At 35.0% G+C, this 72,089-nt stretch overlaps 4 protein-coding genes across 4 annotated transcripts; 3 read left to right on the top strand and 1 right to left on the bottom strand.

Annotated features, from left to right (window-relative positions):
* The first annotated feature begins 4,425 nt into the window (after nt 1-4,425).
* Nucleotides 4,426-6,162, top strand: LOC149560874 (cytochrome P450 78A4-like). Its single transcript, XM_089823694.1, has 2 exons — nt 4,426-5,445; nt 5,524-6,162. Exons 1-2 carry the CDS (start codon nt 4,426-4,428, stop codon nt 6,160-6,162), a joined length of 1,659 nt encoding a protein of 552 aa, XP_089679820.1.
* Nucleotides 6,163-32,570: 26,408 nt separating this feature from the next.
* On the top strand, nt 32,571-34,307 carry LOC149560873 (cytochrome P450 78A4-like). Its single transcript, XM_089823693.1, has 2 exons — nt 32,571-33,590; nt 33,669-34,307. Exons 1-2 carry the CDS (start codon nt 32,571-32,573, stop codon nt 34,305-34,307), a joined length of 1,659 nt encoding a protein of 552 aa, XP_089679819.1.
* A 919-nt stretch (nt 34,308-35,226) lies between these two features.
* On the bottom strand, nt 35,227-59,217 carry LOC149560872 (target of rapamycin complex subunit wat1-like). The gene is made up of 3 exons (XM_089827705.1): nt 59,053-59,217; nt 40,304-40,567; nt 35,227-35,469 (listed from the first exon to the last, which is right to left on the bottom strand). Exons 1-3 carry the CDS (start codon nt 59,215-59,217, stop codon nt 35,227-35,229), a joined length of 672 nt encoding a protein of 223 aa, XP_089683831.1.
* Nucleotides 59,218-65,413: 6,196 nt separating this feature from the next.
* LOC149560871 (cytochrome P450 78A4-like) lies at nt 65,414-67,150 on the top strand. Its single transcript, XM_089823692.1, has 2 exons — nt 65,414-66,433; nt 66,512-67,150. Exons 1-2 carry the CDS (start codon nt 65,414-65,416, stop codon nt 67,148-67,150), a joined length of 1,659 nt encoding a protein of 552 aa, XP_089679818.1.
* The last annotated feature ends 4,939 nt before the right edge of the window (nt 67,151-72,089 follow it).

Genomic DNA, 72,089 nt, shown 5'->3' with positions numbered 1-72,089 from the left:
GCAAGTCCGACATTTAAAGTTTTTCTTACCTTCAACTTCTCTTCGTACAAGTAGGGAATTTCCTTCTTCAATCTTCTTGTATTCTTCTAATGTTCCTTTGTTGTTGCTATCATAATCTCCATCAAACTCCAAACTTTCTTTTCAAAAATGGCTCACCATAAATCTCCTTAAGTAGTTAATATTTTCCTTCAAGGACCTAATTCTTTGATACCAATTGTTAGAACTTAAAGTCCACCAAGATAACTAAGAGGAGGTGGGGGGTGAATCAGTTATCCAATAAAAACATCTTTTTATCAACCTTATTAAATTTGAAACATATAATCAGAAAGTAGAACAACCATAAGAAGATAATCATATATAATAAAACTAGATTTGTTAATAGAGAAACCCTTGATCAAAGACAAAACCCCATAGGGGAGGTTACCCACAAAATGGTGTACTAATATATAGATTTCTTGTAAGAAGATGGACATTGTTAAGAGTCAATGAATTATAATTAGTACATGTACCAGTCCTTGTTAGGAGAATTTTAATCCCTATGAGAGGATTCCAACCCTGTTAGGGGTTGTTCCAACCCTATCAAGAGTTTTGGAAGTTAAAATGACCTAATGTCAAAATGGTTTCAAGCGAAAGACCACTGAACTCATTGCCCAATTGGCCTTCCTAATATCCTTTTCAGAATAATACCGGTAAGCATCTGTCCACTACAACATCTTTGAAAAATAAAGTCTCTCTATATCGTCACACCATGCTTTATCCATGTTAAAACCTTCTCTCATCAGTAGATATCCAATATTAGGTTTCCCAGATCCAACATCCAAGTTCGCATTCTCCCATTACATAGAATCTCTAAAATCACACACTTACTATAAGTAGAACAACTTTCCTTTATGATGCAACATTGTTAGGAGGATTTGTACTTGGTAAGCCAAGTAGCAGAAGCCTGACCCGGCTATCCAAGTCCTCAAACTGATTATATATTTGGCCTTGAGGCTTTCTCAATTTACAATTATAATATAAGACCATATTAAGATAATATATTACACATTATAATATAAGAGGCTTATTGCATTGCATGTCATTTCATGTTTATTGTTCATTGTCGTTACTTTGTATAACTTGAAATTTTACTCTGATACTCAATATATAAAGTTAACAACTTATTAGATGAATAATTTGATTATTAGATCTGGTTACCGAGCTACATATATAAAGCTTAAACGGTTTGATTTTATGGAAAGGTGTTTAAAGGCCTATGGGATAAATTGATATAACTGATCTGCTTCCCCTCTCAACCAATTGGTATTAGAGATAAGTGCTCGAAAGAGAAATTTTGAAGGAACTCAAGCTAAAGATCTAAAGATGTATAAGAAAGAAGTACCAAAGCTGAAAAAGGAGAACTTTTCTTAATGAAAAAGTAGGATGATGTTGCACTTATTAGGAATTGGTGACTCTGTGCTTGATAACCAGTACACACCTCCAAATCCTTTTGTGACAATTGAGGAGATGAACCAAAAGAAAGAACACGGCAACTCGATGATTGAGATTTCTTCTGCACTAAATGATAGTGAATTTGATGATGTCAAAGACTTTTCTACTACTAAAGAGCTATGGAACAAGATGATACTTGTGCATGGAGGATATTTGGATGTATTCAGAGCCAAAGGTGAAAGTATGATGACACTAGGATGAGAGAAGGAGAGAGAAAAATGTTCAATACAGTAAATAAATCAAGGAGATTGTTAGTTCCATCAAAGTCACCGGAGGTGTCATAAGTGATGAAAATTTTCTAAGTATAGTATTGAGAACCTTATTTCCTATTTATCCTATTAGAGTATATTCTATCCATGAATTTAAAGCTATTCCTGGTAGCTTTCTCACCCTTCAGGCCCTCATCGGTAGATGGACTACATTTGAGTTAAGTGGCTTTGGTGATAGTGTACCTAAAATTAAGAACGCTTTTAAAATATCCATAATTATTGGAAGTTTGGATAAAGATAAGCATGGAAAAGATGAGGTTGGTTCAAATTTAGATGATAAAGAGATGGGTGAGCTTAAAGCACAGCTGGCTATCAAGCATTGCTAAGAAAATATAAGTATTTTTCAATCTCCCTTTTTCACTTGTAATAACCATATCCATTTGAGAATTTAGCCTTAAATAAAGATACTTTCTTGATGGCATCTTAACTCTTCCACCTCCATTTCAGTATGCATTGGAGTCCTAGGTTGACTGCAGGTGTTCAGATTTTACATCTCCTATGACCGAGTCCCTTGTCTTCACTATTTTAGTTGAAATATTTAGTATCTTTTACTCAAACTTTAAATTTGTACAAGACCCAAAAAGGTCTTCTAAATTGATTCTATGCCTTATAAAAGAACACCCAAAGCTTGTAATTGATGAAACCTTGAATTAGGACCCAAATGGCTAGAAGTGGAGGCCTCCCACCATCTAGGTGGATACATTTATGCACTAAGTGAATAAACTAGGCATAGGTTGTAAACCCGTCTTGATTATTGACCTTGTATCTAAACCTTTTGTTATAGTTCTAATAAATTCTAGAAAAGTGCCTAGCTTGGTTGAAATGTTTAAGTTATAATATTGATTGCAAAAGTCGAATTACTGACAATGTGTCATGAGTACTTATTGTTAGTACAAGCTATGGGTTGGATTATCACACCGATACCATCTGATAAAGACAACATTGTCCAAAGGTTTTCAATGTTGGACCTTTTATCCTTCTTCTTTTTTGAAAAAAATTAAGAAAGCCTAGAGGAGAAACAATAAGTTCCCTCACTATATCAGACCATAATTGGATAATAGTGGAGCTTAAAATAACGATTATTTGAACTTAATTAGGGTTGACGCAAAAAACCTTAACCAATACTGGATTATGTTAATTTAGAGTTGTAAACTCACAAAAAATATTTCTGTCGTATGTCAAAGGGACGAAGATGGTGAATTAAGTATGGATGAAATTCACCCATCCAAGTGAACATGCAGCCTGTAATTGTAGACGAACACTCCTAAATTGTACTCAAAATAAATCTCAATTCCTTATGTATCTACAAAATAAATTATTTTATCCTCTCACAAACATTATAGTGAAAGATAAACTATACGTAATAAATCATAATTGTGTGAAAATTGATGCCCAATCTTTAGTGAGAAGCATTCCATATTTCTATGCCACTTGTACTTCCTTTGTGCACGGTTTTCGGAATTGCAATGAAAATTAATTAAAATATAATTTTTTCACTTGCCAACAAAATAAATTTAAATATCTTCTACTCAAATAAATCTTATTAAGAAATAAATCTTATTGAATTATTTTAACGAAAAAATGAATATTAATTGAAAATAGTACAGTATAAAAATATTATTTGTTACCATAAATTAACATATGTGTGCTCGATTTTTAAATTTGAAAAAATACACATAGAGGCTCTAACGCTATTATTTAGGTAAGCTCAATGGCTATAGTTTTAAGTGCGTATATAATTTGAAAACTCATAATCATGAGAAGTGGAGCTCACATTAAAAATTATCAAATTCTTCTCACTACCCACTACAATGCAACATATTTTGTTCCAGCAATAAATTTATAATGAAATATTGAATAGAGAATAAATGAATAATCTCTACAACACATAGAAAGTAAATGAATTATTGATAAAAACTAAATAGTAAATGAAGAACAAAGGTGAAAATATTAAAACAAAATAAAAAATTTAATAATAACAATGAAAATGCAAAATTCTATAATTGATAACACTATTTCGAAGAACATGAAACAATACCAAGTATAACGTACATTTACTAAATATGCTAAGATCCCAAATTTTAAACCTCAAGCCTAGCCTAATGTCAACTCTCCCACTCTTGAACAAGTACAATCAACCGTAAGGTTTTGTACGATGGCTCTTTGGGAATAAAACCATCATCAATCTCGATGCATTTGCCTTGAATAGAAAATTGAATATGGAGCTCCAAATGGTTCCTGTGAACAAATAGGAATGGGCGTCTGTATCGGAAAGGGAAATTCGAAGAGAATAGGAAAAAGCTCCGTTCTGTTAGCTAGTGATTTCTTTCCTGTATTCACCCTAATAGCAGTGTAGCCCAGCTGGCTTCTTCTCCGGACGAACGAAATTTAAAACCGCCATGTTCCTCTCTAATTCCCGTGTGTTGGTAATATGTTTATTGGTTGTTGGAAATGCAGAAATTTCAAAAGCGAAAAATGGACGGTTGTGCTCCGCCATAGGAAACAGAGCTCTCCAGTTTTTTCTCTCCTCCTTCATTAGGCTTGGGGTTGGGAACTCTATAAAATGGCCCCAATCTAAGTCTCATTCACATCCACATAGAGCTTGTCACTGTTAAGGTCTCGCTAGTCCTCTGCATTTGTCATTGTCATTTCATCCTTTCGTGCAATGGAGAGTGGGAGTGGGAGCTCTGGAGGAGGAAGTTGGTGGCTCTATTATGCCATTCCTGTATTGGCCAAGGACGGGCGTGGGTACATGCTGCACAATGCTGATGACACGATCTTCTCTGCATGGCCACTGTACGCCGCAATTCTGCTGGTGGCCTCCTGCGCCGTTGTGGTTGCATGGATGAGCCCCGGAGGATGTGCATGGGCGGTGGCCAGAAAGAAGGGCGGCGCCGCCATTCCTGGGCCCAGGGGATTCCCCATCATAGGAAGCCTTATCGATATGAGCCGTGGCCTTGCCCATCGCAGGCTCGCTCAGCTGGCTCGCATCCATGGTGCCAAGAGACTCATGGCCTTCAGCTTAGGTTCCACTCCCGCCGTCATCACATCTGATCCCGAGGTGGCTCGAGAGTTGCTCAGCTCTGTCAATTTCTCGGACAGGCCGCTCAAGCAATCCGCCCAGCAGCTCATGTTCGGTCGAGCGATCGGCTTTGCTCCAAACGGTGAGTACTGGAGAATGCTCCGCCGGATTTCCGCCACCCATCTCTTCGCTCCCCGGAGGATCGCCGCCCACGAGCCCGGACGCCAAGCCGATTCCCTGGTCATGCTGAGCAACATTCACGACGAGTATGTTTCCGGCGGCGTTGTGCGGCTGCGCCGCCATTTGCAAGCTGCGGCGCTGAACAACATCATGGGCAGCGTTTTCGGGCGGAGGTTTGATATCTGCGGTGAGAGCGAGGAAGTGAAGAATCTGAGAGAGATGGTGGAGGAGGGATTCGAGCTTCTCGGGGCCTTCAACTGGGCCGACCATCTTCCTTGGCTCAGATTTCTCGATCCCCTCCTCATCCACTCCCGTTGCCAAACCCTCGTCCCACGCGTGAGAGGCTTCGTGAAGAACATCATCGAGGAGCACCGACTGAAAGATAAGGATCACGACACCGCCGACGCCGATATTGTGGATGTTCTCTTGTCTCTGAATGGAGAGGACAAGCTGGACGACGAAGACATGATCTCTGTTCTCTGGGTATGATCGCATCTTGTCATTCTTGAATCCCGTTCCATGTTCTTCTTTCCTGACATTAATCGTCGCATGTTGTCGCAGGAGATGATATTTAGAGGCACTGACACCACGGCGCTGCTGACGGAGTGGACAATGGCGGAGATGGTACTGAACCCGGGAGCTCAGAGGAAGGTGCAGGAGGAACTCGACATTGTGGTGGGAAAGAGCAGGAGCGTGAGGGACTCGGACATATGCAAACTGCCATATCTGCAGGCGGTGGTGAAGGAGACGCTGAGAATGCACCCGCCCGGGCCACTCCTTTCATGGGCCAGACTCTCCACTCGGGACACCAATCTGGGAGATCATGGCAAGTTGTGCGTGCCGGCGGGTACCACGGCCATGGTGAACATGTGGTCGATAACACACGACCCCCTCATCTGGGATTCCCCCGACCAGTTCCGACCAGAGAGGTTTGTGGAGACCGAGGGAGGTGAGAATGTGGACGTGAGAGGGAGCGATCTGAGGCTTGCACCGTTTGGGGCGGGCCGTCGGGTCTGCCCTGGAAAGGCTCTGGGTCTTTCCACCGTCCACCTCTGGGTGGCCAAATTGATGCACCATTTCCACTGGGCTCAACACGAGCAGCACCCCGTGGACCTGTCCGAGGTGCTCAAGCTGTCCTGCGAGATGCTGCACCCACTTCACGCCGTTCCTCTCCATAGGGTTGATCTCAAACAACTCTGAGGAGGAATCACTAGGGTACCCCTCGTTTTTCTTTCTTTTCGTGTTCGAGGTGGCGTCTTCCGGTTATTTGTCGTGTTTTTCTTTTCCTTTACAAGTCTGATGGTTTTGTGAACTCTCGAGACTGTGCAACTGTCTCGGCTCTGAGAGATTCAACTTTGTAGACATTACTTAAGTCTGGTTATGTTTTCCCGTTGCGATAGCCAGTAGCACTTTTGCGGAGGATCATAATTATATCTATCTAGTGGAGTTGTTCAATGCTCCCACTGCTCCTATGTAGCCAACTTTATTAATAATAATAATAATAGTGCGAGTTTAGGCATAATTCTTCCTTGTTTTCTTCTGATTCGCTCGTTCTGCAGCGAATTTCGTCTATTCTTTCATGTTAGATCAATCATGCTCGTTCTCTTCAGTGTAGTTCAATCTGTAGATAATTGCAAAGATCAAATGATTTCATCCTCAAGCTTCTGTTCTGAATGGCTGCTCTCTGTAATTACAGTGCTTTGCTAATCTATTTCCGCCATGAACAAATTCCTTTTGCTCTCTATGAGTGCAACTATCACTCATATCTCCCGCTGCTCCTATGTGGCCAACTTTATTATGCTTTATTAATATTAATAGCCTAAGCTTGGGCAAATCTCCTCGCTTGTTTTCTCCTGACTGGCTCCAGTTAACCTCCTTTTCTTCTTAGTAGCTCGGTTTGCAGAGATTTGCAAAGATCAAATGATTTCATGCTATGTTCCGTGCACAAGCCTCTGTTTGTATTCATAGTGTTTTGTTATCTTCTAGTTTTTCCCGTGCCTGAGGAAATTTCAGCTGAGCAATTGAATTTGCTCCGTCATTTGCCTCTTCAGAAGTTCTATGGTTTTATTTGAACATCTGTTTTTAGGGTTTGATTTATTCAATGTTATAGAACATTTAAAACTAATGTACATTAATAAAGTAATTGAAATATTTAACAAATGAAGTTTCCTTTCCCTCCGTTGAAATATTATGGTATGTTAAAAAATATTATTTGTAAATACAACTATTGATAGATTACAAATAATTTATAATACGAAAATAGTAATATTTTCATAGTAATAATATAAAATAATATTTCTTATAAAAAACCAGTCTTGTTTTACAATCAAAATATTTTTAAGAATGATTAATTCTAAGAGATAGAAAATAAAAATTTAAATCATTGGTTAAAGTATGAAATTCAGAAAGTATCACAATATATGGACAAGTACTAATAATAAGTAGAATAATTTGTAAATTTGCTATCTTTTATCCTATAAAATGTTAAAATTTAAGTTTAAAAACTAATATACATCAAATCTAAAGCTCATATTTGTTTTGCAATGTGCAAGAGCGTTTTAGTGATCTAAATAGTTAGCATGTTTCTAAAGATTTTGTCAGCGTGTTTTTAAAGTTTTTCTTAACAGATATTCTTAATGTTTTTATTTTTCCCGTAAATATATTTTCCAAGTGCATACTTTTTAAAGCATGAATGAGTAAATGAGGAGACTTTGGTAACATTTATAAACTAAATGAAGAGACACTGTTTAGTTTAAAAACTAATGTACATTAAATCTATAGGTCATATTTGTTTTACAATATGCAAGTGTGTTTTACTTATCTAAATAGTTAGCATGTTTTTAAAGATTTAGTTAGCGTGGTTTTTTAAAAAAAATTAACATAAATTTTTCATGTTTTTATTTTTCCAGTAAATATATTTTCCAAGTGCATACTTTTTAAAGCATGAATGAGTAAATGAAGAGACTATGGTAACATCCATAAACTAAATGAAGAGACACTATTTAGTTTATAGGTGCATTTTTATTATTATTAATTTTGAATCATTTTATGATATTTTTAATTATGTTTATTGATTATTAAAAAATGTTCACTTTGATATTTCAATATGTTCCAAACTTATTCTTTCACAATGTATAGGGCATTTGAGAAGTTCTTTCACATTTATTATGCATTCCTCAATGGTCAATCAAAGTTTTCTATGAAGAATAACTTTCATTAAGAAATGGTTTATACAAACTAGGAATATAATATATTCTTTATATTTTATCATACATTCTTTAGGTATTATGTACCTATAGATGAGGAAACATTTCAATTATGTTACATATTTTTTGTATTTTTATTGCTCGGTATGCAGAGAATGAAGTTGAGTTATTGATTCCATGTGAGGGAAAATAAGTAGAATCATTCCTATCCTCTGCCACTTAATTTTCTCTCTTAATGTTTCAAATTCACTTTGCAAGAGTTATTTTGGGAACAAACTCTTTTTTACTTTAGCTCATAGAATGTTCTTAAATTTTAAAAGCTAATATACATTAAGTCTGAAAGTCATATTTTTTTTACACCACACATGACTATTTAGTTGAGCTGTAATGATAAACTAGTTTAGCGTGTTTTCCAAGATTTCTTTTAAAGATTTATTTTTCATTTTTAATTCCAGCCAATGTGTTTTTCCTAATACATGTTTTTTTATACTATCAACAAGTAAATTAAGAGAACATTGAAATATATATGAAATCAGATTAAAATGTTGCACATCTAATATTAACAACTACTAAAAATAATTCTTGGTAATCTCAACAATTAAAAGCTTATATTCTGTGTTAGTATAGTTTATGATAATTTTTTACTATTTTTAAGTGATCTTTATTTATACTATTGATTCTTCTTGTTTATTTGAAAACCAAAAATAGTTGAATTCTAATAACAATATCACAATTTGACTTGACGTAGAAAATGTCTACTTGTCAAATTTCTTTTTTTTCACTCTCCTATATACAGAATTTATATTTACCATATTTAATATTTTCTATTACTAATTCAAAGAAGAATGAATTTATAATATGTTTGTTCAACAATTCCTTGAATGTGAATTAATATAGCTTGAGTTTATTAAATGTTTTTCAACAATTCATTGAATGTCGATTAATATAGCTTGCATGTTTAATTTTTATTTTAAACCTTTCAAATTTTGTGGAATCAAGAGCTAGTTATCTTTCAAAATAATGTTAGCTTCCATAAAGTTGTAAGGGTTTCGCTCATTCATATTACATGAGGATGATAGTTGGTACACACATATATTTTTTAATAATTCACATTGTATTCAAAATATTTGTATACAATCAGCCTGCTTATTTTTGAAGTGATGTTTAGTTGTGTGATAAAGAATATCAAGCTTATGACCGAATGCTAGTTTGAATAAATTCAAGCGATCTCTGCATGCAGGACCCAAACATATTTTCTATCATATCATGATATGTTTAACATCTAAGGAGATTAGGATCAACTATAAAGATATTCATAAAATTTAATCTCTTAATACTTTTTTTTCTTAATAGTGTCAGAAGAACTATGAGTCTATGTCACAAGAAGTATCATTGTTAGCAATTTTTGACTCCCTTTAATGTTGGTTCTCGAGTTTTGGATCTTGATCGAGAAATTCATGAAATTTTGAAGCCCCTACTCCTTAAGTAGATCATTTAGAGTTCTCAAGTTCAAATATTTTTTATATTGGGTACGAATCCCCTTATATGCCCACACATCCAAAGATGAAGTCTCATTATGTTTTCATAACCCCTTTAGTGAAAAAAAAAATCAAGTTCTTTCATTCAATTCTTCCTTAGATATTACCCATCTACTTGTCTCACACTTGCATTACGAGAACTAGTTTTCAATTGTACAATTAGAAGGCCAACCACCCTTAATTAAATCACTAAGTATCCTTTTTAATAATATTTCCTTGATGAATTGAATCACCCAATAATATGGAGAATACTCAATCATAAACTTGTGACTGTCCCTTAGTCTAGGGATGTTATTCAACCCCTGAAGATTCTATGACTGAATAATCATCACCGATTAGAGTGGGGGAGATGAGTATCCAAGGGTTTCATAACCCCATACTCTATCAACACATCTCCTACTATTTTGATCTTCTACTGATCCTTTTTATGTCGAACCTTTTTTAAAGAAGTAAAAAGAAACATTCTTAAAAGGATTTCACATCAAATCCAAAGGTAGCGGAAACTCCTTACCCTTCCTAGATGCTAGCACATACTTAACCACGTATTCCAAAATGATTTCATTATATCGAGGTACAACTAGAGTTGCCGAAGCTCTATACTCATAAGACATAGGGATCCCACTCTTCTCATGAACCACCGCCTAGGAAGCCACAAAAAAAAAATCAATGGGTGGAACTCTTGCATTTGAGCCAATCGAATAAAAAGAGAATGTAGGAGGTATACCTTCCTTTAGGACCATACTATAAAACACCTCAAATCAATATTGTACTCTTTAAAGGGTCTTTCCTATCCATTTCCCCTAGCTTGTGGACAAACAAAAATAGATTCATCCTTAGCTTGGCCAACCTCAGTCACTTGGGCTTTACATTTACCTGAAGTATCCAATTGAATATTCCCCTTGGCTGAATTATGCATCTGAGGCTTGCACAAGCCTCTGTTTGTATTCATAGTGTTTTGTTATCTTCTTCTAGTTTTTCCCGTGCCTGAGGAAATTTCAGCTGAGCGATTGAATTTGCTCCGTCATTTGCCTCTTCAGAAGTTCTATGGTTTTATTTGAACATCTGTTTTTAGGGTTTGATTTATTCAATGTTATAGAACATTTAAAACTAATGTACATTAATAAAGTAATTGAAATATTTAACAAATGAAGTTTCCTTTCCCTCGGTTGAAATATTATGGTATGTTAAAAAATATTATTTGTAAATACAACTATTGATAGATTACAAATAATTTATAATACGAAAATTGTAATATTTTCATAGTAATAATATAAAATAGTATTTCTTATAAAAAACCAGTCTTGTTTTACAATCAAAATTTTTTTAAGAATGATTAATTCTAAGAGATAGAAAATAAAAATTTAAATCATTGGTTAAAGTATGAAATTCAGAAAGTATCACAATATATGGACAAGTACTAATAATAAGTAGAATAATTTGTAAATTTGCTATCTTTTATCCTATAAAATGTTAAAATTTAAGTTTAAAAACTAATATACATCAAATCTAAAGCTCATATTTGTTTTGCAATGTGCAAGAGCGTTTTAGTGATCTAAATAGTTAGCATGTTTCTAAAGATTTTGTCAGCGTGTTTTTAAAGTTTTTCTTAACAGATATTCTTAATGTTTTTATTTTTCCCGTAAATATATTTTCCAAGTGCATACTTTTTAAAGCATGAATGAGTAAATGAGGAGACTTTGGTAACATTTATAAACTAAATGAAGAGACACTGTTTAGTTTAAAAACTAATGTACATTAAATCTATAGGTCATATTTGTTTTACAATATGCAAGTGTGTTTTACTTATCTAAATAGTTAGCATGTTTTTAAAGATTTAGTTAGCGTGGTTTTTTAAAAAAAATTAACATAAATTTTTCATGTTTTTATTTTTCCAGTAAATATATTTTCCAAGTGCATACTTTCTAAAGCATGAATGAGTAAATGAAGAGACTATGGTAACATCCATAAACTAAATGAAGAGACACTATTTAGTTTATAGGTGCATTTTTATTATTATTAATTTTGAATCATTTTATGATATTTTTAATTATGTTTATTGATTATTAAAAAATGTTCACTTTGATATTTCAATATGTTCCAAACTTATTCTTTCACAATGTATAGGGCATTTGAGAAGTTCTTTCACATTTATTATGCATTCCTCAATGGTCAATCAAAGTTTTCTATGAAGAATAACTTTCATTAAGAAATGGTTTATACAAACTAGGAATATAATATATTCTTTATATTTTATCATACATTCTTTAGGTATTATGTACCTATAGATGAGGAAACATTTCAATTATGTTACCTATTTTTTGTATTTTTATTGCTCGGTATGCAGAGAATGAAGTTGAGTTATTGATTCCATGTGAGAGAAAATAAGTAGAATCATTCCTATCCTCTGCCACTTCATTTTCTCTCTTAATGTTTCAAATTCACTCTCCAAGAGTTATTTTGGGAACAAACTCCTTTTTACTTTAGCTCATAGAATGTTCTTAAATTTTAAAAGCTAATATACATTAAGTCTGAAAGTCATATTTTTTTTACACCACACATGACTATTTAGTTGAGCTGTAATGATAAACTAGTTTAGCGTGTTTTCCAAGATTTCTTTTAAAGATTTATTTTTCATTTTTAATTCCAGCCAATGTGTTTTTCCTAATACATGTTTTTTTATACTATCAACAAGTAAATTAAGAGAACATTGAAATATATATGAAATCAGATTAAAATGTTGCACATCTAATATTAACAACTACAAAAAATAATTCTTGGTAATCTCAACAATTAAAAGCTTCTATTCTGTGTTAGTATAGTTTATGATAATTTTTTACTATTTTTAAGTGATCTTTATTTATACTATTGATTCTTCTTGTTTATTTGAAAACCAAAAATAGTTGAATTCTAATAACAATATCACAATTTGACTTGACGTAGAAAATGTCTACTTGTCAAATTTCTTTTTGTCACTCTCCTATATAAAGAATTTATATTTACCATATTTAATATTTTCTATTACTAATTCAAAGAAGAATGAATTTATAATATGTTTGTTCAACAATTCCTTGAATATGAATTAATATAGCTTGAGTTTATTAAATGTTTTTCAACAATTCATTGAATGTCGATTAATATAGCTTGCATGTTTAATTTTTATTTTAAACCTTTCAAATTTTGTGGAATCAAGAGCTAGTTATCTTTCAAAATAATGTTAGCTTCCATAAAGTTGTAAGGGTTTCGCTCATTCATATTACATGAGGATGATAGTTGGTACACACATACATTTTTTAATAATTCACATTGTATTCAAAATATTTGAATACAATCAGCTTGCTTATTTTTGAAGTGATGTTTAGTTGTGTGATAAAGAATATCAAGCTTATGACCGAATGCTAGTTTGAATAAATTCAAGCGATCTCTACATGCAGGACCCAAACATATTTTCTATCATATCATGATATGTTTAACATCTAAGGAGATTAGGATCAACTATAAAGATATTCATAAAATTTAATCTCTTAGTACTTTTTTTTCTTAATAGTGTCAGAAGAACTATGAGTCTATGTCACAAGAAGTATCATTGTTAGCAATTTTTGACTCCCTTTAATGTTGGTTCTCGAGTTGTGGATCTTGATCGAGAAATTCATGAAATTTTGAAGCCCCTACTCCTTAAGTAGATCATTTAGAGTTCTCAACTTCAAATATTTTTTATATTGGGTACGAATCCCCTTATATGCCCACACATCCAAAGATGAAGTCTCATTATGTTATCATAACCCGTTTAGTGAAAAAAAAATCAAGTTCTTTCATTCAATTCTTCCTTAGATACTACCCATCTACTTGTCTCACACTTGCATTACGAGAACTAGTTTTCAATTGTACAATTAGAAGGCCAACCACCCTTAATTAAATCACTAAGTATCCTTTTTAATAATATTTCGTTGATGAATTGAATCACCCAATACAGTATTCCTTTTTTCTTTAAAAATTTATTTTTTTAATAAGGTAGTTTCTTTGGTTTTTCACATAAAAGCATTATTAGAAGTTCATTATTTTTGGGATAAACATGAAAGTTGACTTCCTACTTAATCTATCCCTTTTTATACTTCACCCAAGTCTTCTTAATACAATTCAATTCCTATTCAACAAAAAAATTGTGCCAAATTAGGATGAGAGAAGAGGCACTAAGAAAACAAAATTTTAGACGAGAGAAGAAATAAATATCTATTGGTATCACGTAAAATATTTTATAGCATTCCATATTGCACAATTTTCAGTGCAATCTATGAGCTACATATGGTAGGGATGTTGATTAATACATTAAAAATATTCTAAAATGACTCTTTTTTCCCTTATACTTGTTGTAGCCATTAGTCTTCTAGTTCGCATTCATGCTACTGTTCTTACTTGTAGATAAATTTCCTTCTTTTCTTGACACAAATTCCAAAAATGCCTATTTACAAGGTAATACCAAAATATGAGAGGAAATAACTATGTACTTTCAAAATTAGAGACATGGTTTTGTCCTAATTTTCTTGCAAAACTTTTGAAGTATGCGATGTTATCTGAACTTCATTTGAAAACTCCATCATTTGATTAGCAATAGAAAAAGTCATTATCATGGTTTAATGTCTTCGCATTAACAATGTGTTTTTTCATGACATCTATGTTAGGAATTATTAAACTCTGAATTTTTGACAATGTATCCCTAATTCTTACTTCTTCTGTCAATAACTCTGCCGGCCAATCTAAAATATTTGATCTTGACGAAATGTCTTGAGCTAGTACTACGGTCAAATGAAAATTGGTTTTCACTTGCCTTCATATTAGTATCAATCTTTGACAACGTGTTCTTTATTTCCTTAGTAAAGTTTGTAGTATCACTTAATGATACAAACAAGGAAACAACATTATTTACAGTGCTTTCAAAAGAAATATGAATAGTGGACAGTTCCACTTAATCTATGGAAATCTTCTATGCCACCCTTTCCAAAAGGTTGTTATCAAAATTTATCTCTACCCTCTATTGTAGTTTCTCTTGTCCATTCAAATCTTCATTGAACTTGTGAACTATGTCGACAAGTTGATCCAAAATAGATTTCTTATCGTCAATTACAATCCTAAGTGCATTTGAGTTAAGTGGCTTTGGTGATAGTGTACCTAAAATTAAGAATGCTGTTAAAATATCCCTAATTATTGGAAGTTTGGATAAAGATATGGAAAGGATGAGGGCGGTTCAGATTTAGATGATAAAGAGATGGGTGAGCTTAAAGCACAACTGACTCTCAAGCATTGCTAAGAAAATATAAGTATCTTTCAATCTCCCTAAATTAATTATATGCCTTATAAAAGAACACCCAAAGCTTGTAATTGATGAAACCTAGAATTAGGACCCAAATGGCTAGAAGTGGAGGCTTCCCACCATCTAGGTGGATACATTTATGCACTAAGTGAATAAAATAGGCATAGGTTGTAAACCCCTCTTGATTATTGACCTTGTATCTAAACCTTTTTGTATAGTTCTAATCAATTCTGGAAAAGTGACTAGCTTGGTTGAAATGGTTAAGTTATAATATTGATTGCAAGAGTCAAATTACAGACAATGTGTGATGAATACTTATTGTTAGTACAAGCTATGGGATAGATTATGGCACCAATACCATATGATAAAGACAACATTGTCCAAAGGTTTTCAATGTTGGATCTTTTAATATTGTATTTTTAAAAAAAAATTGAGGAAGCCTAAAGGAGAAACAATAAGTTCCCTCACTATATCACACCATAATTGGATAATAGTGGAGCTTAAAATAATGATTATTTGAACTTAATTAGGGTTGATGAAAAAAACCTTAACCAATACCGGATAGTGTTTATTTAGAGTTATAAACTCACAAAAAATATTTTTGTCGTATGTCAGAGGGATGGAGATGGTGAATTAAGTATGGACGAAATTCAGCCATCCAAGTGAACATGTAGCCTTTAATTGTAAATGAACACTCCTAGATTGTACTCAAAATAAATCTACATTCCTCATGTATCTACTAAATAAATTATTTAATCTTCTCATGAACATTATAGCGAAAGATAAACTATATGTAATAAATCATAATTGTGTGAGAATTGATGCCCAATCTTTACTCATGAGTAGTCAGAAGCATTCCATATTTCTATGCCACTTGTACTTCCTTCGTACATAATTTTCTGAATTGCAATGAAAATTAATTAAAATATAATTTGTTCAGTTGCCAACAAAATAAATTTAAATATCTTATACTCAAATAAAAAGCATTCAAACTATCATTATTATTAACCAATAAATCTTATTGAATTATTTTAACAAAAAAATGAATATTAATTGAAAATAGTAAAATTTAAAAGTATTATTTGTTAACATTAATTAATATGTGTGCTCAGTTTTTAAATTTCAAAAAATACACATAGAGGCTAATGTTACTATTTAATAATTTATTAGATTTTTTAAATATTTTTAATAATAAATCACAATATCCTTTGAAAAATATTTTTTTAATTTTTTTATTAAAAGTGCAGTAAAAATTCTATCAAGACAAGAAGAGATACAAATTGCAAAGCTTAACAAAGAGCTCTATCCCAATCAACCAGGTCATCAATTTCATGAGATCAAACACCCCCTATCCATAACATTCCAATCTTGTACATGATTAGAGACCCATTTAGAAAAGCAATCTGCAACTCCATTCCACTCTCTAGGGATGTAAGTAAGACAAATAGTGTCCAAAGTTCTACAAAAGAAAATAATTTGATTAAGAGCTGAAGCTAGAGCCCAACTAACATCCTCAAGCACCTGCAATGTGGGAAAGTTCACCACCACTCGGGAGTCAGACTCACAGATAATCCTTCACCATCCTTCAAACAACATTGTTCCATAGCATGTAAAAATACCAGAGCCTCCATAAGATTTTTAGTACCTAGTGGCCTCCTCGAACAAAGAAGGCAAGGAAGACATCTAAAGACCTTCAAAAGTAAACAAAGTATAAATATAGCTCTGATGCCAACAAGATTGCACTATTTTATGAAAAAAGGTAGTGTTTATATCACCCTCCTGGAGCCAATCAACTCTGGCCTTTTGATTCCAATATATTTCCTCACGGAGCTTTCATTCCTCTAGATCTTTGGAGGCAATGGATTCAATTTTACCCAAAGCCTTAGAGAAACCAAGATACCCTAATCTACCTGGTAATGACAACAAGACGCTCATAAGATTTCCCTTTCATGGTATGAAGTTTCCCAAAACATTCTCTATTCCATTTTTTGAGCTTTATTTTGACATATTGAAGCTTTTAGATAAAGAATACACAGTAGTACCATAGGCAAGGGCATCATCTCTCTAGCAGCCAGCCATAAGATCATAAAGAGAGCAGAGTTGAAGCCATGTTAATTGAGAACTAAATGGAGGATTCTTAGGAATAATAATTCTAGTAGAAGAAAGTTTAATTTTCTAATGATCATAATCCTACCAGTCTAGAATTTTTGAAGAGATTAAGAGAGCCAGTAAACCAAAAGTGGAAAACTATGGGACAATTAGTATTAGCAATGCTAAAATCATAGTTAATAATTTATTAGATTATTTAAATCTTCTTAATAATAAATCATAGTATCATTTGAAACATTATTTTTTTAGTTTTTTACTAAAAATGTGGTAAAAATTTTATTAAGACAAGAAGAGATACAAAAGGGAGAGCTCTATCTCAATTAACAAGGTCATCAATTTCACCAAATCAAACGCCCCCTATCCATAACATTCCAATCTTACACATGATTAGAGACCCAGTAAGCCAAGCAGTGCACAACTCCATTCCACTCCCAAGGGATGTAAGTAAAACAAATAGAGTCCAGAGTTCTACAAAAGAAAGGAATTTGATTAACAACTGAAGCTAGAGGCCAACTAACATCCGTAACGATATACAACGTAAGAAAGTTCACCACCACTTGGGAGTCAGACTCATGGATAATTCTTCACCATCCTTTCTAACAACATTGTTCCACAGCATGTAAAATGACTTGAACCTCCATATTATTTTTAGTACCTGTGGCCTCCTCGAACAAAGAAGGCAACGAAGACAGCTAAGGATCTTCAAAAGTAACCAAAGAATAAATATGGCTCTAATGCCAACAAGCTTGCACTATTTTATGAAAAAGGGCAGCGTTTATATCACCCTTCTAGAGAAAATCAACTCTAACCTTTTGCTTCCAATATAGTTCCTCACGAAGCTCCCATTCCCCCAGATCTTTAGAGGCAATGGATTCAGCTTTACCCAAAGCCTTAGAGGAACCAAGGTCCTTAATATGCCTGGTAATAACAACAAGATGCTCCTAAGTTGTCTCTTTCATGGTATGAAGATTCTCAAAACATTCATTATTCCATTTTTCTAGATTTCTTTCAACATGTTGAATCTTTTTAGAGAAAGAATACATAGCAATACAATAGGCAGGGGCGCCATCTCTCCACCAGCCAACCATTAGATCATAATGAGAGGAGTCTTGAAGACACATCAATTGAGATCTAAATATAGGATTCTTAGGAATAATCATTCCAGTAGAAGAAAGATTAATTTTCTAATGATCATAACCCCACTAGTCTAGAATTTTGCAAGAGATAGTAAGAATGCCACTAACCCAAAAGTGAGAAACGAAGAATCTATCCAAATGTTCAAAGATAGCTTCAGCCCAAAATTGTCTATTATTTTAGGTAGATATCCCATTAACTGGTTGGATATTACGAAGATGTAACATATCATTATTTTGATGAGGGAGATTATAGGAAGGACTTAACCAAGCTAAACCACCCCTTTTCTCCTCAAGACTTGGAACTGAATTGAAATCTCCAACTAAATCCCAAGGATGGTAAGGATGATAATTTCTTACATACCGACTATGTGACCAAATACCCACCTTTCCCACATAGTCTATATGTGCATAGTCATAAGTAATAAAATTAAGGGTAGAGTGGAAAGATATCCAATAAAGAGGAGAGACTCAAATAAGAGTTTAGTCTCCTAGACAAATAATAATAATATGGAGAATACTCAATCATAAACTTGTGACTATCCCTTAGTCTATGGATGTTATTCAACCCTTGAAAATTCTATGACTGAATAATCATCACCGATTAGAGTGGGGGAGTTGAGTATCCAAGGGTTTCATAACCCCATACTCTATCAACACATCTCCTACTATTTTGATCTTCTACTGATCCTTTTTCTATCGAACCTTTTTTAAAGAAGTAAAAAGAAACCTTCTTAAAAGGATTTCACATCAAATTCAAAGGTAGCGAAGACTCCTTACCCTTCCTAGATGCTAGCACATACTTAACCACGTATTCCAAAATGATTTCATCATATCGAGGTACAACTAGAGTTGCCGAAGCTCTATACTCATAAGACATAGGGATCTCACTCTTCTCATGAACCACCACCTAGGAAGCCACAAAAAAAAAAAAAAGGGTGGAACTCTTGCATTTGAGCCAATCGAATCAAAAGAGAATGTAGGAGGTATACCTTCCTTTAGGGCCATACTATAAAACACCTCAAATCAATATTTTACTCTTTAAAGGGTCTTTCCTATCCATGTCCCTTAGCTTGTGGACAAACAAAAATAGATTCATCCTTATCTTGGCCAACCTCAGTCACTTGGGCTTTACATTTACCTGAAGTATCCAATTGAATATTCCCCTTGGCTGAATTATGCATCTGATATTTTCCTTTTCCTGCATTATTCATCTTGTCGCCATTGTTACCATCTGAAAAACCATCACCCACCTTAGAAGATGAATCCGAAGGGCACTGATGTTGTAAATGATCATACTCATGACATATCTAACACTAGAAGGGGAACTATTCTTAATCTAGTTGTTGCACCCAGGAAGAAGAAAAAAGGACAAATATCCAAATGTAGTTTCTTCAGATTATTATATCTTCATTATTTCTGTGATAACATGAAAATTGATCTCCTACTTAATAGTTCCTATTTAACAATAAATTGTTACTACACTTCATTCAAGTCTTCTTGCTACAATTTAGTTCCTATTTAACAAAAAATTGTGCCAAATTAGGATGTTAGAACAGACACTAATTTTAAAAAGAATTAGAGGAGAGAAGAAATAAATATCTATTAGCATCATATAACATATTCTATAGAATTCCACATTGCATGATTTCTAATGCAATCTATGAGCTACACATGATAGGGATGTTTATTAATAAATTAAAATGTATTATAAAACTATTCTATATATATAACCCATGGTCATGTTGAATCCCCAAAATACTAAGAGGATGGGGTTGAATCATTCCCAAAATTATCAAAATTAATTCACTTGCTAAATTTTAATTGTCAGACAATCAAACAATATAGCCATACATAACATGAGAAAAAGAGGACATCAATATTTTATTGCATGAATTGATTCCTTTTAGGATCAACATATAGACTTGACACACTTTGTTTGTCCTTCACATATTTCCATATCCTTTCAGGATCCCATTGCATACTTATCTTGAGCTGAGGTGGCAATTCATGATTGACTCCAGGCAAATTCAAGTCCTGGGTTTGAATTTTCAAATGAAGAAAATTTTGTTTCATGCAACTGCTTCTTCTCCTTTCACACATCTACATTTTTCCATTTTCTTCTTCTGGTGGCTGCTTTTTCTTCTTCACACTTGCGTTTTCTTTCAGGACTCAGTTTGCAAAGGCAGAGGCTTTCACGATGGTTTGTAGAGGTAGGAGACACTGATACATGTCATATCTATATCTCCTCATATTTATTTGTATATATAACCAAGAGGATAGACCAAACACATACATATATATTATTCTCATTCTTATTAGTTGTGTTGGCCAAGAATTTGACATGTTAAGCTTCCTAAGGGGTGGGATTAGGTGCTATTTCTAGTGGTCTTGTGCTTTCTCTTATCTTTGTCATAGGAATTTTTTATTTTTCTGAATTATTTGGTCTAGTTTGCCAATTTTTATCATGTCAAATTTTTCTTATCTAGAATAGTTATAATTTTTTACTCTTTTAAATATTTCATGCAATTTTCTACTTTATGGGTTTGGATTTCCTTTAAAACCTATATTTACCTAAATCTATAAAAATTGTGTCGGCCAACTCCAATTATTAATTATTTGGTTGGGGTAAATCATTACATGTAATGTCCCCTTTCTAGCATTCATAGCATGATGTTTCCCTTAGCCTATTTCCCCACAGTCCCGCAGGCTAACTAGGACATTAAAGGGGCTTAGAGGCCATTTGGCCTAAATAGTTTCAGTTGCAGGTCTTTCTGAGGGGTTCTGAGGCAACTTTGGGCATACTTACTATTTATAGTAAGTCATCTTGGACATGGCCGGACATTCAGTCATAGTGGTATGTCGATGGTAATTGTTTAAAATTGACAGGAAAACTTATTTATCATTGATAAGATTTATTATGCATTGATAAAGCCATTTTATAAAGTTAAATTTAAATATTTAACTTTATTAATGCATAGACTGTAGTTTGTGGGAAATATTTAAATTAAAAGAGTTCCCTTTATTTTTATAACACATTAGAGACATAAGGTACATAAAGCGAGTTATGTTTTATCCCACATTGAGAAAATGAAGGATTGAGCTCTTGTGAGAACACTATAAAAGAAATGGAAGAGCTTTTTTTTGTATGCTTGGATGAAGATTAATGTTATGTTGCTGGATATCTAATTATCGGTCTTGGAGGATGGAATCCCTCTTTGCTAGAATTCTCTTCATTGTTGGAAGACACAGTCAGGAGGATCAAGGGTGTTTTCACTTCAGGAAACACACTGGGTTTCATTTGGGGCGTTTGCATAAAGAAATTTACAAGGGTTTGAGGTGCAGATCTGAAGTTAGTTATTTCTATAGTGCCGCATGAACAGTATTTTTCTATAGTTGGCATGAACAGTATTTTGCTACAGTACGGTGTGAACAATGTTGGTATCAAGTTTACTTGTTTTTTCGGCTGATTAGAAGTTTAGAGGGCTGGCCGACTACATCTGCAAAATATTACGGCAACTAATTCCAGGTTTCTTCTGTCAAATTTTGATATTTTGCATAATAATTGTTGAATACAAGTCTGAATAGTTGTTGTAGCCTTTAAGGCAGTTGTAAGTGCACATCTACATTTAAAAATCACCCTTTATTAGCAGATTGAAAGAGTTTCCAAATTTTTCATTTACTATTGAATGTGTGCCAAGTGTTTGTGAAAGTGTTATGATGTGTATTATGCATTTTAATGTCACTTCATAGTTGTTCGTAAATCTACTCATTGGAAAGCAATTTATTGAGGAAATCAGCTTTATGAGTTTGCATACAAAGTGTTTGACAATATTCCTTAAGTTATATTTCTGCAAGTCAAAGTTCAAATCAGGGGAGGATATTACAGTGGTATCAGAGCTATAAGTCCTGCCATCCTGTGGAGGTCTTATAGGAAATTTGGAACTAGTGGATAGAGGAGAAAGTGTTTGATGAAATGTCAAAACACTAAAATCAGAGCATTTATGTTTGAGCATGCGACAGGGGCCTTATAATTTCCGCAATACCAGAGCAAGACAAAGTAGGAGTTCAGACCTGCAAAGCAAACAGTCTAGTTCATCCATACAGGGGGGTATAGAATCCAGTCATACAGACACAGTGGAGGTATTCTTTGATCAAGACAGCAATATGGGTGACCAAGATGACAGGAATACAAGATTAGTTGGAGGCGGGAATGCCGGTCCAGAGCCTGGAGAGGAAAGATTCTTACAGTTATTAGAGACCTTGGTACAGGGTCAGCGAGTAGCAGAACAAAGGGCACAGGAACAGAATCAGAGATTGGATCTTATGATGCAGATGATGGCTTGTCAAATGGGGTTGAATGCTAACATGGGTGGAGGAAATAATCAGAATGGTAACAATCAGAATGGAAATCATCAGGATGGGACACATAATGGAGATGAACAAGTTGGGAAAAATTTCGGTCATGCACCCAAGCGAGCTAGAACAGTGAGTTCAAGGCCCATGATTCCTACATTTCCTCCTAGAGCTCCAGAGCAGCTTGTACCATAGCCCCAGATTACTGATATACAAGACCATTTGAGGAGAGATTGGGAAGCCAGAGGGCCAGATTTTACTGCTACAATTACCTTTAGGGAGTATATGGATGTGTGGATGAAACATATGCCACGTGGACATGACAGGAACCAGAGCTATGAGCTACGGAAGAAAGTAGGGAGACTTGAGTTACCATATTATGATGGCTCAGGAAAGTCTACAGCAAGATCTTGGGTTCAAAAGCTTGACACATACTTTCAATTGAACCCTATGCTCGAGGAATAAGCTATTAAGTATGCAGCAATTCATTTGGATGGGTTAGCACACGAGTGGTGGCATCATGGTATGGTCACTATGGGACATGCACACATTACCTCATATGTGGAGTTTATAGAGAGGCTGATTGAACGTTTTGATAGGAAGGATCTAGAACTCCATTTCAAGGAGTTAGCTCAGCTTAAACAGTGGGGATCATTGGAAACATACATTTCAGAGGTTCAAAAACTTGCAGTGTTAGTAACAGATGTATCTGAACGGAGGATACTAGTTCTATTTATGGATGGGTTAGCTGATCCGTTGAGAGGGTGGATTAAAGCTCTCAACCCTCCCACTTTGCAGGAAGCCATTAAGAAAGCTCGTGACATGGATTCCTCTTCATCTTCAAAAAATAAATTCCAGGCAAAGAGTTTCCCTTCAAGGAAAGATAAGGACAGGAAACCTTTTCATAAAGAGGTTCAACCAACTAAGGAGGAAAGTAAGAGGTTGGACAATGAGACACTTAATGATCTCAGGAAGAAGAAGCTTTGTTTTCATTGCAGGGAGCCTTGGGATTTGTCACATAAGTGTCCATTGAAAGCAAAAGCTAAGCAGATGGAGTACTTTTCAGCCGAAGAGTCAGTAGATGGAGATTCAGAGTAGTCATCCGAATCAGATGGAGATGATGATAGTTCTTCACAGGAGGAAGCACACGGTGATAGCACGATAGCTCATTTTTCAAGTATACAGGAGGCTGTCACTTTCAGAGTTAGGGGAACCTTGGATGGACAGAGAGTTGTGGCACTCATTGATACAGGGGCGACACATAACTTCATTGATGAGAAGTTTGTGACACCCAGAGGGCTACATACAGAGGAGCATAGGGGATTTAAGGTGATGGTTGTCGATGGCTTCAAAATTGATTGTACCAAGAAAATCTCCAACTTGCAGCTTTGTTTGGGAGATTATGACATGACAGGAGATTTCTTTATGGTCAACATTGGTGATCAGGATATGGTGCTTGGGATGAACTGGATAAAGTCTCTGGTAGAGTTTACATTTAACCTTGAGAAAATGGAAATGAGGTTTGAGGAAAATGGTAAGAAGATAGTGCTCAGAGGTTTGTCAGATGGGAGACTTCGAGTGGTGTCACTCAAGCGGATCCAGAGTTTCTTTAGACATGATCAGGTGCAGTGGGCAGCAGAGTTTAGAGTAATGCCTGAGATGATAGAGTAGCATAAACTAGAGTATCCACCTAATGTACAAAAAATAATAACCAAACATGCTAAGGTGTTTAGTGAGATACCTCCAGGGAGACCCCCGGATTGGGGAATCGAGCATGTTATTGAATTAGAGGAAGGGGCTAAGCCAGTTATCATCACACCTTACTGCCATCCGAAGAGATATAAGGATGAAATAGAAAAGGCAATTAAGGAGTTGATTGACATGGGGCACATACGGCCAAGCAAAAGTCCTTTCGCTTCTTCAGTACTATTGGTGAAGAAGAAGGATGGTACAATGAGGATGTGCATTGATTATAGGGAGCTAAACAAGAAGACAATCAAGAACTGATACCCTATCCCACGCATTGATGAGCTTATTGATGAATTGCATGGTGCATGCTACTTCTCCAAGATTGATTTGAGATCCGGCTACCATCAGATATGGGTTAGAGAGGTGGATGTGGAGAAGACAGCTTTTAGATGCCACTATGGACATTTTGAGTTCTTAGTCATGCCCTTTGGGTTGACAAATGCCCCTGCCACTTTCCAGTCCTGTATGAATAGAGTGTTCAGAGATTAGTTCAGGAAGTTTGTGTTGATATTTTTTGATGATATACTGATATACAGTCATACTTGGGAGGAACATTTGAAGCATATTGATACAGTGCTCAGTATTCTAGAGAGGGAGTCATTATATGCCAAGATGAGTAAATGTGAGTTTGGGATGACAGAGTTGCTCTATCTAGAGCATATTATTAGTGCAGGAAGTGTTCGGGTTGACCTAGAAAAGATCAGGGCCATTCTGGATTGGCCACCGCCGAGGAACACTTCACAACTCAAGGGATTTCTCGGGCTTTGTGGGTTCTACCGTAGATTTGTGAAGGGATTTTCACAGATAACAACACCACTTACATATTTGACATGGAAACATAGTTTCAAGTGGTTAGAGAGGGCTCGGGATTGTTTTGACAGGTTTAAGGAGCTGATGAGTACATGTCCTATTTTAGCCATTCCAGATTTCACCAGGCCTTTTGAGCTACAGTGTGATGCCTCGGGAGAGGGCATAGGAGTTGTTATCATGCAAGACAAACATCCCATCGCATATGAGAGTAGAAAATTATGAGGTGTGGAGAGAACCTACAGCATCTACGAAAAAGAGATGCTAGCAATCATGCACGCGCTAGCTAAGTTCAGGCAGTACTTAGTGGGAAGCCGATTCACAGTAAAAATAGATCATAATAGCTTGAAACATTTCCTTGGATAGAAGGACCTTAATGACAGGCAACAGAAATGGGTGAGTAAATTATAGGCCTATGATTTTGACATAGCCCATGTCAAAGGGAAGAAAAATATTGTTGCAGATGCTTTATCTAGAAGGCCTCATTTGCTTGCTATTGGGATAGTCATGGATGATTGGAGAGAGATGATCTTGGCAGAATATGCTAAGGATAGTTGGGCATATAGCATTAAGGGAGCTATTCAAGATAGTCGATACACTATCATAAATGATCTGATCATCTACAAGGAAAGGATTTATTTAGTACCCGGGTCTGCTATGAAGCAGAAGATTTTGAGGGCATTTCATGATTCACCAATGGTAGGACATCTCGAATTCTTTAAGACATATCGACAGGTGAGAGAGCGCTTCACTTGGAAAGGACTCAAATCAGAGGTGCTTCAATTTGTTAGGGAATGCCCTGTGTGTCAGCAGAACAAATAGGAACATTCTTTTTCGGGTGGTTTACTACAGCCCCTACCCATACCAGAGAAGAAGTGGGATAGCATTTCCATAGATTTTATCACAGGCCTCCCCAAGGCACAGGGTCGGGATTGTATCTTTGTTGTGGTAGACAGATTGACGAAATTTGCACATTTCTTTGCAATTTCGTCTACATATTCAGAAGCACAAACAGCAAAATTATTTTTTCGAGAGGTATTCAGACTACATGGGATACCATGGGGCATAGTCAGTGACAGAGACAGCAGATTTATGAGCCACTTTTGGCAAGAGTTGTTCAGGTTATGTGGAACAGAGCTCACTCTGAGTACCAGCTACCACCCCCAAACTGATGGGCAGACAGAGATAGTGAACAAATGGGTTGAGGGGTACCTTGGAAACTACATTGCAGGAGAGCAGAAGGCTTGTGTGAAGTGGCTACATCTAGGGGAGTACTGCTATAATACCTCTTTCCATATGTCTATTTAAATGTCCCCTTTTATGGCACTGTACGGGTATGATGCTCCTAATTTTTTGGATTTGTTATTTGGGGACAGCAGGGTGCCTAAGGCTAAGGATACTTTGCAGGAGTGTCAGGACATTATGCGATCCTTGAAAGAAAATTTGCAAAAGGCACAAAATCAGCAGAAGCAATATGCTGATCAGCACAGGGTTGAGAGGTCTTTTGAGGTGGGAGATATGGTGTACCTCATATTACAGCCGTATAGACAGTCCTCTCTCAAGAAGAGTGGAGCAAAGAAATTGAAACCACGCTACTATGGACCGTTCAAAGTAATCAGGAGAGTGGGCGAAGTAGCTTATGAGTTGGAGTTGCCTGCAGACAGTAAAGTGCATAATGTGTTCCATGTCTCACGCCTTAAGAAGGCATTGGGTCACAATGTGGTGCCTTTAGTAGTATTGCCACCTCTTGATGATGAGGTAAAGCTTATCTTGGTTCCCGAGGCCATACTTGACTCTAGGGAGAGGGTGCTTCAGAGGAGGACTATCAGGGAGTATCTAGTGAAGTGGAGGAACCTACCTGTCGAGGATGCTACTTGGGAAAAAGAGCAGATATTGCAGCATCCAGAGCTGAAATTGCTTGAGGACAAGCAATTTTGGGAAGGGTGGACTGTAATGTCCCCTTTCTAGCATTCATAGCATGATGTTGCCATTAGCCTATTTCCCCACAGTCCCGTAGGCTAACTAGGACATTAAAGGGGCTTAGAGGCCATTTGGCCTAAACAGTTTCAATTGCAGGTCTTTCTGAGGGGTTCTGAGGCAACTTTGGGCATACTTACTATTTATAGTAAGTCATCTTGGACATGGCCGTACATTCAGTCACAGTGGTATGTCGATGGTAATTGTTTAAAATCGACAGGAAAACTTATTTATCATTGATAAGATTTGTTATGCATTGATAAAGCCATTTTATAAAGTTAAATTTAAATATTTAACTTTATTAATGCATAGACTATAGTTTGTGGGAAATATTTAAATTAAAAGAGTTCCCTTTACTTTTATAACACATTGGAGACATAAGGTACATAAAGGGAGTTATGTTTTATCCCACATTGAGAAAATGAAGGATTGAGCTCTTGTGAGAACGCTATAAAAGAAATGGAAGAGCTTTTTTTTGTATGCTTGGATGAAGATTAATGTTATGTTGTTGGATATCTGATTATCGAGCTTGGAGGACGGAATCCCTCTTTGCTAGCATTCTCTTCGCTGTTGGAAGACACAGTCAGGAGGATCAAGGGTGTTTTCACTTCAGGAAACACATTGGGTTTCATTCGGGGCGTTTGCATAAAGAAATTTACAAGGGTTTGAGGTGCAGATCCGAAGTTAGTTATTGCTATAGTGCCGCATGAATAGTATTTTGCTACAGTCGGCATGAATAGTATTTTGCTATAGTATGGCGTGAACAGTGTTGGTATCAAGTTTACTTGTTTTTCTGGCTGATTAGAAGTTTAGAGGGCTGGCCGACTACATCTGCAAAATAATACGGAAACTAATTCCAAGTTTCTTCTGTCAAATTTTGATATTTTGCATAATAATTGTTGAATACAAGTCTGAATAGTTGTTGTAGCCTTTAAGGCAGCTGTAAGTGCACATCTACATTTAAAAATCACCCTTTATTAGCAGATTGAAAGAGTTTCTATGTTTTTCATATACTATTGAATATGTGCCAAGTGTTTGTGAAAATGTTATGATGTGTACTATGCATTTTAATGTCACTTCATAGTTGTTCGTAAATCTACTCATTGGAAAGCAATTTATTGAGGAAATCAGCTTTATGAGTTTGCATACAAAGTGTTTGACAATATTCCTTAAGTTAAATTTCTGCAAGTCAAAGTTCAAATCAGGGGAGGATATTACATTACACAATTTAGTATTAATATCCACTTGAGCCGGAGCAAATCATTATTATTGCAATGTTAATATCATAGCTAATAAACTATTGGATTACATCAACTTTTTATTTTGGAAACCCCAAAGAGGAAAAATTTGAGGGAGGCTTTCCTTTCAATACAATGGAACTAGTTATATAGAATTACAATTCCCACTACATGAATTACTCTCACCCTTCTCCATCAACGAAAAATTGTATTAAATAGATACTAACAAGATCTAATCAAAAGAATTTTATATACCTTAAGGAAATATTCCTTGTATTTTGTTGAGTTATAGATAATAAGCTTTTTAGTGATTATTTTAATTAGCTACACTAATCTTAGAGAACTGTAGTATAACAATAGGTAGAGCATTGAGGTACACACTTTGGAAAAAACCATTAGAAATCCTTTTAGTGATTTGTGCTGGAATTTAAGGGATACAAGTGTCTAAAATATCATAATTTCTTTATTACAAGTGTCTAAAATATCATATCAAAACCCATATCTAAAGTGAATCCTTGACTCTCTATTAGTTTCTTCTTTAATAGTCAGGTTCAATAGGGTTGCTTGAGGTTTGTTTTTATAATTGAGAGAGATATTTATTGAACTCTTAATGTGAGGGTTAATACCAACGTTGCTAAAGGAGCTCATATGTTTTACAAGGCTTACATCATGGGAGGCTCTTTGAAGTGAGTGGACGTGAAAAGTTGTAGAGAATCACTACAGGATAGAGATATAGAATTCATTCAAGAGGGACGGTTTGGAAAAATTAATTGATTCTATGGGAAGTCATATATCAACACTTTTGGAAAAAATCTCTAACTCTTAGTAGAAAGGTCAGGTGACCGTTGGTATCGTCAAAGTTTTGGTCACTCCTAAGTTGATAGGAGAAGTGACTGGTCTTCTCTGTGAAGTGGTGAAGGTTTAGAGGAAGGGCTCAGGAGATTATAGTAAATTAAAACATAAATTCTTTGAGGGCATGGAGAAGCTAGTCTGGATAAAATCTGGTAATAAATATTAATATTTATCCCTTTCTAGTTCCTTTTTCATTGTTTATTTGTGGGTCATGATATATTTCACCTTGGAAGGGAGTTTTACCACTTACTACTATTTAATATGTTGAGACACATTGAAAAATTAATATGACATTTTTTCTATACTCCTCGTTTGTTAACAGTATTAAAAATGGTGATAACCTGCCCAATCATCAGGGCTTGATTTTCATCTTGTATCACCATGTGTTTTCTCATCTTCTTGAGCTTAGTAGGTATTTAACCGATAAGGAAAGTCCTCCTCCCTTCCCTAAGTCCTCTATTATTATAGAGGAAATTTATTTAGATAAAGACCCCAATAAACATACTTCTAATTTCCTCCTATTCTCTATTGATAGAAAGGTGGTGCCTCACTATCTATTTTGGATTTTTCCTTTTCAAAGAAATATTCTTCTAGATGAATACACGTATCCAAGAAAAAGTTCAAAAAAAAATTAATATCTTCCAAACTTATTCTTTCACAAATGTATAGGGCATTTGAGAAGTTCTTTCACATTTTTTATGCATTCCTCCATAGTCAATCAAAGTTTTCTATGAACAATCACTTTCATTAAGAAATGGTCTATACAAACTAGGAATATAATATATTCTTTATATTTTATCACACATTCTTTAGGTATTATGTACCTATAGATGAGGAAACATTTCAATTATGTGACATATTTTTTGTATTTTTATTGCTCAGTATGCAGAGAATGGAGTTGAATTATTGATTCCGTGTGAGGGAAAATAAGTAGAATCATTCCTATCCTCTGCCACTTAATTTTCTCTCTTAATGTTTCAAATTCACTCTACAAGAGTTACTTTGGGAAAAAACTCTTTTCTACTTTAGCTCATAGAATTTTTTTTAATTTTAAAAACCAATTTGCATTAAGTCTAAAAGTCATATTTGTTTTACACCATGCATGACTATTTAGTCGAGCTGCAATGATAAACTAGTTTAGCATGTTTTCTAAGATTTTTTTAAAAGATACTTTTTTCATTTTTAATTCCAGCCAATATGTTTTTCCTAATACATGTTTCTTTATACCATCAACAAGTAAATCAAGAGAACATTGAAATCTAAAGTCAAAAATATATGAAATTAGATTAAAATGTCGCACATCTAATATTAACAACTACAAAAAGTAATTCTTGGTAATCTCAACAATTGAAAGCTTCTAACAGCTCTCCAAAAAATCCACCATTCTATTATGTGTTAGTATAGTTTATGATATTTTTTTGTTATTTTGAAGTGACCTTTATTTATAGTATTGATTCTTCTTATTTATTTGAAAACCAAAAATAGCTGAATTCTAATAACAATATCACAATTTTTAATCACAATTTGACTTGATTTAGAAAATGTCTACTTGTCAAATTTCTTTTTTTCACTCTCCGATATACAGAATTTATATTTACCATATTTAATATTTTCTATTACTATTTCAAAGAAGAATGAATTTATTATATGTTTGTTCAACAATTCTTTGAATGTGGATTAATATAGCTTGAATTTATTATATGTTTTCCAAAAATTCGTTGAATGTCGATTAATATAGCTTGCATGTTTAATTTTTATTTTAAATCTTTAGAATTTTGTGGAGTCAAGAGCTAGTTATCTTTCAAAATAATGTTAGCTTCCATAAAGTTGTAAGGGTTTCACTCATTCGTATTACATGAGGATGATAGTTGGGTCACACATATATTTTTTAATAATTCATATTGTATTCAAAATATTTGTATACAATCAGCTTGCTTATTTTTGAAGTAATGTTTAGTCGTGTGATAAAGAATATCAAGCTTATGACTGAATGATAGTTTGAATAAATTCAAGTGATCTATGCATGTGGGACCCAAAATTAATTTCTATTGTATCATGGTATGTTTAACATCTAAGGAGATTAGGATCAACTATAAAGATACTCGAAAATTTTAATCTCTTACTACTTTTTTTTCATAATAGTGTCAAAAGAACTATCAGTCTATGACACAAGGAGTATCATTTTTGGCGATATTTTACTCCCTTTAATGTTGATTCTCGAGTTGTGGATCTTGATCAAGAAATTCATGAAATTTTGAAGCCCCTACTCCTTAAGTAGATCATTTAGAGTTCTCAACTTCAAATTTTTTTATATTGTGTAGGAATTGCCTTAGTTTTAATATTTATATATTGTGTAAGTAGATCATATTGTTTAGGTGAGCTCAATGGCTATAGTTTTAAGTGCGTATATAATTTGAAAACTCATAATCATGAGAAGTGGAGCTCACATTAAAAATTATCAAATTCTTCTCACTACCCACTACAATGCAACATATTTTGTTCCAGCAATAAATTTATAATGAAATATTGAATGGAGAATAAATGAATAATCTCTACAACACATAGAAAGTAAATGAATTATTGATAAAAACTAAATAGTAAATGAAGAACAAAGGTGAAAATATTAAAACAAAATAAAAAATTTAATAATAACAATGAAAATGCAAAATTCTATAATTGATAACACTATTTCGAAGAACATGAAACAATACCAAGTATAACGTACATTTACTAAATATGCTAAGATCCCAAATTTTAAACCTCAAGCCTAGCCTAATGTCAACTCTCCCACTCTTGAACAAGTACAATCAACCGTAAGGTTTTGTACGATGGCTCTTTGGGAATAAAACCATCATCAATCTCGATGCATTTGCCTTGAATAGAAAATTGAATATGGAGCTCCAAATGGTTCCTGTGAACAAATAGGAATGGGCGTCAGTACCGGAAAGGGAAATTCGAAGAGAATAGGAAAAAGCTCCGTTCTGTTAGCTAGTGATTTCTTTCCTGTATTCACCCTAATAGCAGTGTAGCCCAGCTGGCTTCTTCTCCGGACGAACGAAATTTAAAACCGCCATGTTCCTCTCTAATTCCCGTGTGTTGGTAATATGTTTATTGGTTGTTGGAAATGCAGAAATTTCAAAAGCGAAAAATGGACGGTTGTGCTCCGCCATAGGAAACAGAGCTCTCCAGTTTTTTCTCTCCTCCTTCATTAGGCTTGGGGTTGGGAACTCTATAAAATGGCCCCAATCTAAGTCTCATTCACATCCACATAGAGCTTGTCACTGTTAAGGTCTCGCTAGTCCTCTGCATTTGTCATTGTCATTTCATCCTTTCGTGCAATGGAGAGTGGGAGTGGGAGCTCTGGAGGAGGAAGTTGGTGGCTCTATTATGCCATTCCTGTATTGGCCAAGGACGGGCGTGGGTACATGCTGCACAATGCTGATGACACGATCTTCTCTGCATGGCCACTGTACGCCGCAATTCTGCTGGTGGCCTCCTGCGCCGTTGTGGTTGCATGGATGAGCCCCGGAGGATGTGCATGGGCGGTGGCCAGAAAGAAGGGCGGCGCCGCCATTCCTGGGCCCAGGGGATTCCCCATCATAGGAAGCCTTATCGATATGAGCCGTGGCCTTGCCCATCGCAGGCTCGCTCAGCTGGCTCGCATCCATGGTGCCAAGAGACTCATGGCCTTCAGCTTAGGTTCCACTCCCGCCGTCATCACATCTGATCCCGAGGTGGCTCGAGAGTTGCTCAGCTCTGTCAATTTCTCGGACAGGCCGCTCAAGCAATCCGCCCAGCAGCTCATGTTCGGTCGAGCGATCGGCTTTGCTCCAAACGGTGAGTACTGGAGAATGCTCCGCCGGATTTCCGCCACCCATCTCTTCGCTCCCCGGAGGATCGCCGCCCACGAGCCCGGACGCCAAGCCGATTCCCTGGTCATGCTGAGCAACATTCACGACGAGTATGTTTCCGGCGGCGTTGTGCGGCTGCGCCGCCATTTGCAAGCTGCGGCGCTGAACAACATCATGGGCAGCGTTTTCGGGCGGAGGTTTGATATCTGCGGTGAGAGCGAGGAAGTGAAGAATCTGAGAGAGATGGTGGAGGAGGGATTCGAGCTTCTCGGGGCCTTCAACTGGGCCGACCATCTTCCCTGGCTCAGATTTCTCGATCCCCTCCGCATCCACTCCCGTTGCCAAACCCTCGTCCCACGCGTGAGAGGCTTCGTGAAGAACATCATCGAGGAGCACCGACTGAAAGATAAGGATCACGACACCGCCGACGCCGATTTTGTGGATGTTCTCTTGTCTCTGAATGGAGAGGACAAGCTGGACGACGAAGACATGATCTCTGTTCTCTGGGTATGATCGCATCTCGTCATTCTTGAATCCCGTTCCATGTTCTTCTTTCCTGACATTAATCGTCGCATGTTGTCGCAGGAGATGATATTTAGAGGCACTGACACCACGGCGCTGCTGACGGAGTGGACAATGGCGGAGATGGTACTGAACCCGGGAGCTCAGAGGAAGGTGCAGGAGGAACTCGACATTGTGGTGGGAAAGAGCAGGAGCGTGAGGGACTCGGACATATGCAAACTGCCATATCTGCAGGCGGTGGTGAAGGAGACGCTGAGAATGCACCCGCCCGGGCCACTCCTTTCATGGGCCAGACTCTCCACTCGGGACACCAATCTGGGAGATCATGGCAAGTTGTGCGTGCCAGCGGGTACCACGGCCATGGTGAACATGTGGTCGATAACACACGACCCCCTCATCTGGGATTCCCCCGACCAGTTCCGACCAGAGAGGTTTGTGGAGACCGAGGGAGGTGAGAATGTGGACGTGAGGGGGAGCGATCTGAGGCTTGCACCGTTTGGGGCGGGCCGTCGGGTCTGCCCTGGAAAGGCTCTGGGTCTTTCCACCGTCCACCTCTGGGTGGCCAAATTGATGCACCATTTCCACTGGGCTCAACACGAGCGGCACCCCGTGGACCTGTCCGAGGTGCTCAAGCTGTCCTGCGAGATGCTGCACCCACTTCACGCCGTTCCTCTCCATAGGGTTGATCTCAAACAACTCTGAGGAGGAATCACTAGGGTACCCCTCGTTTTTCTTTCTTTTCGTGTTCGAGGTGGCATCTTTCGGTTATTTGTCGTGTTTTTCTTTTTGAGATGACCCTAGCTATAAAGGTCACTAAATCCCAATATTGTACTATGGCAATTCGTCAAATAATTTGCAAGTACTGAAATAACCCCGACCAAAATACTAAACTTCATGGGTTTGACATTTCGTTAAACAATTAGCAATCAAGCTCTTACTATTAAAGTCACTAAGAACCAATGCTAAACTGAGACAATTTGTAAAAACACCTGTCTCATACTATGAAGACAACTAGTAAAGATTAAGAGTGTAATGTCTCAAATAATTCACCAAGTGAGCTGACTGCAATGTGACAATTGTAGTGCCAACAGTATTCAAGAGAATCTATTTCAAGAACGGATCTATTACAAATTTGAATATAAATTGAAATGAATAACATCAAGAACTTGGTATTGCTGCTGCCATGAGACTCCCGTAATGGTGATTTGGATTTTTTTGTTCCTTGATCTGCCCACCACACTCTGATGCCGCATATATTATTGAGTTTGCCCACCTACCATTACTTGCTAGACTGGTGTGGTTTGTAATATAATTGTCCCCTTTTCAAATAACGTCCAACCCGGATATAATGTCAACTGGGATAATTTTTGAAGCTACTGAGGTTTCCCTATGAATCCTCAGAGCCACGAGAGCACTCCTTCAAATATGACTGCAACCCGCTGATGAAATCATTGACGGATTTAGATCCATTCCCGACAGAAATCGTGCAGTCTCAAATCCAGATATAGGGGCGAACTGGTCGGCTGAGTCGCAATGGTATCTAAGGATTGTTTCCCACTATCCGTGAATCACCCAAAGTCTGATTTGGATGTAAGACAACTGTATTCACGGCAGCTCGACTTTAATATTCTCTCGGGCAACTTGGAGCTCTCTGATCCCAAATCTTCACAGTACCATCTTCTGAACCCGAATACATCCATTTCCCATCACATTGGAATCCCACAGCTGTAACGCTGTTTGTGTGGGAATCATAACTAATCACAGGTTGAGGATTATTTGAATTAACTTCGAACAAGCGAATGTTTGGATTTCCAGCTGCAGCCAAGAATTGTTTGTCAGGTGTTATCTCAAGACGATTAACTTGCTGAGATTGCCGGCTCCATCAATGATTATGAAGGGCTATTAATATCGAATTTGGCTGATCCCAAACTAATGCCGCTAACGAACTACAAAGCCTTGCACTCAATTCTCAATGTCGCATTCAGCCTTGCGTAGCAAACCCTCCACTCAGGCTGGGAAAATGATCTTCGATAATCTTCAAAACTCTTCTTACAAATTTAAATTGATATCAGTCTCTAGAAGCATTAAATCTGAACCATAGAAATTGGCCTTAAGCCACAGATAATTGCCCTGATGAAATGACTGAATGTCACCTCCAATCTGCAATAATTCGGATGATATTTCACACCCTCAAAATTGCGTACCGATTGAGAGTTATCGTTCTCAATGGCCAACTGTGACAATTGTAGAAACCCTAGGTTCCACAATGCACTTGTGATTAAATCACAATCTGAAAATCAAAGAGAGATAATCAACTGCCTGATTCGAATGGAGCCCCGGGGTGCCTATTTATTCTTTTCCCTCCATCCTCTCCAGAGACTTCTAGAACCTTTTTGATCTTATCCCTCTAGTGACTTTATTAAATATTTTCCAAGTCACTTTATTAAATACAAGGTCATCTTTTAATATTTATTTATTTAATTAAAATAACTAACTAGTCGTCCTTGGACAACCATTAATTAAATTAATTAAATCGAACTGTCACCAAAAAATTGGGGACATGACAGTCCGCCCTTCCTGAAATTGCTTGTCCCCAAGCAATGGTTGAACCATGAACCAATCAGTCTTCCTGGATCCCAAATGTAAATCTGTGTATCATCCCAATCCTCATCATACTCCCGTGGAGAAATCATCAATACCAGTAGCTGAGAAACTGTACTCAACATCCAAACAACTGTCAACTCTGATGAAATTATCTGTAACCCAACTGTAGATGTCAGTAGAAGAAACCATTCTGCGGAACTCAAGCCAACTGAAACATCAACTCTATCAAAACTCAAGCCCCCGTCAGAATGACACTTGCACCCAACTGCACTGTAGATATGACAACAGCTATAGGTACCTGAATCATTGCCATCAACTCCAATCTCTGAAAAACTGCTCCGGGCGTGTCGATGCTGCAAGCCGAATAACTTGCTACTACCACTTCTTTTTTCGAAAGAAGGTGCCAATCTATCCCCTAATGGATGGTAAGAAACTGGAGCCAATCTACATCTGTGTGAAATAAAATCTTCTATCTCTGTGTCAAAAGAGAAATGATGAGCGTACCCTACCGTATAATGCCAGTAAGAACCTCCAAATTCTGCTGCTAGCTCATCATCACTGAACTGGTAATCAACATATGGCTCCAATCTCTGACTCCGAGTGACTGTAGGTCGGATAGGATCTCGTGCATTTCGCTCAACAAACCCCTCCTCGAGATCCCTGTGAGGTAGCATAGTAGAAAGGACCCCTATAATCTTCTCAACCAATCTGCAAATAACACTAGTATCATGGATGAGAACACCTTCTGTCACTTCATGCGAGTCCAAATGAACACATGCACTATCCAACAAATACTCCATGAACGGCTTAGTGCAGTAAAAATTATACGAGGAAGCATCGATATACTTCCCTGCACACCACAACTGATCCTCCTGTGAAGGTGACATACCCCATTGTACCACACTATCAACTAACTGAGAAGAATCAATCTGGAAACTTGACTCTATCGGTATCCCGAACTCATTAAGACCAACTTCTTCCAAACCCTGAACATGTATGTCAGTCTCAACAATAAGCTCCTCAAAAGCAACTGTAGGAGTGTACTTACCGTCATCTACCTCAAAAGACAAATGAACTAGGTCTGGGGCTGGTTTTGACCGCAAATGCTCCAACTCCAGGGTCACCTCCTTCAACTGAAATTGCGACTTCTGTAGATCTCGCTGTGTGTCCTCTAACGCCTCAGTAGTCGCTATGAGCTCTTGGGAAAGCTCACTCACCTCCTCTTCACAATCCAAGAGTGCCTCATAGGCTGTACTCCCCCACTCAACCAAGTGATCACGGTCGGCTACCAATCGTAAATAATCCTGCTTTAAAATCCGAACAGCTTCACGCAAGGCATGAATCTCTGCCAAAGAAAAGTACCCACCGCTGGACTCATCTGTCATAGAAGAACCCCAACCAGTAACAGCCAACAACTGACGAGCAGTATCAAAATGCTCACAAGCGATAGCAATGTCTCGCTCACTAACTTTCAACTGGCTAACCACATGATGGCTCTGGCTAGACTGTCTTCTATAAATTCCCTCTGACACATTGACTGGAGGAATGTCTTCAAAGGTACTGGTGTCTGGATTATTTCCATCCATATTTTGCGAATCAACTTCAAAACTCATATCAACATCCAAAGTGTCAAAATCTGTAGGTCTGCTATCAAGCTCTTCTGTACCTAGAGAAACTGTCAAGGAAGCTGAATCTTCAAAACTGTTCACTTCATTCTCCCGGATGTCATCAAGGTCAAAACGATCCTGGGACTCATCTGTACATGCTTCAAAATATGAAAAACCTTCAACACCTTTCAGCAAGGATGGTCGACTGGAAATATGAACCAAACCCAACAACGGTGCATAAAAACTAATACCAACATCGGATGTTCTGCTGGCACAAGGAAAGATAACACCGTATATTCTGCTAATCAAATCCATGATAGTACTCAAACAATCCTGGCTATCATAAAGTGCTAAAGATCTTTGGTTTATTGAATCCCAAATGCTGCTGAAACATTCTTGAGTCCATATTCGTAAACAAGGAACAGCTGATAACTCAAGCAAACTCCTTACCTGAGTAATGTGACCAATACCAACTAACTTCACATACCTGTCTGCCATTGTCCTTGTATCCTGGATGTGAAAGCAAGATGAACTCGTAGCATTATCAGCATCCTCGCATGATCCTTCTGCTGCAGGGAGCTGAATGTCAGGCATGTAAGATGTAACTAAGCCCAACTCCATGCCATGCTTATTTCCATGTCTCTCCCAATCCTGTAATGCCAAAGTTGCTTGAGTGTCCTGAAGCTCGCAAGAAAGCTTGACAACTTCCTCCTCCTTCCTCCTCAAGGCATCTGAATAATCTTTGGCAAGGCTTAGAAGATGGTCACGATCTGATAGAAGATGTAAATAGCTCAACTTCGTCGTTCCCATTCCTTCACCAATTGCATGTAAGTCACAGCAGGAAGAATTTTCCTGAACTCCCTTATGTCTTCCTTGTAATTGAATCATCTGGATGTGCTCTTCTATCATCTCCCGCATCCTGTCATGATGAGATAAAGAAGCCACAATACTATCTTTGCTTACCCTTAGCTGGCTGGACAAATCTTGTGAAGTACTGCCATTCTCATCCTCATGTGACGAAGCATCTAACTGAGCCTGGTACTCTTTGTCAGCAAAATCATAAATGCTCGATGTCTGCTCATTTTCACCAAGTATCTCATCATCATCTGAACTCACTTTACTGAAATCATTGCTTGCCGGAACCAAACTACCTTGAGTACCTAAGACATCACCTTCGAGAAACTCGTATTCAACTGTCTCAACTTGAGTGTCAAGTTGACAGTTACTATCCATCAGCGTAATGTCCTTCACCGCTTCTTCCTGTGACCGAACTGAAACCTCTGACCGGTTGCACACTTGTTCCTCGAACTCCTCATTAAGGTTCCTAGTAGCATCTCTCATTGTATCTGTCAACGCTTTGTGAGAAGATTTGTCAAAATGAAATCCAGTTGATTTATTCACCTTAGCTGGCACGGACAGCCTGTCAAGCATACGGTGGTGTTTAACCAACAGTTTAGACATGTTATGTTTGATTTTTCTGACCTCATCCTGAATGCCTGAATAGTCCTCCTTTCCACAATTCCGACTCTGAATACTGCGTCTATTACTTGTCCGAGATTGTGTCCTCGGAGACTTTGTGCTGTACCTGTCCATCTTGGTTGAAGTAGAGTGCTGATCACTCATGTAATTTGGTTCTTACCCCACAGGATGGCAAGAAAACCGCTCTGATACCACTGAGATGACCCTAGCTATAAAGGTCACTAAATCCCAATATTTTACTGTGGCAATTCGTCAAATAATTTGCAAGTATTGAAATAACCCCGACCAAAATACTAAACTTCATGGGTTTGACATTTCGTTAAACAATTAGCAATCAAGCTCTTACTATTAAAGTCACTAAGAACCAATGCTAAACTGAGACAATTTGTAAAAACACCTGTCTCATACTATGAAGACAACTAGTAAAGATTAAGAGTGTAATGTCTCAAATAATTCACCAAGTGAGCTGACTGCAATGTGACAATTGTAGTGCCAACAGTATTCAAGAGAATCTATTTCAAGAACGGATCTATTACAAATTTGAATATAAATTGAAATGAATAACATCAAGAACCTGGTATTGCTGCTGCCATGAGACTCCCGTAATGGTGATTTGGATTTTTTTGTTCCTTGATCTACCCACCACACTCTGATGCCGCATATATTATTGAGTTTGCCCACCTACCATTACTTGCTAGACTGGTGTGGTTTGTAATATAATTGTCCCCTTTTCAAATAACGTCCAACCCGGATATAATGTCAACTGGGATAATTTTTGAAGCTACTGAGGTTTCCCTATGAATCCTCAGAGCCATGAGAGCACTCCTTCAAATATGACTGCAACCCGCTGATGAAATCATTGACGGATTTAGATCCATTCCCGACAGAAATCGTGCAGTCTCAAATCCAGATATAGGGGCGAACTGGTCGGCTGAGTTGCAATGGTATCTAAGGATTGTTTCCCACTATCCGTGAATCACCCAAAGTCTAATTTGGATGTAAGACAACTGTATTCACGGCAGCTCGACTTTCATATTCTCTCGGGCAACTTGGAGCTCTCTGATCCCAAATCTTCACAGTACCATCTTCTGAACCCGAATACATCCATTTCCCATCACATTGGAATCCCACAGCTGTAACGCTGTTTGTGTGGGAATCATAACTAATCACAGGTTGAGGATTATTTGAATTAACTTCGAACAAGCGAATGTTTGGATTTCCAGCTGCAGCCAAGAATTGTTTGTCAGGTGTTATCTCAAGACGTTTAACTTGCTGAGATTGTCGGCTCCATCAATGATTATGAAGGGCTATTAATATCGAATTTTCCTAATCCCAAACTAATGCCGCTAACGAACTACGAAGCCTTGCACTCAATTCTCAATGTCGCATTCAGCCTTGCGTAGCAAACCCTCCACTCAGGCTAGGAAAATGATCTTCGATAATCTTCAAAACTCTTCTTACAAATTTAAATTGATATCAGTCTCTAGAAGCATTAAATCTGAACCACAGAAATTGGCCTTAAGCCACAGATAATTGCCCTGATGAAATGACTGAATGTCACCTCCAATCTGCAATAATTCGGATGATATTTCACACCCTCAAAATTGCGTACCGATTGAGAGTTATCGTTCTCAATGGCCAACTATGACAATTGTAGAAACCCTAGGTTCCACAATGCACTTGTGATTAAATCACAATCTGAAAATCAAAGAGAGATAATCAACTACCTGATTCGAATGGAGCCCCGGGGTGCCTATTTATTCTTTTCCCTCCATCCTCTCCAGAGACTTCTAGAACCTTTTTGATCTTATCCCTCTAGTGACTTTATTAAATATTTTCCAAGTCACTTTATTAAATACAAGGTCATCTTTTAATATTTATTTATTTAATTAAAATAACTAACTAGTTGTCCTTGGACAACCATTAATTAAATTAATTAAATCGAACTGTCACCAAAAAATTGGGGACATGACACTTTTCCTTTACAAGTCTGATGGTTTTGTGAACTCTCGAGATTGTGCAATTGTCTCGGCTCTGAGAGATTCAACTTTGTAGACATTACTTAAGTCTGGTTATGTTTTCCCGTTGCGATAGCCAGTAGCACTTTTGCGGAGGATCATAATTATATCTATCTAGTGGAGTTGTTCAATGCTCCTACTGCTCCTATGTAGCCAACTTTATTAATAATAATAATAATAGTGCGAGTTTAGGCATAATTCTTCCTTTTTTTCTTCTGATTCGCTCGTTCTGCAGCGAATTTCGTCTATTCTTTCATGTTAGATCAATCATGCTCGTTCTCTTCAGTGTAGTTCAATCTGTAGATAATTGCAAAGATCAAATGATTTCATCCTCAAGCTTCTGTTCTGAATGGCTGCTCTCTGTAATTACAGTGCTTTGCTAATCTATTTCCGCCATGAACAAATTCCTTTTGCTCTCTATGAGTGCAACTATCATTCATATCTCCCGCTGCTCCTATGTGGCCAACTTTATTATGCTTTATTAATATTAATAGCCTAAGCTTGGGCAAATCTCCTCACTTGTTTTCTCCTGACTGGCTCCAGTTAACCTGCTTTTCTTCTTAGTAGCTCGGTTTGTAGAGATTTGCAAAGATCAAATGATTTCATGCTATGTTCTGTGCACAAGCCTCTGTTTGTATTCATAGTGTTTTGTTATCTTCTTCTAGTTTTTCCTGTGCCTGAGGAAATTTCAGCTAAGCAATTGAATTTGCTCCGTCATTTGCCTCTTCAGAAGTTCTATGGTTTTATTTGAACATCTGTTTTTAGGGTTTGATTTATTCAATGTTATAGAACATTTAAAACTAATGTACATTAATAAAGTAATTGAAATATTTAACAAATGAAGTTTCCTTTCCCTCCGTTGAAATATTATGGTATGTTAAGAAATATTATTTGTAAATACAACTATTGATAGATTACAAATAATTTATAATACGAAAATAGTAATATTTTCATAGTAATAATATAAAATAATATTTCTTATAAAAAACCACTCTTGTTTTACAATCAAAATTTTTCTAAGAATGATTAATTCTAAGAGATAGAAAATAAAAATTTAAATCATTGGTTAAAGTATGAAATTCAGAAAGTATCACAATATATGGACAAGTACTAATAATAAGTAGAATAATTTGTAAATTTGCTATCTTTTATCCTATAAAATGTTAAAATTTAAGTTTAAAAACTAATATACATCAAATCTAAAGCTCATATTTGTTTTGCAATGTGCAAGAGCGTTTTAGTGATCTAAATAGTTAGCATGTTTCTAAAGATTTTGTCAGCGTGTTTTTAAAGTTTTTCTTAACAGATATTCTTAATGTTTTTATTTTTCCCTTAAATATATTTTCCAAGTGCATACTTTTTAAAGCATGAATGAGTAAATGAGGAGACTTTGGTAACATTTATAAACTAAATGAAGAGACACTGTTTAGTTTAAAAACTAATGTACATTAAATCTATAGGTCATATTTTTTTTACAATATGCAAGTGTGTTTTACTTATCTAAATAGTTAGCATGTTTTTAAAGATTTAGTTAGCGTGGTTTTTAAAAAAAAATTAACATAAATTTTTCATGTTTTTATTTTTCCAGTAAATATATTTTCCAAGTGCATACTTTCTAAAGCATGAATGAGTAAATGAAGAGACTATGGTAACATCCATAAACTAAATGAAGAGACACTATTTAGTTTATAGGTGCATTTTTATTATTATTAATTTTGAATCATTTTATGATATTTTTAATTATGTTTATTGATTATTAAAAAATGTTCACTTTGATATTTCAATATGTTCCAAACTTATTCTTTCACAATGTATAGGGCATTTGAGAAGTTCTTTCACATTTATTATGCATTCCTCAATGGTCAATCAAAGTTTTCTATGAAGAATAACTTTCATTAAGAAATGGTTTATACAAACTAGGAATATAATATATTCTTTATATTTTATCATACATTCTTTAGGTATTATGTACCTATAGATGAGGAAACATTTCAATTATGTTACATATTTTTTGTATATTTATTGCTCGGTATGCAGAGAATGAAGTTGAGTTATTGATTCCATGTGAGGGGAAATAAGTAGAATCATTCCTATCCTCTGCCACTTCATTTTCTCTCTTAATGTTTCAAATTCACTCTGCAAGAGTTATTTTGGGAACAAACTCTTTTTTACTTTAGCTCATAGAATGTTCTTAAATTTTAAAAGCTAATATACATTAAGTCTGAAAGTCATTTTTTTTTTACACCACACATGACTATTTAGTTGAGCTGTAATGATAAACTAGTTTAGCGTGTTTTCCAAGATTTCTTTTAAAGATTTTTTTTTCATTTTTAATTCCAGCCAATGTGTTTTTCCTAATACATGCTTTTTTATACTATCAACAAGTAAATTAAGAGAACATTGAAGTATATATGAAATCAGATTAAAATGTTGCACATCTAATATTAACAACTACTAAAAATAATTCTTGGTAATCTCAACAATTAAAAGCTTCTATTCTGTGTTAGTATAGTTTATGATAATTTTTTACTATTTTTAAGTGATCTTTATTTATACTATTGATTCTTCTTGTTTATTTGAAAACCAAAAATAGTTGAATTCTAATAACAATATCACAATTTGACTTGACGTAGAAAATGTCTACTTGTCAAATTTCTTTTTGTCACTCTCCTATATACAGAATTTATATTTACCATATTTAATATTTTCTATTACTAATTCAAAGAAGAATGAATTTATAATATGTTTGTTCAACAATTCCTTGAATGTGAATTAATATAGCTTGAGTTTATTAAATGTTTTTCAACAATTCATTGAATGTCGATTAATATAGCTTGCATGTTTAATTTTTATTTTAAACCTTTCAAATTTTGTGGAATCAAGAGCTAGTTATCTTTCAAAATAATGTTAGCTTCCATAAAGTTGTAAGGGTTTCGCTCATTCATATTACATGAGGATGATAGTTGGTACACACATATATTTTTTAATAATTCACATTGTATTCAAAATATTTGAATACAATCAGCTTGCTTATTTTTGAAGTGATGTTTAGTTGTGTGATAAAGAATATCAAGCTTATGACCGAATGCTAGTTTGAATAAATTCAAGCGATCTCTGCATGCAGGACCCAAACATATTTTCTATCATATCATGATATGTTTAACATCTAAGGAGATTAGGATCAACTATAATGATATTCATAAAATTTAATCTCTTAATACTTTTTTTTCTTAATAGTGTCAGAAGAACTATGAGTCTATGTCACAAGAAGTATCATTGTTAGCAATTTTTGACTCCCTTTAATGTTGGTTCTCGAGTTGTGGATCTTGATCGAGAAATTCATGAAATTTTGAAGCCCCTACTCCTTAAGTAGATCATTTAGAGTTCTCAACTTCAAATATTTTTTATATTGGGTACGAATCCCCTTATATGCCCACACATCCAAAGATGAAGTCTCATTATGTTTTCATAACCCCTTTAGTGAAAAAAAAATCAAGTTCTTTCATTCAATTCTTCCTTAGATACTACCCATCTACTTGTCTCACACTTGCATTACGAGAACTAGTTTTCAATTGTACAATTAGAAGGCCAACCACCCTTAATTAAATCACTAAGTATCCTTTTTAATAATATTTCCTTGATGAATTGAATCACCCAATACAGTATTCCTTTTTTCTTTAAAATTTTATTTTTTTAATAAGGTAGTTTCTTTGGTTTTTCACATAAAAGCATTATTAGAAGTTCATTATTTTTGGGATAAACATGAAAGTTGACTTCCTATTTAATCTATCCCTTTTTATACTTCACCCAAGTCTTCTTAATACAATTCAATTCCTATTCAACAAAAAAATTGTGCCAAATTAGGATGAGAGAAGAGGCACTAAGAAAACAAAATTTTAGACGAGAGAAGAAATAAATATCTATTGGTATCACGTAAAATATTTTATAGCATTCCATATTGCACAATTTTCAGTGCAATCTATGAGCTACATATGGTAGGGATGTTGATTAATACATTAAAAATATTCTAAAATGACTCTTTTTTCCCTTATACTTGTTGTAGCCATTAGTCTTCTAGTTCGCATTCATGCTACTGTTCTTACTTGTAGATAAATTTCCTTCTTTTCTTGACACAAATTCCAAAAATGCCTATTTACAAGGTAATACCAAAATATGAGAGGAAATAACTATGTACTTTCAAAATTAGAGACACGGTTTTGTCCTAATTTTCTTGCAAAACTTTTGAAGTATGCGATGTTATCTGAACTTCATTTGAAAACTCCATCATTTGATTAGCAATAGAAAAAGTCATTATCATGGTTTAATGTCTTCGCATTAACAATGTGTTTTTTCATGACATCTATGTTAGGAATTATTAAACTCTGAATTTCTGACAATGTATCCCTGATTCTTACTTCTTCTCTCAATAACTCTGCCGGCCAATCTAAAATATTTGATCTTGACGAAATGTCTTGAGCTAGTACTACGGTCAAATGAAAATTGGTTTTCACTTGCCTTCATATTAGTATCAATCTTTGACAACGTGTTCTTTATTTCCTTAGTAAAGTTTGTAGTATCACTTAATGATACAAACAAGGAAACAACATTATTTACAGTGCTTTCAAAAGAAATATGAATAGTGGACAGTTCCACTTAATCTATGGAAATCTTCTATGCCACCCTTTCCAAAAGGTTGTTATCAAAATTTATCTCTACCCTCTATTGTAGTTTCTCTTGTCCATTCAAATCTTCATTGAACTTGTGAACTATGTCGACAAGTTGATCCAAAATAGATTTCTTATCGTCAATTACAATCCTAAGTGCATTTGAGTTAAGTGGCTTTGGTGATAGTGTACCTAAAATTAAGAATGCTGTTAAAATATCCCTAATTATTGGAAGTTTGGATAAATATATGGAAAGGATGAGGGCGGTTCAGATTTAGATGATAAAGAGATGGGTGAGCTTAAAGCACAGCTGACTCTCAAGCATTGCTAAGAAAATATAAGTATCTTTCAATCTCCCTAAATTAATTCTATGCCTTATAAAAGAACACCCAAAGCTTGTAATTGATGAAACCTAGAATTAGGACCCAAATGGCTAGAAGTGGAGGCTTCCCACCATCTAGGTGGATACATTTATGCACTAAGTGAATAAACAAGGCATAGGTTGTAAACCCCTCTTGATTATTGACCTTGTATCTAAACCTTTTTGTATAGTTCTAATCAATTCTGGAAAAGTGCCTAGCTTGGTTGAAATGGTTAAGTTATAATATTGATTGCAAGAGTCAAATTACAGACAATGTGTGATGAATACTTATTGTTAGTACAAGCTATGGGATAGATTATGGCACCAATACCATATGATAAAGACAACATTGTCCAAAGGTTTTCAATGTTGGATCTTTTAATATTGTATTTTTAAAAAAAATTGAGGAAGCCTAAAGGAGAAACAATAAGTTCCCTCACTATATCACACCATAATTGGATAATAGTGGAGCTTAAAATAATGATTATTTGAACTTAATTAGGGTTGATGAAAAAAACCTTAACCAATACCAGATAGTGTTAATTTAGAGTTATAAACTCACAAAAAATATTTTTGTTGTATGTCAGAGGGATGGAGATGGTGAATATTTTTGTCGTATGTCAGAGGGATGGAGATGGGGATGGAGATTGCACTGTTTTATGAAAAAAGGTAGTGTTTATATCACCCTCCTGGAGCCAATCAACTCTAGCCTTTTGATTCCAATATATTTCCTCACGGAGCTTTCATTCCTCTAGATCTTTGGAGGCAATGGATTCAATTTTACCCGAAGCCTTAGAGAAACCAAGATACCCTAATCTACCTGGTAATGACAACAAGACGCTCATAAGATTTCCTTTTCATGGTATGAGGTTTCCCAAAACATTCTCTATTCCATTTTTTGAGCTTTATTTTGACATATTGAAGCTTTTAGATAAAGAATACACAATAGTACCATAGGCAAGGGCATCATCTCTCTAGCAGCCAGCCATAAGATCATAAAGAGAGCAGAGTTGAAGCCATGTTAATTGAGAACTAAATGGAGGATTCTTAGGAATAATAATTCTAGTAGAAGAAATTTTAATTTTCTAATGATCATAATCCTACCAGTCTAGAATTTTTGAAGAGATTAAGAGAGCCAGTAACCCAAAAGTGGAAAACTATGGGACAATTAGTATTAGCAATGCTAAAATCATAGTTAATAATTTATTAGATTATTTAAATCTTCTTAATAATAAATCATAGTATCATTTGAAACATTATTTTTTTATTTTTTTACTAAAAATGTGGTAAAAATTTTATTAAGACAAGAAGAGATACAAAAGGGAGAGCTCTATCTCAATTAACAAGGTCATCAATTTCACCAAATCAAACGCCCCCTATCCATAACATTCCAATCTTACACATGATTAGAGGCCCAGTAAGCCAAGCAGTGCACAACTCCATTCCACTCCCAAGGGATGTAAGTAAAACAAATAGAGTCCAGAGTTCTACAAAAGAAAGGAATTTGATTAACAACTGAAGCTAGAGGCCAACTAACATCCATAACGATATACAACATAAGAAAGTTCACCACCACTTGGGAGTCAGACTCATGGATAATTCTTCACCATCCTTTCTAACAACATTGTTCCACAGCATGTAAAATGACTTGAACCTCCATATTATTTTTAGTACCTGTGGCCTCCTCGAACAAAGAAGGCAATGAAGACAGCTAAGGATCTTCAAAAGTAACCAAAGAATAAATATGGCTCTAATGCCAACAAGCTTGCACTGTTTTATGAAAAAGGGCAGCGTTTATATCACCCTTCTAGAGAAAATAAACTCTAACCTTTTGCTTCCAATATAGTTCCTCACGAAGCTCCCATTCCCCCAGATCTTTAGAGGCAATGGATTCAGCTTTACCCAAAGCCTTAGAGGAACCAAGGTCCTTAATATGCCTGGTAATAACAACAAGATGCTCCTAAGTTGTCTCTTTCATGGTATGAAGATTCTCAAAACATTCATTATTCCATTTTTTGAGATTTCTTTCGACATGTTGAATCTTTTTAGAGAAAGAATACATAGCAATACAATAGGCAGGGGCGCCATCTCTCCACCAGCCAACCATTAGATCATAATGAGAGGAGTCTTGAAGACACATCAATTGAGATCTAAATATAGGATTCTTAGGAATAATCATTCCAGTAGAAGAAAGATTAATTTTCTAATGATCACAACCCCACTAGTCTAGAATTTTGCAAGAGATAGTAAGAGTTCCACTAACCCAAAAGTGAGAAATGAAGAATCTATCCAAATGTTCAAAGATAGCTTCAGCCCAAAATTGTCTATTATTTTAGGTAGATATCCCATTAACTGGTTGGATATTACGAAGATGTAACATATCATTATTTTGATGAGGGAGATTATAGGAAGGACTTAACCAAGCTAAACCACCCCTTTTCTCCTCAAGACTTGGAACTGAATTGAAATATCCAACTAAATCCCAAGGATGGTAAGGATGATAATTTCTTACATACCGACTATGTGACCAAATACCCACCTTTCCCACATAGTCTATATGTGCATAGTCATAAGTAATAAAATTAAGGGTAGAGTGGGAAGATATCCAATAAAGAGGAGAGACTCAAATAAGAGGTTAGTCTCCTAGACAAATAATAATAATATAGAGAATACTCAATCATAAACTTGTGACTGTCCCTTAGTCTAGGGATTTTATTCAACCCCTGAAGATTCTATGACTGAATAATCATCACCGATTAGAGTGGGGGAGATGAGTATCCAAGGGTTTCATAACCCCATACTCTATCAACACATCTCCTACTATTTTGATCTTCTACTGATCCTTTTTATGTCGAACCTTTTTTAAAGAAGTAAAAAGAAACATTCTTAAAAGGATTTCACATCAAATCCAAAGGTAGCGGAGACTCCTTACCCTTCCTAGATGCTAGCACATACTTAACCATGTATTCCAAAATGATTTCATTATATCGAGGTACAACTAGAGTTGCCGAAGCTCTATACTCATAAGACATAGGGATCCCACTCTTCTCATGAACCACCGCCTAGGAAGCCACAAAAAAAAAAATCAATGGGTGGAACTCTTGCATTTGAGCCAATCGAATCAAAAGAGAATGTAGGAGGTATACCTTCCTTTAGGACCATACTATAAAACACCTCAAATCAATATTGTACTCTTTAAAGGGTCTTTCCTATCCATTTCCCCTAGCTTGTGGACAAACAAAAATAGATTCATCCTTAGCTTGGCCAACCTCAGTCACTTGGGCTTTACATTTACCTGAAGTATCCAATTGAATATTCCCCTTGGCTGAATTATGCATCTGATATTTTCCTTTTCCTGCATTATTCATCTTGTCACCATTGTTACCATCTGAAAAACCATCACCCACCTTAGAAGATCAATCCCAAGGGCAATGATGTTGTAAATGATCATACTCATGACATATCTAACACTGGAAGGGGAAGTATTCCTAATCTAGTTGTTGCACCCAAGAAGAAGAAAAAGGACAAATATCCAAAGGTAGTTTCTTCACATTATTATATCTTCATTATTTCTGTGATAACATGAAAATTGATCTCCTACTTAATAGTTCCTATTTAACAATAAATTGTTACTACTATTCATTCAAGTCTTCTTGCTTCAATTTAGTTCCTATTTAACAACAAATTGTGCCAAATTAGGATGTTAGAACAGACACTAATTTTAAAAAGAATTAGAGGAGAGAAGAAATAAATATCTATTAGCATCATATAACATATTCTATAGAATTTCGCATTGCATGATTTCTAGTGCAATCTATGAGCTACACATGATAGGGATGTTTATTAATAAATTAAAATGTATTATAAAACTATTCTATGAATAACTAGCCCTACTAAGTTGCAGATGACATTAATTTAAGACTTGAAAATTGACACACTCTCTTTCATTTTGAAACTAGCAAGATAAACATGTTCTATTTAATAGCCTCTCTCACAAAATGATCCATCCTATCTTTCTCGCAAATAACCCCTATGAATTGTGTCTCCTTCTCTATGTCTTTTGCAATGTTTTAAATTTATTGTGAGTAAAAGTGAATTTCATGAGAAAATTATTAGGTTTATGATTCGATCAACTAGGTAAACTCTTTCCAATATAAAACTTAAATTTTTGTTTTATTGTTGTGCCAAAAAACCATGCATATAGGGATGTGCGATGGATTTTGTTATTAAAGGAGGATTAGTTAATATATTTTAGGAAATGCTTCAGCCAAGTTTTAAAAATACAAATTGTCTTTGTGAAAGTGGGAAAAATATGATATATGTTTTATACTTATAAATAGGGTTTATTGAAAACATTGTTGCTAGGGAAAAGTCATATATATAACCCATGGTCATGTTGAATGCCCAAAATACTAAGAGGATGGGGTTGAATCATTCCCAAAATTATCAAAATTAATTCACTTGCTAAATTTTAATTGTCAGACAATCAAACAATATAGCGATACTTAACATGAGAAAAAGAGGACATCAATATTTTATTGCATGAATTGATTCCTTTTAGGATCAACATATAGACTTGACACACTTTTTTTGTCCTTCACATATTTCCATATCCTTTCAGGATCCCATTGCATACTTATCTTGAGCTGAGGTGGCAATTCATGATTGACTCCAAGCAAATTCAAGTCCTGGGTTTGAATTTTCAAATGAAGAAAATTTTGTTTCATGCAACTACTTCTTCTCCTTTCACACGTCTACATTTTTTTATTTTCTTCTTCCAGTGGCTGCTTTTTCTTCTTCACACTTGCGTTTTCTTTCAGGACTCAGTTTGCAAAGGCAGAGGCTTTCACAACTATGGAGGCTTTCACGATGGTTTGTAGAGGTAGGAGACACCGATGCATGCCATATCTATATCTCCTCATATTTATTTGTATATATAACCAAGAGGATAGACCAAACACATACATATATATTATTCTCGCTCTTGTTAGCTGTGTTGGCAAAGAATTTGACATGTTAAGCTTCCTAAGGGGTGGGATTAGGTGCTATTTCTAGTGGTCTTGTGCTTTGTCTAATCTTTGTCATAGGCATTTTTTATTTTGGTGAATTATTTGGTCTAGTTTGCCAATTTTTATCACGTCAAATTTTTCTTATCTAGAATAGTTATAATTTTTTACTCTTTTAAATAATTCATGCAATTTTCTACTTTATGGGTTTGGATTTCCTTTAAAACCTATATTTACCTAAATATATAAAAATTGTGTCGGCCAACTCCAATTATTAATTATTTGGTTGGGGTAAATCATTACACAATTTAGTATTAATATCCACTTGAGCTGGAGCAAATCATTATTATTGCAATGTTAATATCATAGCTAATAAACTCTTGGATTACATCAACATTTTATTTTGGAAACCCCAAAGAGGAAAAATTTGATGGAGGCTTTCCTTTCAATACAATGGAACTAGTTATATAGAATTACAATTCCCACTACATGAATTACTCTCACCCTTCTCCATCAACGAAAAATTGTATTAAATAGATACTAACAGGATCTAATAAAAAGAATTTTATATACCTTAAGGAAAACATTCCTTGTATTTTGTTGTGAGTTATAGATAATAAGCTTTTTAGTGATTATATTAATTAGCTACACTGATCTTAGAGAACTGTAGTATAACAATAGGTAGAGCATTGAGGTACACACTTTGGAAAAAACCATTAGAAATCCTTTTAGTGATTTGTGCTGGAATTTAAGGGATACAAGTGTCTAAAATATCATAATGTCTTTATTACAAGTGTCTAAAATATCATATCAAAACCCATATCTAAAGTGAATCCTTGACTCTCTATTAGTTTCTTCTTTAATAGTCAGGTTCAATAGGGTTGTTTGAGTTTTGTGTTTATAATTGAGAGAGATATTTATTAAACTCTTAGTGTGAGGGTTAATACCAACGTTGCTAAAGGAGCTCATATGTTTTACAAGGCTTACATCATGGGAGGCTATTTGAAGTGAGTGGACGTGAAAAGTTGTAGAGAATCACTACAGGATAGAGATATAGAATTCATTCAAGAGGGACGGTTTGGAAAAATTAATTGATTCTATGGGAAGTCAAATATCAACACTTTTGGAAAAAATCTCTAAGTCTTAGTACAAAGGTCAGGTGACCGTTGATACTGTCAAAGTTTTGGTCACTCCTAAGTTGATAGGAGAAGTGACTGGTCTTCTCTGTGAAGTGGTGAAGGTTTAGAGGAAGGGCTCAGGAGATTATAGTAAATTAAAACATAAATTCTTTGAGGGCATGGAGAAGCTAGTCTGGATAAAATCTGGTAATAAATATTAATATTTATCCCTTTCTAGTTCCTTTTTCATTGTTTATTTGTGGGTCATGATATATTTCACCTTGGAAGGGAGTTTTACCACTTACTACTATTTAATATGTTGAGACACATTGAAAAATTAATATGACATTTTTTCTATACTCCTTGTTTGTTAATAGTATTAAAAATGGTGATAACCTGCCCAGTCATCAGGGCTTGATTTTCATCTTGTATCACCATGTGTTTTCTCATCTTCTTGAGCTTAGTAGGTATTTAACCGATAAGGAAAGTCCTCCTCCCTTCCCTAAGTCCTCTATTATTATAGAGGAAATTTATTTAGATAAAGACCCCGATAAACATACTTCTACTTTCCTCCTATTCTCTATTGATAGAAAGGTGGTGCCTCACTATCTATTTTGGATTTTTCCTTTTCAAGGATATATTCTTCTAGATGAATACACGTATCCAAGAAATAGTTCAAAAAAAAAATTCAATATCTTCCAAACTTAGTCTTTCACAAATGTATATGGCATTTGAGAAGTTCTTTCACATTTTTTATGCATTCCTCCATAGTCAATCAAAGTTTCCTATGAAGAATCACTTTCATTAAGAAATGGTCTATACAAACTAGGAATATAATATATTCTTTATATTTTATCACACATTCTTTAGGTATTATGTACCTATAGACGAGGAAACATTTCAATTATGTGACATATTTTTTGTATTTTTATTGCTCAGTATGCAGAGAATGGAGTTGAGTTATTGATTCCGTGTGAGGGAAAATAAGTAGAATCATTCCTATCCTCTGCCACTTAATTTTCTCTCTTAATGTTTCAAATTCACTCTACAAGAGTTACTTTGGGAACAAACTTTTTTATACTTTAGCTCATAGAATTTTTTTTGATTTTAAAAACTAACATGCATTAAGTCTAAAAGTCATATTTGTTTTACACCACGCATGACTATTTAGTCGAGCTCCAATGATAAACTAGTTTAGCATGTTTTCTAAGATTTTTTTAAAAGATACTTTTTTCATTTTTAATTCTAGCCAATATATTTTTCCTAATACATGTTTCTTTATACCGTCAACAAGTAAATCAAGAGAACATTGAAAACTAAAGTAAAAAATATATGAAATTAGATTAAAATGTCGCACATCTAATATTAACAACTACAAAAAGTAATTCTTGGTAATCTCAACAATTAAAAGCTTCTAACAGCTCTCCAAAAAATCCACCATTCTATTCTGTGTTAGTATAGTTTACGATTTTTTTTGTTATTTTGAAGTGACCTTTATTTATAGTATTGGTTCTTCTTATTTATTTGAAAACCAAAAATAACTGAATTCTAATAACAATATCACAATTTTTAATCACAATTTGACTTGATGTAGAAAATGTCTACTTGTCAAATTTCTTTTTTTCACTCTCCGATATACAGAATTTATATTTACCATACTTAATATTTTCTATTACTATTACAAAGAAGAATGAATTTATTATATGTTTGTTCAAAAATTCTTTGAATGTGGATTAATATAGCTTGAATTTATTATATGTTTTTCAAAAATTCGTTGAATGTCGATTAATATAGCTTGCATGTTTAATTTTTATTTTAAATCTTTAGAATTTTGTGGAATCAACAGCTAGTTATCTTTCAAAATAATGTTAGCTTCCATAAAGTTGTAAGGGTTTCACTCATTTGTATTACATGAGGATGATAGTTGGGTCACACATATATTTTTTAATAATTCATATTGTATTCAAAATATTTTTATACAATCAACTTGCTTATTTTTGAAGTGATGTTTAGTCGTGTGATAAAGAATATGAAGTTTATGACTGAATGATAGTTTGAATAAATTCAAGTGATCTATGCATGTGGGACCCAAAATTATTTTCTATCGTATCATGGTACGTTTAACATCTAAGGAGATTAGGATCAGCTATAAAGATACTCAAAAATTTTAATCTCTTACTACTTTTTTTTCATAATAGTGTCAAAAGAACTATCAGTCTATGACACAAGGAGTATCATTTTTGGCAATTTTTTACTCCCTTTAATGTTGATTCTCGAGTTGTGGATCTTGATCGATAAATTCATGAAATTTTGAAGCCCCTACTCCTTAAGTAGATCATTTAGAGTTCTCAACTTCAAATTTTTTTTATATTGTGTCGAAATCGCCTTACATGCCCACACATCCAAAGATGAGTTCTCATTATGTTTTCATAACCCCTTTAGTGAAAGAAATTCAAGTTCTTTCATTCAATTCTTCCTTAGATACTACCCATCTACTTGTCTCACGCTTAGATTACGAGAAGTAGTTTTCAATTGTAGAACTAGAAGGCCAACCACCCTTAATTAAATCATTAAGTATCATTTTTAATAATATTTCCTTGATGAATCAAATCACCCAACATAGTATTCCTTTTTTCTAAAAAACCCTTATTTTTTTCATAAGGTAGTTTCTTTGGTTTTTCACATAAAAACATTATTAGAAGTTCGTTGTTTTTGGGATAAACATGAAAGTTGACTTCCTACTTAATATATCCCTTGTTATACTTCACCCAAGTCTTCTTAATGCAATTTAATTCCTATTCAACAAAAAAATTGTGCCAAATTAGGATGAGAGAAGAGGCACTAAGAAAATGAAATTTTAGACAAGAGAAGAAATAAATATCTATTGGTATCACGTAAAATATTTTATAGCATTCCATATTGCACAATTTATAGTGTAATCTATGAGCTACATATGGTAGGGATTTTGATTAATAAATTAAAATTATTCTAAAATTATTCTAAAAATAGCTAGCCCTAAAAAGTTGTAGATGACGTTGATTCAAGACTTGAAAACTGACATTGTCCCTTACAGTGTGAAGCTAACAAGGTAAACATGTTCTATTCAATAGCCTCTCTTAGAATAGGATCTATCCTAGATTCCTTGCAAATAACCCCTATGAATTGTGTCTCCTTCTCTATATCTTACATGATGTTTTAAATTTACTTTTAGTTATTATTTTTTTCCAAAATTTTTTAGTCAAGAAAAAAAAACAATAGAAAAGGTCTCTTGAAAGTGGGAAAAAAATGATGATATATCTTTTGTACTTATACATAGGGCATATTCAAAGTTAAGCTTCTAGGGAAAACTTATATATATCACCCATGACCATGTTGAATGTCCAAAACACTAAGAGTAAGGGGTTTAATCATTCCCAAAATTATCAAAATTAATTCACTTGCTAAACTTTAATATTTAGACAATCAAACAATATATACACAACATAAGAAAAAGAGGACATCGATTTTTTATTGTGGAAACCCTCAAGAGGAAAATTTATAGAGAGGCTTGTCTTATAATATTATTTAACTAGTTATATAAAATTGTAATTCTCACTACACAACACATTACCAAAGGGAATACTACCAAAAGAGATTACAAAATAAACTATTGTAATTTAATGTAAAATATGCACGAATCAGTTCCTTTGAAGATCAAAACATAGACTTGGCACACTTTATTTGTCCTTCACACATTTGCATATCCTTTCAGTATCCCTTTACATACTTGCAGACATGTCACGTCAATATCTCCATATTTATTTTTTATTTATGACTAAGAGGATAGACCAAACATATGCATACATATTATTCTCAATCAACCAAGGATTCATGATGCTAAGCTTCTTAAGAAGTTGGATGAGCTGTTTTATGTAGTGGTATTGTGTTTTATCTTATCTTTGTCATAGGCATTTTGGTTTTTGCTGAATTTTTTGTTTGGTTTGTTGTTTTTCATCATGTTTCATCTGCCTTATCCAGCTTAGTTATAATTTTTCACTCTTCAAATATTTCACTTAATTTTCTACTTTGTGGGTTTTGAGTGCCTATAAAACCTATATTTTCCTAAATTCAAAAAATTGTGTCAACCAAGTCCAAGTATTAATTAGTTGGGTGGTGTATATCACCACACAATTCATCCAAGATATACTTCAAGATTTCTTCGTTATGTTGGAAAAATATGTATCCATTCAATCCTTTATATTATCCACTTGAGCCCAAATAATCCATTCAATCCTTGATATTATCCCAAAGTTTTAGTACCAAGCATATTCATGTCAAGAAGTGCAGTCCAATTGATCAACTCTCATGTTCTACAGAAATAGAATAATTTATAATTTAAGTTACCAAACCAATTCAAATCTACCCAAATAGAGCACTAAGCCTCATTAAAACTTAAACATAGGTATATTCTAGGAATACTGCAACATACATACAATATGTGCATATCCATATCTATTTATTTGGAGAAACATAGACCAAATTACTATTAATTATATCTCAAATGTCTAATGACATGTTGTAGATTAAGTCAATAAAGGTTCATTAATAAAAATTAAAACAAAATACAATTAATCAAATACAAAAAAGAAATTACTCTGACACTAATGGCAACGTACAAGAACAAAAAATTTGTTTCCACCAAAACTTTCTAGATAGCCATCAAAAACTCCCCCTTAGTATTATATCCTGTCTTCTATTAAAACTCATTTCCTTCCTTTTTTTGTCAATTCCCTTATTTTTATATGTAGTTATCCTTTTCTCCATTAGTCTAACCATTCTCCATCAAAAGTAAATGGCATTAAAAATATACTAAGAAGGACATCAACCTCAAAACGTAATTTATAAATTTTAATCTTTTTGTTTCAAAACATGTAACTATACACATGCGACAAAGGAAATGGGTGTTTTATTGGGGTGAGGGTATTTCCTTGATCAATATATGGTTCAACAATTATCCTTAAATGATAAAGTATTTGCAAAATGTTTGGTATCTTACTTGGTTGGGAGATTCTACATAAGATTGTTAAGTCCACCTTGTTAGAGGATTTGACTAGTGCACCTGTTAGGATGAACCAGTAGTTGATCTCTTCTCTACAAGTTGGTTCGCTGAATGAGATTCCTTTGATGTAAAATGATCACCTTACTGTGACGTATGGGACTCTATTTTTCCTTATACTTCTTGTAGCCATTAGTCTTCTACTTCGCATTCATACTATTATTCTTACTTGTAGATAAATCTCCCTCTTTTTTTGACACAAATTCCAAAAATTCCTATTTACAAGGTAATGCAAAAGTATGAGAGGAAATAACTATGTACTTTCAAAATTAGAGACATGGTTTTGTCCTAATTTCCTTGCAAAACTTTTGAAGTATGCAATGTTATCTGAACTTCAGTTGATAACTCCATCATTTGGTCAGCAATAGAAAAAGTTGTTATCATGGTTCAATGTCTTTGCATTAAGAATGTGTTTTTCCATGACATCCATGTTAGGAATTACTAAACTCTTAATTTCTCAAAATGTATCCCGGATTCTTACTTCTTCTCTCAATAACTCTGCCTGCGAGTCTGAAATATTTGATCTTGATAAAATGTCTTGAGCTAGTACTTGGGTCAAATGACAATTGGTTTTCACTTGCCTTCATATTAGTATCAATATTTAACAACGTGTTCTTTATTTCCTTAGTAAAGTTTGTATTATCACTTAATGATACAAACAAGGAAATAACATTACTTATAGTGCTTGCAAAAGAAATATGAATAGTGGACAGTTTCACTTGATCTATGGAAGTCTTCCATGCCACCTTTTCCAAAAAGTTGTTATCAAAATTTATCTCTACCCTCTATAGTAGTTTCTCTTGTCCATTCGAATCTTCATTGAACTTGTGAACTATGTCGACAAGTTGATCCAAAATAGATTTCTCTTATCGTCAATTTCAATACTAAGTGCCTTAATAAATATACCTTTGACATCTTAAAGCACATGATTTCTTTTCTTCTTCTCTGCTCTCAGCTTTTCTTGTTTGGATCTTTTCTTCCAAAGATCTGCATGAATGTCCATCTCTTTAGGAGTGAGATTGGAGAGATCTCAATCTGGAATCACTATGTCTTCACCTAGATCAATCTCATCATTAGAAACTTCTATCCCTTTACCTTTTGCCTTTGGAATAGGTGAAGGAATGATTTCCTTACCTTTACTTAAATCCTTAGTGCTCAGTTGAGGCTAGACTTCAACTATCATTACACTTACCGTGAAATTACTCACAACAGTGGCAACATGACTAATTGGAGAAATAACAGCAATAGGATGAGTACTTACAATGCCTTGCTGTAACTCGGTCTAGCTTGGTGTTGTGATGAGTGGAGCCTATTTCTTGGTAGATGGAGTGGTGGTAACAGTACTCATCTTTGAACTCAGTGAGATGGCTCCAATAGCCAATTGAGTTCTTGATTGAAAAATGTTTAACCCAATGGTCCGTGGCTCAAATGATGTCTCACCTAAGCTTGATGTAACTTATTTTTTTCTTGAAGAATTGAAGAGGGAGGCCATTACCTCTGCTGCGATCTTTTTAGGATCTGAATCTTGAATATTGTGAATCTTAGGCAGATCCTCACTAACTGTATGATCATCCTTTTCCTCTTCATCATTATCAACACCATCTACTTGCACAACTTCCTCAGTGGGCTTTACAAAATTTAATCCATAATATTCTTCCATGCATTTGTATTGGGTTGTACAACAGATTCAATATCATTTGAAAAAATTAGGAATGCATTGAACTGAGTAGTTAAGCTATGTTCATGCATTTTCAATGCTTCATTCACTTCTTTGTCTGATAGATTTGGTATAACCTTCCTCAAGGTTTGTTCTTGGATATCCTTGGCAACCATTATAGCATTATCTTAAAAATGTGATACTTGCTTAAGCAGATTTTTCAGGGACTTGTCCTCCTAGTTCACTTGGAGAGTATTTCCATTTAGCCATCTTTGCCACTAATGCTTCTTCTATTTACATATGCTCTTCTTTACTTCTTGTTTCATACTTAAGAAATTTGAAATCTTCCATACCTCCACCTTTTGTGAGTTGTCTCAGTCTTTCTTCAAAGTGTGGAGTTGACCTTTTAAAAGATATATGCTGCTCTTCTTCTTCATCTTGAGTTTTGAGCTTCCTCCTTTACTTGGTGGATCTTCTAGTGAAAAAGGCAAGTGGGAACTTGTAGCTCTTTTTCTTAGGAGCTTCTTCTTCTGATTCTTATTCTTGTGCATGTTCCTCTACTTCTTCCTCTTCCTCTTCAATGTCATCACCCCTACCTTCTGCGATCGGAAGAGGGGAATCAGATTTCTTATCCTCCTTTTGAATCTTTTCTACCTTCTTCCTTCCTCTCTTTAGAGCCTGAGGAATCTTGATTTCAGGAGATATCTTGGATTGTGCCTATTCATATTTTCCAAAATAAGGTACTTTGGGGTCCACAGGCTCATTGATAAGAGCCTCGATGATGTCCTTAGTATAATCAATATTTACCTCATAACCAAGAGGTATTACCCATGCAACTCTAGGTCTTCCTGCTTGAATATGTACATTGTCACAGTCTACAAGGAAATACATGTCTCAAGTTCATAATCGACCACTACTTGCTTAGGTATTCTGAACCTACTATGCATCCTCTCTTTAAAGATTTTAAAATATGCACCCATGATGATTTCAAAATTGTCTCCTATTTTAGCTATAAATTCATTGATTTGATAAATAATAGTTATGTCCTTCTTCCATACTAAATTGCCCTTTGAAGGAAAAAAAATTTCAACATAAAAGAATAAAAATGCCACAAGTGAACCAAACTTGAACGAATTTGTCTTGGATGCTCAGATGCTCTCCATGTGCTTTCTCAACTGGTTCAGCTGCAAATCGGTGAGGTCAAAAGAAATATTGTTCTTGACTACCTTGAAATCCAAGTCTACAGCTTCGCATGGGACATTGTCTAGTTGGTTGGAACTGGATATCTTGTGTGCAATTACACGAATTATGAACTTGATCTCCATGTTATTGACACCATTTCGCTTTGTTCCTCTTCCATCTCACTCATGAAGAGTCTTCTTTTCCAGTTCAACCATACCTAGGGTCTTGGTTGTCCTGGCTTTATTAAGCATGGGAAACTTGGTAACCCTATGAATCATTTTCCTTGTGATCTTTATGGATTGGTCAAGCCAAAATTTCATTCCATGAACACGACTCGAGATGAACCTAATCCACTTATTTTGGACTTTCTTTTCTGACTTCTTCCTTTTTAGGACTTTCCTCATTAATAGAAACAAATCCTATTTCGTCACTTTCACTCAAAAACTTTTCTACACTAGCTTCCAAATCTTTATAATTTGCATAAAGACATTCTCTAGGCTTCCTACTTTTGAAGTTTCATCTGTACTTATTTACTCTCTTAGGCCACTTAAAAACATAATGAGCATATTCATTGCAACTCCGACATTTAAAGTTTTTCTTACCTTCAACTTCTCTTCGTACAAGTACGGAATTTCCTTCTTCAATCTTCTTGTATTCTTCTAATGTTCCTTTGTTGTTGCTATCATAATCTCCATCAAACTCCAAACTTTCTTTTCAAAAATGGCTCACCATAAATCTCCTTACGTAGTTAATATTTTCCTTCAAGGACCTAATTCTTTGATACCAATTGTTAGAAATTAAAGTCCACCAAGATAACTAAGAGGAGGTGGGGGGTGAATCAGTTATCCAATAAAAACATCTTTTTATCAACCTTATTAAATTTGAAACATGTAATCAGAAAGTAGAACAACCATAAGAAGATAATCATATATAATAAAACTAGATTTGTTAATAGAGAAACCCTTGATCAAAGGCAAAACCCCAGAGGGGAGGGTACCCACAAAATGGTGTACTAATATATAGATTTCTTGTAAGAAGATGGACATTGTTAAGAGTCAATGAATTATAATTAGTACATGTGCCAGTCCTTGTTAGGAGAATTTTAATCCCTATGAGAGGATTCCAACCCTGTTAGGGGTTGTTCCAACCCTATCAAGAGTTTTGGAAGTTAAAATGACCTAATGTCAAAATGGTTTCAAGCGAAAGACCACTGAACTCATTGCCCAATTGGCCTTCCTAATATCCTTTTCAGAATAATACCGGTAAGCATCTGTCCACTACAACATCATTGAAAAATAAAGTCTCTCTATATCGTCACACCATGCTTTATCCATGTTAAAACCTTCTCTCATCAGTAGATATCCAATATTAGGTTTCCCAGATCCAACATCCAAGTTCGCATTCTCCCATTACATAGAATCTCTAAAATAACACACTTACTATAAGTAGAACAACTTTCCTTTATGATGCAACATTGTTAGGAGGATTTGTACTTGGTAAGCTAAGTAGCAGAAGCCTGACCCGGCTATCCAAGTCCTCAAACTGATTATATATTTGGCCTTGAGGCTTTCTCAATTTACAATTATAATATAAGACCATATTAAGATAATATATTACACATTATAATATAAGAGGCTTATTGCATTGCATGCCATTTCATGTTTATTGTTCATTTTCGTTACTTTGTATAACTTGAAATTTTACTCTGATACTCAATATATAAAGTTAACAACTTATTAAATGAATAATTTGATTATTAGATCTGGTTACCGAGCTACATATATAAAGCTTAAACGGTTTGATTTTATGGAAAAGTGTTTAAAGGCCTATGGGATAAATTGATATAACTGATCTGCTTCCCCTCTCAACCAATTGGTATTAGAGATAAGTGCTCGAAAGAGAAATTTTGAAGGAACTCAAGCTAAAGATCTAAAGATGTATAAGAAAGAAGTACCAAAGCTGAAAAAGGAGAACTTTTCTTCGTGAAAAAGTAGGATGATGTTGCACTTATTAGGAATTGGTGACTCTGTGCTTGATAACCAGTACACACCTCCAAATCCTTTTGTGACAATTGAGGAGATGAACCAAAAGAAAGAACACGGCAACTCGATGATTGAGATTTCTTCTGCACTAAATGATAGTGAATTTGATGATGTCAAAGACTTTTCTACTACTAAAGAGCTATGGAACAAGATGATACTTGTGCATGGAGGATATTTGGATGTATTCAGAGCCAAAGGTGAAAGTATGATGACACTAGGATGAGAGAAGGAGAGAAAAAAATGTTCAATACAGTAAATAAATCAAGGAGATTGTTAGTTCCATCAAAGTCACCGGAGGTGTCATAAGTGATGAAAATTTTCTAAGTATAGTATTGAGAACCTTATTTCCTATTTATCCTATTAGAGTATATGCTATCCATGAATTTAAAGCTATTCCTGGTAGTTTTCTCACCCTTCAGGCCCTCATCGGTAGATGGACTACATTTGAGTTAAGTGGCTTTGGTGATAGTGTACCTAAAATTAAGAATGCTTTTAAAATATCCATAATTATTGGAAGTTTGGATAAAGATAAGCATGGAAAAGATTAGGTTGGTTCAAATTTAGATGATAAAGAGATGGATGAGCTTAAAGCACAGCTGGCTATCAAGCATTGCTAAGAAAATATAAGTATCTTTCAATCTCCCTTTTTCACTTGTAATAACCATATCCATTTGAGAATTTAGCCTTAAATAAAGATACTTTCTTGATGGCATCTTAACTTGTCCACCTCCATTTCAGTATGCATTGGAGTCCTAGGTTGACTGCAGGTGTTCAGATTTTACATCTCCTATGATCGAGTCCCTTGTCTTCACTATTTTAGTTGAAATATTTAGTATCTTTTACTCAAACTTTAAATTTGTACAAGACCCGAAAAGGTCTTCTAAATTGATTCTATGCCTTATAAAAGAACACCCAAAGCTTGTAATTGATGAAACCATGAATTAGGACCCAAATGGCTAGAAGTGGAGGCTTCCCACCATCTAGGTGGATACATTTATGCACTAAGTGAATAAACTAGGCATAGGTTGTAAACCCGTCTTGATTATTGACCTTGTATCTAAACCTTTTGTTATAGTTTTAATAAATTGTAGAAAAGTGCCTAGCTTGGTTGAAATGTTTAAGTTATAATATTGATTGCAAAAGTCGAATTACTGACAATGTGTCATGAGTACTTATTGTTAGTACAAGCTATGGGTTGGATTATCACACCGATACCATCTGATAAAGACAACATTGTCCAAAGGTTTTCAATGTTGGACCTTTTATCCTTCTTCTTTTTTGAAAAAAATTGAGAAAGCCTAGAGGAGAAACAATAAGTTCCCTCACTATATTAGACCATAATTGGATAATAGTGGAGCTTAAAATAACAATTATTTGAACTTAATTTAGGGTTGACGCAAAAAACCTTAACCAATACTGGATTATGTTAATTTATAGTTGTAAACTCACAAAAAATATTTCTGTCGTATGTCAAAGGGACGAAGATGGTGAATTAAGTATGGATGAAATTCACCCATCCAAGTGAACATGCAGCCTGTAATTGTAGACGAACACTCCTAAATTGTACTCAAAATAAATCTCAATTCCTTATGTATCTACTAAATAAATTATTTTATCCTCTCACAAACATTATAGTGAAAGATAAACTATACATAATAAATCATAATTGTGTCAAAATTGATGCCCAATCTTTAGTGAGAAGAATTCCATATTTCTATGCCACTTGTACTTCGTTTGTGCACAGTTTTCGGAATTGCAATGAAAATTAATTAAAATATAATTTTTTCACTTGCCAACAAAATAAATTTAAATATCTTCTACTCAAATAAAAAGTGTTCAAATCATCATTATTATTAAGAAATAAATCTTATTGAATTATTTTAACGAAAAAATGAATATTAATTGAAAATAGTACAGTATAAAAATATTATTTTTTGCCATAAATTAACATATGTGTGCTCGATTTTTAAATTTGAAAAAATACACATAGAGGCTCTAATGCTATTATTTAGGTAAGCTCAATGGCTATAGTTTTAAGTGCGTATATAATTTGAAAACTCATAATCATGAGAAGTGGAGCTCACATTAAAAATTATCAAATTCTTCTCACTACCCACTACAATGCAACATATTTTGTTCCAGCAATAAATTTATAATGAAATATTGAATAGAGAATAAATGAATAATCTCTACAACATATAGAAAGTAAATGAATTATTGATAAAAACTAAATAGTAAATGAAGAACAAAGGTGAAAATATTAAAACAAAATAAAAAATTTAATAATAACAATGAAAATGCAAAATTCTATAATTGATAACACTATTTCAAAGAACATGAAACAATACCAAGTATAACGTACATTTACTAAATATGCTAAGATCCCAAATTTTAAACCTCAAGCCTAGCCTAATGTCAACTCTCCCACTCTTGAACAAGTACAATCAACCGTAAGGTTTTGTACGATGGCTCTTTGGGAATAAAACCATCATCAATCTCGATGCATTTGCCTTGAATAGAAAATTGAATATGGAGCTCCAAATGGTTCCTGTGAACAAATAGGAATGGGCGTCAGTATCGGAAAGGGAAATTCGAAGAGAATAGGAAAAAGCTCCGTTCTGTTAGCTAGTGATTTCTTTCCTGTATTCACCCTAATAGCAGTGTAGCCCAGCTGGCTTCTTCTCCGGACGAACGAAATTTAAAACCGCCATGTTCCTCTCTAATTCCCGTGTGTTGGTAATATGTTTATTGGTTGTTGGAAATGCAGAAATTTCAAAAGCGAAAAATGGACGGTTGTGCTCCGCCATAGGAAACAGAGCTCTCCAGTTTTTTCTCTCCTCCTTCATTAGGCTTGGGGTTGGGAACTCTATAAAATGGCCCCAATCTAAGTCTCATTCACATCCACATAGAGCTTGTCACTGTTAAGGTCTCGCTAGTCCTCTGCATTTGTCATTGTCATTTCATCCTTTCGTGCAATGGAGAGTGGGAGTGGGAGCTCTGGAGGAGGAAGTTGGTGGCTCTATTATGCCATTCCTGTATTGGCCAAGGACGGGCGTGGGTACATGCTGCACAATGCTGATGACACGATCTTCTCTGCATGGCCACTGTACGCCGCAATTCTGCTGGTGGCCTCCTGCGCCGTTGTGGTTGCATGGATGAGCCCCGGAGGATGTGCATGGGCGGTGGCCAGAAAGAAGGGCGGCGCCGCCATTCCTGGGCCCAGGGGATTCCCCATCATAGGAAGCCTTATCGATATGAGCCGTGGCCTTGCCCATCGCAGGCTCGCTCAGCTGGCTCGCATCCATGGTGCCAAGAGACTCATGGCCTTCAGCTTAGGTTCCACTCCCGCCGTCATCACATCTGATCCCGAGGTGGCTCGAGAGTTGCTCAGCTCTGTCAATTTCTCGGACAGGCCGCTCAAGCAATCCGCCCAGCAGCTCATGTTCGGTCGAGCGATCGGCTTTGCTCCAAACGGTGAGTACTGGAGAATGCTCCGCCGGATTTCCGCCACCCATCTCTTCGCTCCCCGGAGGATCGCCGCCCACGAGCCCGGACGCCAAGCCGATTCCCTGGTCATGCTGAGCAACATTCACGACGAGTATGTTTCCGGCGGCGTTGTGCGGCTGCGCCGCCATTTGCAAGGTGCGGCGCTGAACAACATCATGGGCAGCGTTTTCGGGCGGAGGTTTGATATCTGCGGTGAGAGCGAGGAAGTGAAGAATCTGAGAGAGATGGTGGAGGAGGGATTCGAGCTTCTCGGGGCCTTCAACTGGGCCGACCATCTTCCCTGGCTCAGATTTCTCGATCCCCTCCGCATCCACTCCCGTTGCCAAACCCTCGTCCCACGCGTGAGAGGCTTCGTGAAGAACATCATCGAGGAGCACCGACTGAAAGATAAGGATCACGACACCGCCGACGCCGATTTTGTGGATGTTCTCTTGTCTCTGAATGGAGAGGACAAGCTGGACGACGAAGACATGATCTCTGTTCTCTGGGTATGATCGCATCTCGTCATTCTTGAATCCCGTTCCATGTTCTTCTTTCCTGACATTAATCTTCGCATGTTGTCGCAGGAGATGATATTTAGAGGCACTGACACCACGGCGCTGCTGACGGAGTGGACAATGGCGGAGATGGTACTGAACCCGGGAGCTCAGAGGAAGGTGCAGGAGGAACTCGACATTGTGGTGGGAAAGAGCAGGAGCGTGAGGGACTCGGACATATGCAAACTGCCATATCTGCAGGCGGTGGTGAAGGAGACGCTGAGAATGCACCCGCCCGGGCCACTCCTTTCATGGGCCAGACTCTCCACTCGGGACACCAATCTGGGAGATCATGGCAAGTTGTGCGTGCCAGCGGGTACCACGGCCATGGTGAACATGTGGTCGATAACACACGACCCCCTCATCTGGGATTCCCCCGACCAGTTCCGACCAGAGAGGTTTGTGGAGACCGAGGGAGGTGAGAATGTGGACGTGAGGGGGAGCGATCTGAGGCTTGCACCGTTTGGGGCGGGCCGTCGGGTCTGCCCTGGAAAGGCTCTGGGTCTTTCCACCGTCCACCTCTGGGTGGCCAAATTGATGCACCATTTCCACTGGGCTCAACACGAGCAGCACCCCGTGGACCTGTCCGAGGTGCTCAAGCTGTCCTGCGAGATGCTGCACCCACTTCACGCCGTTCCTCTCCATAGGGTTGATCTCAAACAACTCTGAGGAGGAATCACTAGGGTACCCCTCGTTTTTCTTTCTTTTCGTGTTCGAGGTGGCGTCTTCCGGTTATTTGTCGTGTTTTTCTTTTCCTTTACAAGTCTGATGGTTTTGTGAACTCTCGAGACTGTGCAACTGTCTCGGCTCTGAGAGATTCAACTTTGTAGACATTACTTAAGTCTGGTTATGTTTTCCCGTTGTGATAGCCAGTAGCACTTTTGCGGAGGATCATAATTATATCTATCTAGTGGAGTTGTTCAATGCTCCCACTGCTCCTATGTAGCCAACTTTATTAATAATAATAATAATAGTGCGAGTTTAGGCATAATTCTTCCTTGTTTTCTTCTGATTCGCTCGTTCTGCAGCGAATTTCGTCTATTCTTTCATGTTAGATCAATCATGCTCGTTCTCTTCAGTGTAGTTCAATCTGTAGATAATTGCAAAGATCAAATGATTTCATCCTCAAGCTTCTGTTCTGAATGGCTGCTCTCTGTAATTACAGTGCTTTGCTAATCTATTTCCGCCATGAACAAATTCCTTTTGCTCTCTATGAGTGCAACTATCACTCATATCTCCCGCTGCTCCTATGTGGCCAACTTTATTATGCTTTATTAACATTAATAGCCTAAGCTTGGGCAAATCTCCTCGCTTGTTTTCTTCTGACTGGCTCCAGTTAACCTCCTTTTCTTCTTAGTAGCTCAGTTTGCAGAGATTTGCAAAGATCAAATGATTTCATGCTATGTTCCGTGCACAAGCCTCTGTTTGTATTCATAGTGTTTTGTTATCTTCTTCTAGTTTTTCCCGTGCCTGAGGAAATTTCAGCTGAGCAATTGAATTTGCTCCGTCATTTGCCTCTTCAGAAGTTCTATGGTTTTATTTGAACATCTGTTTTTAGGGTTTGATTTATTCAATGTTATAGAACATTTAAAACTAATGTACATTAATAAAGTAATTGAAATATTTAACAAATGAAGTTTCTTTTCCCTCGGTTGAAACATTATGGTATGTTAAAAAATATTATTTGTAAATACAATTATTGATAGATTACAAATAAATTATAATACTAAAAATAGTAATATTTTCATAGTAATAATATAAAATAATATTTCTTATAAAAAACCAGTCTTGTTTTACAATCAAAATTTTTTTAAGAATGATTAATTCTAAGAGATAGAAAATAAAAATTTAAATCATTGGTTAAAGTATGAAATTCAGAAAGTATCACAATATATGGACAAGTACTAATAATAAGTAGAATAATTTGTAAATTTGCTATCTTTTATCCTATAGAATGTTAAAATTTAAGTTTAAAAACTAATATACATCAAATCTAAAGCTCATATTTGTTTTGCAATGTGCAAGAGCATTTTAGTGATCTAAATAGTTAGCATGTTTCTAAAGATTTTGTCAGCGTGTTTTTAAAGTTTTTCTTAACAGATATTCTTAATGTTTTTATTTTTATTTTCCAAGTGCATACTTTTTAAAGCATGAATGAGTAAATGAGGAGACTTTGGTAACATTTATAAACTAAATGAAGAGACACTGTTTAGTTTAAAAACTAATGTACATTAAATCTATAGGTCATATTTGTTTTACAATATGCAAGTGTGTTTTACTTATCTAAATAGTTAGCATGTTTTTAAAGATTTAGTTAGCGTGGTTTTAAAAAAAAATTAACATAAATTTTTCATGTTTTTATTTTCCAAGTGCATACTTTCTAAAGCATGAATGAGTAAATGAAGAGACTATGGTAACATTCATAAACTAAATGAAGAGACACTATTTAGTTTATAGGTGCATTTTTATTATTATTAATTTTGAATCATTTTATGATATTTTTAATTATGTTTATTGATTATTAAAAATGTTCACTTTGATATTTCAATATGTTCCAAACTTATTCTTTCACAATGTATAGGGCATTTGAGAAGTTCTTTCACATTTATTATGCATTCCTCAATGGTCAATCAAAGTTTTCTATGAAGAATAACTTTCATTAAGAAATGGTTTATACAAACTAGGAATATAATATATTCTTTATATTTTATCATACATTCTTTAGGTATTATGTACCTATAGATGAGGAAACATTTCAATTATGTTACATATTTTTTGTATTTTTATTGCTCGGTATGCAGAGAATGAAGTTGAGTTATTGATTCCATGTGAGGGAAAATAAGTAGAATCATTCCTATCCTCTGCCACTTAATTTTCTCTCTTAATGTTTCAAATTCACTCTACAAGAGTTATTTTGGGAACAAACTCTTTTTTACTTTAGCTCATAGAATGTTCTTAAATTTTAAAAGATAATATACATTAAGTCTAAAAGTCATATTTTTTTTACACCACACATGACTATTTAGTTGAGCTGTAATGATAAACTAGTTTAGCGTGTTTTCCAAAATTTCTTTTAAAGATTTTTTTTTCATTTTTAATTCCAGCCAATGTGTTTTTCCTAATACATGTTTTTTTATACTATCAACAAGTAAATTAAGAGAACATTGAAATCTAAAGTCAAAAATATATGAAATCAGATTAAAATGTTGCACATCTAATATTAACAACTACTAAAAATAATTCTTGGTAATCTCAACAATTAAAAGTTTCTATTCTGTGTTAGTATAGTTTATGATAATTTTTTACTAGTTTTAAGTGATCTTTATTTATACTATTGATTCTTCTTGTTTATTCGAAAACCAAGAATAGTTGAATTCTAATAACAATATCACAATTTGACTTGACGTAGAAAATGTCTACTTGTCAAATTTCTTTTTGTCACCCTCCTATATACAAAATTTATATTTACCATATTTAATATTTTCTATTACTAATTCAAATAAGAATTAATTTATAATATGTTTGTTCAACAATTCCTTGAATGCGGATTAATATAGCTTGAGCTTATTAAATGTTTTTCAACAATTCATTGAATGTCGATTAATATAGCTTGCATGTTTAATTTTTATTTTAAACCTTTCAAATTTTGTGGAATCAAGAGCTAGTTATCTTTCAAAATAATGTTAGCTTCCATAAAGTTGTAAGGGTTTCACTCATTCATATTACATGAGGATGATAGTTGGTTCACACATATATTTTTTAATAATTCATATTGTATTCAAAATATTTGTAGACAATCAACTTGCTTATTTTTGAAGTGATGTTTAGTTGTGTGATAAAGAATATCAAGCTTATGACTGAATGATAGTTTGAATAAATTCAAGCGATATGTGCATGCAGGACCCAAACATATTTTCTATCATATCACGATATGTTTAACATCTAAGGAGATTAGGATCAACTATAAAGATATTCATAAAATTTAATCTCTTAATACTTTTTTTTCTTAATAGTGTCAGAAGAACTATGAGTCTATGTCACAAGAAGTATCATTGTTAGCAATTTTTGACTCCCTTTAATGTTGATTCTCGAGTTGTGGATCTTGATCGAGAAATTCATGAAATTTCTAAGCCCCTACTCCTTAAGTAGATCATTTAGAGTTCTCAACTTTGAATATTTTTTATATTGGGTACGAATCCCCTTATATGCCCACACATCCAAAGATGAAGTCTCATTATGTTTTCATAACCCCTTTAGTGAAAAAAAAATCAAGTTCTTTCATTCAATTCTTCCTTAGATACTACCCATCTACTTGTCTCACACTTGCATTATGAGAACTAGTTTTCAATTGTACAATTAGAAGGCCAACCACCCTTAATTAAATCACTAAGTATCCATTTTAATAATATTTCCTTGATTAATTGAATCACCCAATATAGTATTCCTTTTTTCTTTAAAAATTTATTTTTTTAATAAGGCAGTTTCTTTGGTTTTTCACATAAAAGCATTATTAGAAGTTCATTGTTTTTGGGATAAACGTGAAACTTGACTTCCTACTTAATCTATCCCTTTTTATACTTCACCCAAGTCTTCTTAATACAATTCAATTCCTATTCAACAAAAAAATTTTGCCAAATTAAGATGAGAGAAGAGGCACTAAGAAAACAAAATTTTAGACGAGAGAAGAAATAAATATCTATTGGTATCACCTAAAATATTTTATAGCATTCCATATTGCACAATTTTTAGTGCAATCTATGAGCTACATATGGTAGGGATGTTGATTAATACATTAAAAATATTCTAAAATGACTCCTTTTTCCCTTATACTTTTTGTAGCCATTAGTCTTCTAGTTCGCATTCATGCTACTGCTCTTACTTGTAGATAAATTTCCTTCTTTTTTTTTACAGAAATTCCAAAAATGCCTATTTACAAGTAAATACCAAAATATGAGAGGAAATAACTATGTACTTTCAAAATTAGAGAGATGGTTTTGTCCTAATTTTCTTGCAAAACTTTTGAAGTATGCAATGTTATCTGAACTTCATTTGAAAACTCCATCATTTGATCAGCAATAGAAAAAGTCGTTATCATGGTTTAATGTCTTCGCTTTAACAATGTGTTTTTTCATGACATCTATGTTAGGAATTATTAAACTCTGAATTTCTGACAATGTATCCCTGATTCTTACTTCTTCTCTCAATAACTCTGCCGGCCAATCTAAAATATTTGATCTTGACAAAATGTCTTGAGCTAGTACTACGGTCAAATGAAAATTGGTTTTCACTTGCCTTCATATTAGTATCAATCTTTGACAACGTGTTCTTTATTTCCTTAGTAAAGTTTGTAGTATCACTTAATGATACAAACAAGGAAACCTTTTTGTATAGTTCTAATCAATTCTGGAAAAGTGCCTAGCTTGGTTGAAATGGTTAAGTTATAATATTGATTGCAAGAGTCAAATTACAGACAATGTGTGATGAATACTTATTGTTAGTACAAGCTATGGGATAGATTATGGCACCAATACCATATGATAAAGACAACATTGTCCAAAGGTTTTCAATGTTGGATCTTTTATTGTATTTTTTTTAAAAATTGAGGAAG

The sequence above is a fragment of the Cupressus sempervirens genome, chromosome 4, assembly GCF_028749045.1.
Source record: "Cupressus sempervirens isolate cs-2001-9-10 chromosome 4, ASM2874904v1, whole genome shotgun sequence".
Classification (NCBI taxonomy): Eukaryota; Viridiplantae; Streptophyta; class Pinopsida; order Cupressales; family Cupressaceae; genus Cupressus; species Cupressus sempervirens.
The sequence above is the reverse complement of the archived record's forward strand: the minus strand, read 5'-3'. Positions and strand labels throughout refer to the sequence as shown.

Excerpts from the sequence above, each read along its gene's own strand:
- LOC149560872 (XM_089827705.1), bottom strand. The coding sequence starts at position 59,217 with ATGGAAGAATATTATGGATTAAATTTTGTAAAGCCCACTGAGGAAGTT. Across the intron at positions 40,568-59,052 it reads CTAAAAAGATCGCAGCAGAG|CAAGTTAAACGTCTTGAGAT; the intron begins GTAATGGCCTCC and ends CGACAATCTCAG. Across the intron at positions 35,470-40,303 it reads GTCGAGCTGCCGTGAATACA|CAAGTTAATCGTCTTGAGAT; the intron begins GTTGTCTTACAT and ends CGGCAATCTCAG.
- LOC149560874 (XM_089823694.1), top strand. The coding sequence starts at position 4,426 with ATGGAGAGTGGGAGTGGGAGCTCTGGAGGAGGAAGTTGGTGGCTCTAT. Across the intron at positions 5,446-5,523 it reads ACATGATCTCTGTTCTCTGG|GAGATGATATTTAGAGGCAC; the intron begins GTATGATCGCAT and ends ATGTTGTCGCAG.
- LOC149560871 (XM_089823692.1), top strand. The coding sequence starts at position 65,414 with ATGGAGAGTGGGAGTGGGAGCTCTGGAGGAGGAAGTTGGTGGCTCTAT. Across the intron at positions 66,434-66,511 it reads ACATGATCTCTGTTCTCTGG|GAGATGATATTTAGAGGCAC; the intron begins GTATGATCGCAT and ends ATGTTGTCGCAG.
- LOC149560873 (XM_089823693.1), top strand. The coding sequence starts at position 32,571 with ATGGAGAGTGGGAGTGGGAGCTCTGGAGGAGGAAGTTGGTGGCTCTAT. Across the intron at positions 33,591-33,668 it reads ACATGATCTCTGTTCTCTGG|GAGATGATATTTAGAGGCAC; the intron begins GTATGATCGCAT and ends ATGTTGTCGCAG.